At 44.4% G+C, this 72,089-nt stretch overlaps 1 protein-coding gene and 1 long non-coding RNA gene across 2 annotated transcripts; one reads left to right on the top strand and one right to left on the bottom strand.

The window, feature by feature from the left end:
* Positions 1 to 32,851: 32,851 nt before the first annotated feature.
* LOC309363308 lies at positions 32,852 to 36,774 on the top strand. Its single transcript, XR_014165300.1, has 3 exons — positions 32,852 to 33,731; positions 33,993 to 35,601; positions 35,633 to 36,774. It is a non-coding gene; the product is annotated as an uncharacterized lncRNA (long non-coding RNA).
* TRIM16 (tripartite motif containing 16) lies at positions 36,584 to 45,181 on the bottom strand. Its single transcript, XM_081899448.1, has 6 exons — positions 44,446 to 45,181; positions 41,787 to 41,882; positions 39,880 to 40,113; positions 38,170 to 38,341; positions 37,979 to 38,074; positions 36,584 to 37,827 (listed from the first exon to the last, which is right to left on the bottom strand). The coding sequence occupies exons 1-6, from the start codon at positions 45,007 to 45,009 to the stop codon at positions 37,160 to 37,162; spliced, it is 1,830 nt and encodes a 609-aa protein (XP_081755574.1). The 5' UTR covers positions 45,010 to 45,181; the 3' UTR covers positions 36,584 to 37,159.
* Positions 45,182 to 72,089: the final 26,908 nt, after the last annotated feature.

The following is a 72,089-nucleotide window of genomic DNA, read 5'->3' as shown; positions in this document are numbered from 1 at the left end:
CAAACATGCTATATGACTTGCTCTGCAGTGATGAATAATATAGATCCTACTGCTATGTATATTAAAATGTCCTTCCTTTTTCCTGAAAGAATGGATTGATAGAACTGCAATTACACTGCACATTTTAATTTTTTTGTTGCTGAAAGCAATGCTTCCCAACTCTCAGTCCCAGTTCAATTTTTCACTAGTAAATTACCATATTTTGTGACTAAGACCCTTCACAGTAGATTAGTTAACATTATGTTTTTATTAAAGCCTAAGTTAATATCCTAATTCCCTGAAGAGGGCTTCTGGGGATTTAGTGCTCTTTTTCTTTCTTCTCAGAGACCTTATCTGTAACTGGAAAAACACCCAGCCATAGCTGAAAGGTTTATAGGGCCTCCTATGGCTTAACCCTTTGATGGGCCAGTCATCATGCAAATATTGCAATGCCATTATTTACATGAGACTTCTGTATCAACAGCTGTGTATCCTGTGCCTGATACTAGGCAGTTCTGAATGCCTCTAAGGCTGCACTCCTGCACATACTTGCCTGGGAGAAAACTCTGATGAACTTCTAAGTAGGCATGTTTAGGAGTGCACTCTAGGGTAGATTTCAGGACCTTTGAATGGGAAACAAAACATGTATCAGTGCTTAAACTGTAAAATGATGTGCCAGGGTCAGGTTGAAGTTTACTGTAGTAACTGACCTGGAATGCCAGATGTGCAGCACTGGGTTGTGGCTATTCAGTGTTAAGATAATAGCACTCTGACCCTCTTTGCCTGGAGACCCTCTTTATGTGTGTGTGTCTTGAGGATTAGACATTGCATTGAAAATATCTTATGAGGCTAAGCTTTTTAAATTGGATCTTTACGTATATAAAGTACAATCTACAAACTGGTGTTCCTCTCTCTAACCTCCATTCCTGTCAGTTAATCTTGCAAGAAGATGGCTGGGTTCTATCTAAATATAAATGGGAAGATATAATTTCTCCATCAGAAGCTATCCCACCTGGCTGCCCCTTCACACTGCCCACTCCACTGCTGCAAGCACAGCTCACTCCCCACTCACTGCATGCCCCCCACGCCACCCCTCTCACTCAACCTGCCCCACCACCGCAAGCCCTGCTTGCTCACCCACACTGCCCAGGTTCAGAATCTGATGCTGTCATGTGGTTGTTTATCAGAAAACCTAATCTGGAAATTGTTGTTGTTGTTCTTTAGTCGTTTAGTCGTGTCCGATTCTTTGTGACCCCATGGACCAGAGCACGCCAGGCACTCCTGTCTTCCACTGCCTCCCGCAGTTTGGTCAAACTCATGCTGGTTGCTTCGAGAACACTATCCAACCATCTTGTCCTCTGCCGTCCCCTTCTCCTTGTGCCCTCAATCTTTCCCAACATCAGGGTCTTTTCCAGGGAGACTTCTCTTCTCATGAGGTGGGCAAAGTATTGGAGCCTCAGCTTCAGGATCTGTCCTTCCAGTGAGTACTCAGGGCTGATTTCCTTAAGAATGGATCGGTTTGATCTTCTTGAAGTCCATGGGACTCGTAAGAGTCTCCTCCAGCACCATAATTCAAATAATTCAACCTCTGGAAATAGAGGTGCACTAAATGATCAACTGTTGAATTCCTAGTTTGAGTTTAGCTAGCAAGTCCTAATGCCAGCTACTCTTTCTGTATTTCTGCTGTGCTTCCTGAGTTTTTGCAAAGAAACTCAGGGGGCAGGATAGTATTCAGCATTGCACGGGGGAATTTATTGCTACGAACACTGCATTTTCACATTACTTTTTGCAGTGACGTTGTACATATTTCTTCCTCTGGATCCATGAAAAATATTAATCACACAACTGGCCAGAGCCCACATCTGTCTTGACTTCCTCCAGTGTTGACCTGCTCCTGCACTACATTTTTAATTAACCTTGGAACAGCAAAGAAGGGTATTTTCTCCAAATTCAAGCCATATTTTATGGGAATGACGACAAGCTAATTAAGTTAATTCTTAAGACACCTCTTTGCAAGATGAGGCTAAGGTTGGCTTCCTCTTCAATGTGCAGTGATGGGCTGATTAAAAAATAATTACTACTTTGCCAAGGACAAGAACATGAAGTTAATTAAAAGAATGAGGTGCAACCTTAATGAAGCTCATTGGATTGTACTTTGCAGTCAGATCCCTGCCTCAAAACTTAAATTCAATTTGTCTCTTTCTTTACACATATTTGGAAATTGCACACGCAACATCCATAATCACTCCCCTTTTTTGCCAACATGGAAGGGCAGCAGAAGAAAATCTTGGCATGCATTGTGGACTGCTATTTTTCAGAAGAACTTAATTGAGGATACAAATGTCTGCTGGCAGTTAGGGATGTCAGTGAATTCCAACGGAAATGGTCAATTTTCACTTACTCATCCCATGCCCAAAAGAGAAATCAATCCTGTGAATACAATCAGTATTTGCTGCTGTTGTTGCTTCCAGTCCACAAACAATATGTAACAATATGATTATGTTTCCCCCCTCCTCATTTGCATTGTGTTTGCATTGAAATGAAAGAGATGGAATTACATTATGACAACCTAGTTAACACTATCAATTATGTGAATGACAAAAGCTATGAATTTTTGCCCACATGGCATATGCAGCTCTGACCTCCAGCATCTCTCCACCATTCCTCCATAACTTCACTCCCCCACCCTGAACATCAGCTGCCTGAGGTGGCTCCCTCACTCTGCCTGATGGTAGGACCAACTTTGAATGCTTGGCACAGTTTGGCTCATAGTATAATAATAATAGTAAATTGGCTGGTTAGCTTATTCATATATTCCCCCCAGCCCTATAGTGGAACATGAGGGGTCTGGGTATGTATAAGTGATGGGGAGATCCAAGCATGTGAAATACACAAAACCACGTTACCCTGGAACAGCCTCACTGATGTCAATGGAACAATTCTAACGTAAGCTCTTAGTGACCTGCAGCCATAATGAGAGAAGACTTTGCCAGCCTTAGCCTAGCTCAGTTGGTGCAGAGGTAAGAAGCAATCAAACTCTCCCACTGTCATCTTCTTCTCATCACTGGGTTCTTGGTGTCTGCAGCTCAAAGGCTGCAATGCAGCTGCTGACAGGTATCACACCCAAAGGGTCCTATCAAAGAGTCCCTCTCCAGCCTAAGCTCCCTGGCAATTATTGAGGATAAAAGGATATCATCCCAGTTCACCACTGGGGAGCAGGTGCAACTCTTTGCCAGGCCCCAGCAGGCCTCTTCCCCTGCCTTTGAATGTGTGTGGGCCCACCCTTGGGCCTCGGGGAGATCAGATCAGGCCTCTTGCTGGAGAGGTTTGCGCAACAATAGCTGGGTTGTCCAATTAATTGACACCATCACAAAGGAGAAGAATACATTTCAATTCATCACGGGATCTATTAGGCCATAGTCATGGAGACTAGCATGGTTCTGACGGGCCTGTCATCTACAAGACATGCCAAATATGTTGTCCTGCTGAGAGCACTTCCCACAATTCCTCCTGCAGCACCCAGCAACCCCTGGCCATTCAGGCCTCAGCTGCCATGGTGTGAGAAAAGGACGAGTCACTGGATGGGGTCTGGGCTTAATTGGGAAAGCATCCGGTACCCAGCTGGCATATGTAAACCACGTTTCCAATGCATGCACACTTTAGAATGTCACACTGTATATATACACGCACACAGTGTCTCTCCCAGTACGTTTCCGAGCACAATTCAAAGTGTTGGTGCTGACCTTTAAAGCCCTAAACGGCCTCGGTCCAGTATATCTGAAGGAGCGTCTCCTCCCCCATCGTTCTGCCCGGACACTGAGGTCCAGCGCCGAGGGCCTTTTGGCGGTTCCCTCACTGCGAGAGGCCAAGTTACAGGGAACCAGGCAGAGGGCCTTCTCGGTAGTGGTGCCCGCCCTGTGGAACGCCCTCCCATCTGATGTCAAAGCGATAAACAACTACCTGACATTCAGAAGACATCTGAAGGCAGCCCTGTTCAGGGAAGTTTTTAATATGTCACATTTTAGTGTATTTTTCATCTTTGTTGGAAGCCGCCCAGAGTGGCTGGGGAAACCCAGCCAGATGGTGGGGTACAAATAAATTATTATTATTATTATTATTATTATTATTATTATTATTATTATCTCTCACACACACCTTTATTGTGAGTTTCCAGGCTGAAAAATTGCCAGTGCCAACCCTGGTCTAAGTTGATGCCAAAGCAAAGCCAAGCAGTACAAATTGGCCTTGGTGTAAAGATGTCTGGCGTGCTTGAAAAGTTCAGGAGAACAGAGAAGAGATCTGATTAGCAGCCCAAAGGAGAGATGGAGTGCAAAGCCAGGAAGTGTTAGCGACGGTCCTCCTACCTATTAGAGATGCTGCCAGGCTTTGATAGTGGTGACCTCAACATGCAAATCCCCCCAACTCAAAATATATGGCCTCCATTTGAGTCAGATCCAGGCATGCCTCAAAATGGAGTTTACACCCCGCTCTTGCCTCTCTGCCCAACCCCAAGTCCCAGCCCACTCCACAAAGGTTGGGGAAGGCAGGGGAAGAGTCGGAGAATGGAGGGCTGCCTTTTGAGGTTTTTAAGGGTTCCTATCAAACTTTTGAAAATAAAAGAAATAGATGGAAGGTTTACAAGTGTTAGACAGGCTTACTTCCCCCCCCCAAAAAAAAGGCCATTTTTTTTTCCAGCTGTCCCATGTTGTTCCACTCTTAGTATTTCCTGTGCCACAACAGGACCTGGACCTTTTATTCATCATGTGAGGCCCTTCTTCTAATGCCTCTGCCATGAGAGGTCTGTAGAACAGGCATTTTCTGCAATGTCTCCCTGTTTGTGGAATGCTCTCCCCAGGAAGGCTCACCTGGCACCTTCATTTCATAACTTTAGGTGTCAGGCAAAAATGTTCTGCTTCTCCTTGGCCTTTTGCTAATTAAACAAATGGTGCCCTTTTAAACTGGTTTGGGGGGGGCATTATTGGTTGGTTGGTTGGTTGGTTGGTTATGTATTATTGTTTATGCTGTAAGAGTGGTATATAAATTTAAATAAATAAATATTATTATTATTATTATTATTATTATTATTATTATTATGACCTAATTTGAAATATTTGTTTTGTGTAATCCTCTCTTAAATGCTTCACAGCAATACTTGTGTAATGAAAAACAGAATAACCTATTTCCATGTGGAATGTACATACTTATCTACTGCCTAATGTTCATTGCACTTCCTGATCTGGGCTTCACGTGGGCTCCTTGCCATTAGAGATCTGATCCCTTGACTCTGCTGCCTCCTTAAGTGGAGTGTCTATCATTGTGTCCATCTCAAGGTGTGTATCAGGATCTGTGGATTCACCTTGGTCCCCCATACATACTGAGGGCAGCAGTGAGATTGCCCTCCAATAAGGAGATTTCATTAAGTTCTGGCTCCAAGCTGGTCTTGATAGAAAGATGGCAGGTTCTGACAAAATATGAAAGTACAAAATATGTACACAAAGTGTACACAAAGGCACATGCACAGGTTCTTTAGGACCATCACATAGGCATCTGTAAATAATCCACAGATACATTCTCATGCATGGATAACCTTTGAACACCTATGTACATACTAGGCAGGCAGGCATCTGGAAATAAATGCAGATGCATGTACATAAATCTCTGTGACAAAATAAAATACACATGTGATATTTTCAAAGATCTTATATTTGATAAGAACACCAAGACAGAAAAATAATGTATTTTTAAATTAATTTTATAAAGCTATTATTCATATGTCAAGATTGATGCTGAAGTGTGTACTCAAGAAGACCAGTGAATAATACAAATGCTTTCAGTCCTATCATGCTGGTGGTGTCATAATTATAGGCCCATAATCCATAAAACAGCTGCTGATTTTAATTTAACTAGCAGGTGATGTCAAACTGCAATAATATTATCCAAGAAACTGGAAATTTCATTAAACTTGCTATTTTTGGAATTCAACATACCAGGTTTTTAAATGTTAGTTCCCATACATGCTTTTCTACAAGTTCCCTTCCAGGGCACAGATCTAATTTGCATGGTAATATTGAGGAAAGCATTCACTCGCTTGGGATATACTTTTCTGTATGGTGCAGAATTAAAAAACAACAACAAATTGCTCTTGGGTCCTACAATTCTGTGCATGCCAACTCAGAAGTAGATTCCTCCGGCTCACACCCAGGCAATTTGGAATAAGACTGCAGCCATACACGGCCTTTGTGAATTCCATAAAATTGGCAAGAAAGTACCTCCTGTATCTTACGTTATGGACCTACATAGCAATATATACATATTGCTATATATTTATTTATATATTATATATTTATACATTTATTATGTCAATCAACATAAGTACACAAAGGTGTGTTTTCAGTCCAAAGGAGCAGCCTAGTGCCAATCACAATGAAAATATAAAGCGATTTATTTTGGTTTCAAGTGCTTAACATAACCAACCAATGTATCCCAAACCCGAGCCCCTTGTACATCTAATGCAGGGCTTTACAGTAAAACAGCTGATTAAACAAGGGGGGGGCAGCCAGTCGAAGCAGGATTGCCCTCCATTCTCATTGTTGTTGTTGTTTAGTCATTTAGTCGTGTCCGACTCTTCGTGACCCGTGGACCAGAGCACGCCAGGCACTCCTGTCTTCCACTGCCTCCCGCAGTTTGGTCAGACTCATGTTTGTAGCTTCGAGAACACTATCCAACCATCTCATCCTCTTTCGTCCCCTTCTCCTTGTGCCCTCCATCTTTCCCAACATCAGGGTCTTTTCCAGGGAGTCTTCTCTTCTCATGAGGTGGCCAAAGTATTGGAGTCTCAGCTTCAGGATCTGTCCTTCCAGTGAGCACTCAGGGCTGATTTCCTTGCCCTGACAGCATCTTAAAAAGCAGAGACATCACCTTGCCAACAAAGGTTCGTATAGTTAAAGCTATGGTTTTCCCAGTAGTGATGTATGAAAGTGAGATCTGGACCATAAAAAAGGCTGATCGCCGAAGAATTGATGCTTTTGAATTATGGTGCTGGAGGAGACTCTTGAGAGTCCCATGGACTGCAAGAAGATCAAACCATTCTCATTAGTAGAGTCCAATTCTGCACAGCACTGGGTTCAAGACTATGAGAGCTTCCTGAAGGGAACTCATGCACACACCCAGACCAAGCATGATTGCCTTACCTTCTCATCAGCAGATGCAGAGGGGACAATCCTGCTTAGTGCTGGGTTCCTGCTTTGTACAGCACTTCAAAGGCTCCTGACAACCAGCTCTGGAGGCTGGTCTGGAAGCAGGTTTTGGTGAAGTCCTGCCCTTCTGACCAAGCACCATCCTAACCCCAAATGTAAGCTGGATTCATGTGACTTGCTCAAAATAGTCCCATGGACCAAATGAGGGAAACTGACAGGTCAAGACTGACCCAGAGGCTGGAGGCTCCCACCTCTGCAAATCAACTTTTTAAAAAATGGACTTTTCACAACTAGGAAAGTGATGGGAAAATGCATTGAAAAGTATGGGATGGATAAATGACCCACAAGCAAATCAGAACAAATGCTCAATAAAGACTGGACAACCTCCAAGTAGGTCTTGTGCAAGCAGATCAGGATGGATGATCAGTAAACAGATCTTCTATAGGAGGCCTAAAGTGAAGAGGTCTTCTCTACCATCTCAGGAACTTAGCAATTCCATGTGTTGCATGAGTACAGCTTGAATTAACCCCTCCCCTGTCCAGGACAGCAAATCAATTACATTTACTCTTTTAATATAATATCAAGCTGCTTATCTCTGGCTTTGATAACATAGCCTAGTAACGTCTAAGGTCACATGTGCCATAGAGTTTGTGCCCTCACCTGCTAACCTCCTTTCTGGAGCTGAGCTGAAGACTTTTTGAGCATTTAGCTTCTTCTGCATTTAGCCTGGCAGCCTGGGTTCTAATGGGTTAATGGCAGCTTGTGCCTATGTGTGTAATATAAAACTCTGAATTGATACAAATCAGTGGTTTTTTTTTACAAAATTCCCCAACTTGAAAACTTGCTTTTACATGTGTCAGTGAAAAGAAGAAAGACTTGTGGCACCTTGAAGACAAATAAATGTAGCTACCCTTCTGGAAAATATATATAAATGGGAATTTTATACTTCAAATTTGCAGACTTATATGCTCCAAACCACCTAGGGACCATACATGTACAAAGCAATCTTCTGCATGTCTATTCTTGGCTAGATGTGGGAGCCCAGCCTAATTTAGCAGCCAGAGCTCTATGTACATAGCTCTACAAAGAAATACGGGCACTCCACTGATCAGCTTAAAATGAGTGATGGACAGGATTCCATCTCTGCCCTCTCTAACCTGGTCCTCCTTCCTCACTGAACAGTTATTCAGTGACTGTTGAGATCAGAATTTGTGGATTAAACCCATAGCTTACTCATTAGTTGGATTCTCTCTTGGCTACCCTAAGCCGCCTCTCTTCAGTTGAGGTTCTGCAAAATATATTTTTTAAAAATATCACAAATTAGCACATTACAAATCAACACATGGGAATGATTCGATTTTTTCAAAGGCACAATAATTATCTGAAGTCAATGGATCGGCATTTTTGAATTCTGTTCTAAGCTTGGCTACAGTCACATTTTATAGGTTTTCTCTGCAAACTCGCTCTATAAAATGAAACTGGAGGCCTTTCCATTGTACTTCAAGACTCACACTTCTAGGTTTTAACAAACCATCGACAATCTCAACTCTTTGTAACCTCGGTATAGCTTTATTGGTTAAAAAAAAAACCCAAGGTACCAATTATGGAGTGGACAAATTAAAACTTTAAAGGATTTATTTTTAATAAGTAACAAGGTAAAATACCCCTTAGCAACCAGACTGGCAGATGAAGCTGGAGCTACATTTATAAATAACTTTTTATGAAAATAATAATCCTTGAATAAGCTGCAGCCAAAAGGACTACGTCTCTGCATCCAATTTCTATCACATTGAGGCAACTGATGTTATGATGCTGGGCCCATATATTATACAATTATGTGAATATGACTTTCATTATCTTATTAAAGCTGGAGTTGTTATGACACAGACCATACTATCAACAGATGTTTGGTTGTGGCAGCTCTGTTGCTCCTGCAACCTTCCTTTCGGCTGGTGCTGTATTACCTCTGCTGATAAAGGCCACACGGGGTTAAACAGGAAGGGCTTCCAGGTCCCTTGGCTTGTTACTGACTGGGCTCAGCTTTCAAGGGAAACTGGGCTTCTGCAAGGCACTGCCAACTAATGGTTTGTTAGCTGTCAAAACGCACCTCTTCTCATCAGCAGAAGTATAGCAAACATAAACCAGACAGGCAAGCAGGTAATCCCAGCAAGGAAAGAAAGAAGGGGATGGTTTGATACAATCCTGATGCAAACAAGAAAACACAGCAGTTTCTAGAAAATGATCCATCTCTGTGCTTTTTGTTTTTGAACTAAAATAAAAGTTGAAAATGCATCAGTTCTCAGTCCCTAATATTTGCATGTGCCATAAACCTCCACATAATCTGATAAACCTCCACAAAAGTGAAGTCAACCTGACTGCCATACATGTAAGATGGTTAGAGTTATCTATTGCTAAATTATCTTTGGTCATGTGAAACCTATCCTGAAAAATCACCACTTGAAAGAATGTAAGAACAGCAAAAGAGCTCTGCTGGATCAGACCTAAGTATTTCAAGTCCATCGTTCTATTGCTAGAATGATAGTACTTCCAAGGGCTGGATTGCTTGCTGCACAAAAAATCAAGGTAGAAAATTATATTATTTCAGTTTGTCAGCTCTTTATGTGCTAACGACCCAAACCATGTCACATTTCTTTCTGTCGCTTCTACCGCTCAGCATATGAACCATTGATCAGTTATCATTCATAATTTGGGGGTGAGCTGAATTTATTGGAATGGGATAGCATTTTTGGTTGCAATTTTTTTAAAAAACAACAACACATAAACAATCTTGTGCAAAATTTAATCTGATAATTCCTGCTCATTCTCCAAGCTTTAATTTTGCTCTATTGTGGGTCTAAGATGATATGTTATTGGGGTTTGGGGGTGGCTTGTACATTTATTTTATACTGCAAAGGTGGAGAAACCTTTTCACCCACAGGGCCACATTTCTCCATGGGCAAACTTCCACGGGGACACAGGCCAACGGTGCATGGGGCCAGAGGCAAAACTGAATAGAGCAAGTGGTGCAGCTGTGTACAGTAGGTACCATGGCAACCAAAAAGAAGTCTAAGGTCACAACCACACCATACATCTCTCCATCCAAGCAACCAGAAGGCATCCTTAGAGTTCAAGGACACTGACCAAACAGGCAAAAACACTCAAGGAGAGCACGGAGCAAGACCAGTGAGCAGTGTGGCCCATAGCTGTCAACTATGTCAACTATTCCCTTTTCTTGCGAGGAATCCTATTCAGAATAAGGGAATTTCCCTTTAAAAAAGGGAAACGTTGGCAGGTATGGTGCAGCCTAGGGAGGAGCAGGTGACCTGAGGAAAGTCCCAGGGGTCAGAGAGAGGGGGGGGCCTAGAGGGCTGCATTCATCCACCAAGCCTGAGGTTCCCCACACTTAATCTGACAGAAAAGCAGAATAAATGAATACATTTATATATACCTGTCTCTCTAGAGGCTTGTGGCTCTTCACTCTTAGTTCTGTGCTAAGCCCCCCCCCCTCCTTGTTTCTGCAGAAGCCACAGGAAGCCTCAGCACCCCTAAAGGGTCCCCTCCTTTAGGGTGCTCCTTACGCCTCACAGGGTGCACTTTCCCTCTTCCAATCCTCCTTGCTCCCTCCCACGATTACTCCAATGTATGTCCGTGCTGAGATTTCTGTGACATTCCTTTCTCAGCTGCCTTCGAAGCCTCTCTGACATATTACGCTGGCTTAATTTCCTACATAAATCTGTCAACCACTCATGAAAGTTCAGAAAAAACAGCCCTTATTAATAAATGCACTGGGAGCACTTTGCAAAGTGCCTGCTGGTCAATGCGTTTGAGAGGCCAAAACGTGAAGTGCAAGTCTTAGGTCTGTGTTGTTCTCAGAGGTGTTGCCTTTAATTAAAAGTTCCCCTCAGAACAAACAGAGAGGTGAGTTTGTGTGAACAGAACAGCCTGGTTGTCAGGTGACACCTCCATTTTGAATTCCCCTGTGAAAAACAGGCCGCAGAGCAACAACATTTGCCTCCATCTTGGCTGGAGGCATTCTTTCCTTTGGATCCATGATGCATCCTGTCTGACACTGGGTCTTCAGTGACTTCTCAGGGCTCCAACCAAGAACTTCACAGCTTCAGACTTAGCCCAGCTTTCCACGAACTGTGGAAAGACTACGATGCATACAAAATTTGGACAGGGGAAATATAAAGAGTCCAGGAAATAAAGATGTGCAACAATGACCCCTGCTGCTGGCAGGCAGCCTCTGGATGACCAGACTTGGTATGAGCGCTAGGAGGGAGGCCTTCAGCATTGCCCCTTCACTGACAGAGCAGGGCTTTCTGTTAGCTTCCCTCCAGATTCCAGCAGCAGCCGTTGGCCCAGTCCATTCACTCCCACCATCTCTCCTTTCCTTTTGCTCAGGAACAAAATGCTGTCCCATAATGACATTTTAACTAGGCTCTGCACATTTTTATAGAACGCACTGGGAGCCTTTTGAAGAAAATACTGATTTTTGTAACGAGGCTATATTGGGGCTCATCTGGTTTCTTTTGAAGCCAATTGCTTCATGTTGGCATGTGACTATATCTGTTTTCAGAGCTGGTAATCTGGTCCGAACAGGGATAGGAAGACACACATACCCAGCACACACCTCTAGTCCACAGTAGAAATAATTCAAAGGAACCAGATTCTGTTGCTGAATGTCTTCCAGACATTTGGCAATGTGACTCAGGACCCAAATTAGGTCCGGTTTGGATGGTGTAACTGCACAGTACTATCACAACTCATGATATTGTGATACTTCCCAGTACTGCTTTTCCTCAGCTTACCTAGATTCAAATGTGGTTGCTGTATCTGGAGTCACTGGGAACCATGGGGACAAGACTCCTCATGGCTCCCAGTGGCTCTGGACACTGCTGTTTATGCTCATAGCAGCGTCCAGGACCTAAAAGAGGTCCTGTCATGGTGCCTGGTAGCTCCTTGTCTAGCCCAAGCAAGCAGGGAAGTGGAGGGACATCAAGTGGGGAATTTAACATTTCTGCCCTGATTCAGTATAGATCCAGTGACTTCACCCCATTGCATTTTCAGGCTCCATCCCATCACTAGGCATAAGAGAAAAATGAATGGAGTGTGTGCATTTTTTTGTCTTCGTTGTCAGAAGAAGCAATTGACAGGCTTCATGGGGAATTAATGCCTGACCTGTTTTACTGCTGAAGTCACTGCGATTGCTGTTTGAGAGAGCTGTTTCTCAGAATTAAGACCAATGTCACTTACTTCCAAGGAGGTGTGCATAGCCAGGACTACAACCTAAAATGATCCCTGGAGAAAATTCAGCCAAAGTTAAGTGCTTTTAAGACCTGCTGATTTCAAGGGGAGAGATATAAGCATTTGTCACTGAAATCAACGTGCCAGGAGCATCATGGCAAACCTGGTGAATTTTAATCAATAATGGTCTTCAGATATCTGAATTTCAGCCCCTGATCCTCACTTCTGAAAAATTTAAATGAACTAAGTTAATGCATGTTGTTGTTACTAAAAAACAAAACTCCAGCAATTTAAAATAATTGTCTTTAAGAGCCTCCAGATGGTCAACATTTTGTGGAAGGGATTAAAGTACATACTAGAATTTCAGGTTTGTGAAGATAAAGAGTTATCTGTCACCCTAGTGCAACATATCCACTTTATAAAAGAGATGGGCTTTTTGCAGTTTTTCTAATGATGGGGAACTGCATTGAAAAGTGTGGAGTGAACAAATCATTTAACACCTCACAAACAAACCAGAATGGGTGGCCATTGTTGTATAAGCCTCACTGCAAACAAATCAAAATGTTCAATAGGGACTGGGTATAATCTAACCTCCATGTAAAATTAGTGTAAGCAAATCCTGCTCCCTTAGTGCAATGGCAGATATTTAATGTTACATTTTCCAGCACCGACAGCTCTCATCACCAGCCATGGCAAGTCTTGTGCCCAGATCACAGGACTTTTAGGCAGATGGTTGCTTTCACTTTTCCTTCAGGTGCTCCTTCAACTGGAAATGGCAGAGATTGAGCCTCATACACAGCAAACCATCTACTTTGCCAATCAGCTAGGCCCCCTCCTTCTCCTTTCACAGGAAGGAAATGCCAAAAAACACTTGATCACTGTGTCCTGATAAGCTAGTGAAAATTAGCATGGTTCCTCTGAAAACCAAAGAGTTCAAAGTTGATTTCAGTTGTCTGAGAACCTGGATATCTATAGAACGACAAGAGGGTTCCTTCCATACAGCAGGATTTTTAAAAAATTATATATCAAGAAGAAGAAGAAGAGAAGAGTTTGGATTTGATATCCCGCCTTTCACTCCCTTTAAGGAGTCTCAAAGCGGCTAACATTCTCCTTTCCCTTCCTCCCCCACAACAAACACTCTGTGAGGTGAGTGGGGCTGAGAGACTTCACAGAAGTGTGACTGGCCCAAGGTCACCCAGCAGCTGCATGTGGAGGAGCGGAGACGCGAACCCGGTTCCCCAGATTAGGAGTCTACCGCTCTTAACCACTACACCACACTGGCTCCAAATGGGTTCATTCTGTTTAATGAGTGAACCCCACAAATGTCCCTGAAATATGGGTGATAATTGCAGCTTCGGCAGCACAGGAAAGAGCCACTTAGGGAAACAAAATGCATGTACTTAGCTTTTGTTTTTCATTTGTTGACACACTGGAGAATTTGTTTCCTGGCAAGCAAAACGAAACAAAGCTACAGCAAAAACCACTAAGTCCTGAGTTTCTAAGTCTGTCTCTCCCAGGGCATCATCACTGTTAAAAAGAGACCATGCCACCTTCCTCAGTCCATTTGGACAGCAGCTGCCCACCTTCTTCTAGAGGAAAGATCGTTACTCTGCTTCAAGTACAGGATGTGTAAATGTGAATCTCTACTGACACCCAGTGGAAAAAATACAAATATCTTAATTGTCGTGACTTTGAAAATCAAGGCTATTGTAAGGGAGGTATCATCAACCTTTCAGATGCAGGACCCAGTTTTAACCCAAACATGTATTTAGGGATCCATTTCATAATTTTTTACCATATATTTACATGGTGGTTGTGCTTCTGTTGCAACCCACCCTGGATCAGGCCATGGCCCCACTAGTGTTTCTCAACCAACCTGTTGAAGACCAATGTTTTAAAGCTTCTTCTTCTTTTTTAAGATAGTGGTAGCTCATCTACTCACTGGTTGCCCACATCTGGTTCCAGTAAGTGCTGGAAAACGTTAAGTCTCACAATTTCAGGTAGTGTGACAGTTGTGTTTTAATAGCATTGATTATTTTATGTCATTGTCATATTAATGCTAAGGCAAATATTTCATTTTATTGTCATGTTATATCTAGATATATATGGTTATTGTTGCTGAACTGTTATCAAGTAAGGTGACTTGATGGCTGACAAAAAAACAACAATAACCCAACACTGTGAAACTAGGGGTAGATGAAGGGCAAAAAAGATATTCCTCCATTAATAAAACTTATAGTACCATCTGCTGGAGTGAATGCTATCCCAGAAATATATAGTGAGTGCAATATGAACAATTATAGCAAGCAGTCAAAGCTTTCCTCTGTACTGTGGGAACATCCTTACAAACTCATATGTTGACAATCTCACCCAATGAGTTCTCCTTCACTTTGAGAACTGTGGATTTGGTTCAACTTTCCTTTCCATCACAAGTGAAAAGCAGAGAACCTGCACAAGCAACGCTGACACCAAACCCTACATACATTAAGCAAAATAGAAACATCGCCACCTGACCCCACCCCCACCCATCTTCCACCCCTCCACCCCTCTCCCCCTTTTCTTCCTAATGTCTCAACAAATGAAACTGATTTGTAAAAATATTACATGGAAAAAATGCAGGAGAGAGACATTACACATACTTCTGTAAATCAAGAAAATATTTAATAAAAATACAAAAAACCCCAAAAACTTTCCTTTCCAACAGCCATGGCTCTCATGACATGACATGTCATGAACATAGTCATTAGGAACACGAGATGTAATACAGGAAGCCCCAGATTCAAATATCACCTGGCCATGAACTTGTGCGATTGTCTCAGTCAAGCACTATCTTGCAGCCTTGGCCCCATCCACTTCCAGCTAACAATAAACATGTATCTTGCAGGGTTCTGGTGGATATTGTAAGGCCGTGATGGCAAACCTGATCCATCTACACAAGCAGATATTTTTTACTCCATCCCCCACCCCCAAGAACTCACCCATTTTGGTGGTAGCAGCAAAAACAAATTTTAAAGTGAACCCAGTACCTTGATGGGGATGCAAATTGCCCCCTCCCTGGTCATCAGATTAATCCTTTGTGAAGCAAGGAGGGTACAAGGATTCCCACTTCTCAACAGATCAGATATGTGCCTGTGTGTTAGCATCCTCTGTGCATGTATGTGTGCTTGTGCCACCCACCACTAGCACAAAGCTGCAATCTCTACAGTCACACTTACCTGCAAGTGAGTCCCATGGGTTTACTTCTGAGTAGATAATGTGTAGTATCGCGCCATAAGCCTCCCATTTGCCGTCGTTCTTAATGGCTTTCTGACAGATTGAAACAGGTCTAGGTTTTTCTGACTACGATCTCCTCAACAACAAAATCTGGACTCCCAGAAGTGGTTTTCCTGTGGTACAATAGTCTGTGGCGTCAAAATCCAGATGTTTTTGGTGTGAAAGAATATGGAAGACCTGGGAATTAAAGCCAGGTCTCTTGGCTCCTTTCCAGATGTTCTACCAGCTGCTCGCCCCAGGTCCCCACTGGTCAATTACTTTACTTGATGCGTCTAATCAACAATATTATATATGTGATGCTATAAACGTTTGTGTTTAATATTAGCTCATAACTCAGCATCCCGAAACAGATGTTTTTGGTGAGAACGAAATTGATGAGTTATCAGAGGATTGGACCCAGGCCCCTTGGCTAAGTTCCAGATGGCCCTGCCAGCTGAACTGCAAGGCTGGAGGGGTTGCCTCTAGCTCCCTCTGGTCAATTTCGCGTCATGAGAGGGAAATAAAAAGTATTTCTGATCTCCTGTACTGTGCCAGGTAACAAACATGTGAAAAGAGTTTGTAAAATGACTTCTTTTAAAAAAATAAAAACACTAAAAGCGCAGGCACCTCCAGCATTCTCCATTGAAAGGGACAATTTAATTTCAACACCACACTCTTTTCGCAGGAGCAGCCGCACAATACAATTTTACCACCATTTTCATACAAGGACAAACACATTAACAGGACTCTAACCCATTTTTCTAAGGAAGACTTAAATGGTAAGAGTGTAATTCTAATTCTCAATGCCTTTGCAGGAACAATGTTCTCTCCCTCTCTCTCATACAAACACACCATCTTAAAAATACACTGTTTTGACTGGAAGCGTTTGGTGGAAATCTGGTCACACAATAAACTATTTGATTATGGACACATTCCACTTAAGCTTTAACAGCAGTGGGGGTTTTTCCCGCACCAGTGTTACAACTTTAGCTTCAGTGAAACTTGTTTCAGTGATAAAGTGGCTAAGGGGAAAACTGGATTCAGCATATGTGCAAAGCCACACACACACACACACACACACACAAACCCATTGTAGCCCCTTATCAACCTGGCACACTGATGGAGAAACACACATTTTACCTCGACATTTACAAATACATTCATTTCACAGAAGCTTCTGAACATCAGATGGAGATAATTAAAACAAGGTGTTCTCAAGTGGGAAGAAATGCAATTCATTTACCATTTTCAAAGTGACTCATTAAAAACCTCCCTGCAGATGCAAATGTGTGCTTATTTCACAGAGAGAAAGGAGCAAGTGCTTATCAAATTCAAGGACTTATCTTTTGTCTTACTTTTATTCAAAAGAGCTGTGTTTGAATCCTGTGCCAGCTGATTAGCCCATGAGGTGAAGGTCAATTATTATTTTGCTTCATGAGCTCTGCTCATTGGTTATCTCAGAAGGTGGTACCAGATGATGACATCGGTGATGTGGCTTTAGCAGAAGCTCCTGGATGGTGCCATGGCTACAAGAATCACCTCTACTCCTCTCCCTCTCTCATGCACACACATACACACACACACACACACACACAATCCCTCATCCAAAAGATAACCTCTTTAGATAAATTAAGGAAAATACAAGCATATGTGCCAGTTTGCTGCCAAACTAATAAAGCCATGGTTACTTGAAGGAGCATCTTTCCCCATAAATACCTGTGTGTGTGTGTGTTGAGATCTTTAGGAGAGGGGCTCCTGATTGTGCCACAACAAGCTGAAATTCGCTATAAACCAATGTTAGGGCTTGGTGGTGGTGCCCTAACTATAGAACTGCCTCCCCCCAAAAAATGTCTGGTGCCAACTGAGTTTCTAGCACAAGCTGAAGATCCAGCTCTTTGCTCAAACTTTGGCTGAACATTAGTGCCAGAGCTTGATGGTTTTAGTCTTGTACTTCCCCACCCACCTGGGTATGAAGTTGTACCAGGAAGGTTTTTTTTGGGTGCCGCTGTGTTTTATCATATGTTATAGGTTTAATTTTAAGATGCGCTGATCTCAAATTGTCTTGGAAATGAAAAGCGGGTAATAATAATTATTTTAAATAACTTAATTAAAATATGCTTGCTTCAGCTCATGTACTCTTAGTGTGGTAGTCAGGGTTTAGCAGTCTTTGGGATCTAGTTAGTTAGTTAGTTATGCATCAGGCCTTTAAATGTTAACATACCTATATGGAAGCTATTTTTCAGACAGCAGATCCTGTACTACTTTGGGGTCCTTTTAACAACCCCTTGCATGAGGTCAGGTCATTGCACTGTTACTCCAGCTGTGATAAAGTGACTTTCCGACACCTGCTCAAAACATTTTTTGCTTAGGCAAACCTATCTAGACACATAGAAGGTGCTGTGTGTTTTAATCTAGTTTTAGCTTTAGTTTTAAATTATTTTCTGAATGCTTTCATACCCTCCAACATTTCTCTGATGAAAATAGGGACGCCCCATTCCATAATGATAATTTTACTATTTATACCCCACACATCTTACTGGGTTACCCCAGCCATTCTGGGCAGCTTCCAACACACATAAAAACATAATAAAACATTTTTTAAAAAATACTTCCCTATACAGGATTGCTTGTGGACAGCTTGGGGGTCAGATAACTCCCTATCTCCAACATTTCTGCAATGAAAATAGGGACATCCTAAGGAAAAGTGGGACATTCTGGGATCAAATCAGAAACCAGGACAGCTTCTCTAAATTGGGGACATCCCTGGAAATTAGGGACACTTGGAGGGCCTGTGCTTTAAATGCTTGTTTTTAACTGTTCTTTGCTGATAATGTTATCGTTACCTTCTTTTTGTTAACTGCTTTGGGGTTTTATTACAATCAAGTAGTATGTAAATACTGAAATGTGGAATAAAGCATTTTCCACATGGCTAGGTAATGTTTAAAGGGGAAATGATGCAAGCATTGGCCAAGGTGCAAGTAATGAGGAGAGTGGGCCGAAACAACAACAACCCTGAACAGATAACACATGATGGGGAAGACAGAATTTCTAACTTTTTACCACTGTAGGATCTCACCATGAGGGGCTGATTTCATCCATTGTGAAGCCTTTTGTGACATCCAGCCCATGGAGGGCCTCTTCAAGAGTTTGTAGAGCAAGAAGTACAAAAAACCAAACCCTTAAGGAAGTTATTCATAACACAAAGTAACATGGGGATGAGGAACAACTCTCAGAATAGCCGAGAGGCTGTGCTGAGCAAAACACCCCTCTTGATACAATGCTTAACAATGCTATCAGTGAGATCCAAGCACCATTCATCTTGATGAAGCAATTTCCCCAGTCCCTGAGAAATGTTCTCAGCACTTGAGAGCTTCAACCAGGTGTGGCTGTTTCTGACACTCTGGGACTAAAGTCTACCAAAGTGTTTAAACAAAGTGCTTCCTCGCTCAAATAGCCCATCAGATCTGCCACAGTAGATGCTGTAGAACTGTCCCACTCTGAACTGCAAGGCATCTCCTCTTGGGCAGAAAGCTGTTTCTTTTGAGGATGCTTCCAATTGTCCAGTAGTGAGCAGGGGAGCACAAGACCTCAGCAGTGGGCATCTATGAAAGTGAAAAAACCAAGAGTGAGAGATTCAGCTGAGTTGGGATGGTCTCCTTAACATTTTTCTTTCCCTGTCTCTGCATGATTTAATTCGTAACTGCTGAATTGGCAAAAGCTCCAAGTTCAGGGAGTAAGACCTCTTTAGCAAGGCTTGCCAGGTCTGAAAGAGTGGTTAGCAGGGACCGTTAACAGGTGCTTTTATTGCTAATTGAATCTGCTGCTCATTAGGGCTCCTTGCTTTATGCAGATCCTGAGAAATGGTTCGTGGTTATTTATTGGGGAGGCAGATAGCCTGACAATAAGCTGGAAGGAATCCAACGTTTGGAGTATTTATCAAGGTTTCGAGCAGAACAGGGGAATGGCTTTAAAAAGAGCTTGCTATCATAGACCTGATTTCAAAGGATGTCTTTTTCATGGGGAGCATGAAATACATACCAGGAGATGTATTGCTCATCACCTGACCCAACAATGGCATTAATCTGAGCTGGGGAGCTCAGAACAGCTGCAAGGCTTTGGTATAGGGAGAATTTGACTCATCCAGGATCTACATATCTCTCTATATATCTATTCACCACCAGTAAGCAACTTGGGAAGGTGGACACAATTTCTTGGCTTCCAAGCAATGCTATCCTGTATTTCAGATTTTTTTTAAAAAAAGAGAAGAATTCCAAGATATGTTACATGTCAGTCTAGTTTGACAGAGGACTGCCTTTCATCAGAAATAGCCAGCAACTCTCCACAACAATGGCAACTCTTGCTTTTTATTTAAAAAAACACAGTCTTGTGTGGCCAACATACATGCATTGAAATTCAAGTTCAGCGCCCCAAAATTTATAGCATATCACATGGGAAGCCAGCCTGTGGTCCTTCTGATGTTGATGTACTCTTAACTCACATTAGCCACAGCTTTCATAGTGATGGTTAGGAATCAAGGGGGCTGTAGTTGAGCTCAGGGAAGAATTCAATGTTGTGCTTTTTTGATCGCTCCATCAGCCCAAGCATTTTGGCTTGCCAGATAGAACTGTCTCCCCACTACTACTCCCCCTGCCCACATGCTGTTCTGGGAGTTCTCCCAACCCCCTGAATGGGACTCATTAATTGACACCTGCCCCAAATCTGAAGCACATCACATTGGCTACCTATGTCAGATAAGATGAGTCATGCCCATTCATCCCTAAAGTGTCTCTAGTTTTCACCTGTCTTCTTGCATATGACGTAAGTGTTTGCAAATACAAGTGTTTGTTACTGTCACACTTTACTTGTTAGGGGTACATTGCAAACATTCTAAATATACATCTAAGCACACTTGTGATGTCCTTATTTTGCCCTTCTACATCTCATGTGTCTTTTCTTTAGAGCTTGCCTGACCCTGACTCTTCTGATCAAATAGCCATTGGTTTGTAACTACATGTCCTAGTCTGGAAATCTTCAACACCACTTGACCAGTTGTTAGTTCCAGCCGTGTGCACATTTTGTGAAAGTAACAGGATGTTACTTTGCAGTGAACGTGATGAAGCAGAAAATCTCTCCCAACCACGTAATGCACAAAACCAGTATAGAGTATTACTAAACAAAAATGCAGTCTCCTGCATTGATGCTGTCAATATCGGTCATATACAGTAGTACCTCGGGTTACATACATTTCAGGTTACATACGCTTCAGGTTACAGACTCCGCTAACCCAGAAATAGTACCTCGGATTAAGAACTTTGCTTCAGGATGAGAACAGAAATTATGCTCCGGCGGCCCGGCGGCAGCGGGAGGCCCCATTAGCTAAAGTGGTGCTTCAGGTTAAGAACAGTTTCAGGTTAAGAACGGACCTCCGGAACGAATTAAATACTTAACCCGAGGTACCACTGTAAATGAACTCTGAAGAAACATCCAATGCATCTTTAAACATGTTACAATGTTATTTTTTAAAAAAATTACAAAAAAGCAAAATGAAAATTCATTACCCATTATCCCTGAATGAACATGTTAAATACCCTCCTTAAAAAAAAAAAAAAACCATGCATAAATAGCTTTCACTTGAAGAGTTTTACTTATGGTTGTTGCAATGTCACCAGAGTTGCAGCTGAAGAATGAGGATGTTTTACTGTGGGATAGCCTCCCACAAGGCACTGCTCCTTTATAGCTACATTAAAGCATTCCCCCTGCTTTTGCTTCAGTTGTCAACCTGTTACATACTGAATTAAGGGTTTTTGTTGGAGCCGATTCAGCCCAGGGCCGAGCTATATTAGTGGTGCCCTCTCTTATCGTTTTTTTTCCTGCTTTTTTACCAGCTTCAAAACACACGCACACACACAGAGAGAGAGAGAGAGAGAGAGAGAGAGAGAGAGAGAGAGAGAGATTTGCTCTGTGCCTCCCCAAAGAAGCGCAGGACTACAGGGGCTCTAAGGAGATCATTATCACTATTAGTGCAACCAAAGGTCAGGTTTGCAACAAAGAGCTCATTACATCTTTGAGACTCATGCTGGACGCTGGATACTTGGTATTTCGTAATCTATCAGGGGTTACCATGGAAAGGCGGAAGAAAAGTCATACAGAGGTCAGAAGACAACACTCAAGGCATTTGGCTGCAGACAGGTGAAATTTGCCCCTGTGTGCACCTCCACATTCCCCATACACACACACACACTTTGCGGATTCCTGGAGATCAGACAATCCAATTACCTCTGAAAGAGATTGTGTTGTGCGAGAAGCTTTAGGAAAGGAAACTATAAAAGAGGACTGGATAGAACAAGCCAATAAATAGACGAGACGTCCATTGTGTGTATCCATTTTTGAAGTGTCCTGTGTGTTCGCTCTGTGCACTGAGGTTACGTTTTTATACACATTTCAAGTGCCTCCTTTGTATTCAGTTATTGTCCATTATTTTACAACATCACAGTTCCACAAATGGATGGATACCTCATATTACAGGTAAGTCCAGAGTAGTTGAAAGGTTGATCTAGTCCCCTTTGTATCTCACACCTACACAGCTAATTCTACATCTTTGATGATGCCTAGGGAACTTTTCTGCAGCCCCTGTATTTGCCTTTACATTGAATGGGTTATCTAATAAGGCGATGTTATCCAGTGATCTGCAATAGCTCGGTCAGTAGAACATGAGACTCTTAATCTCAAGGTCATGCAATCGAGCCCCACGTTGGGCAAAAAAAAATCCTTCATTGCAGGGAGTTGGACTAGATGGACCTCATGGTCCCTTCCAACTCTACAATTCTATGATCTTCATTTAAACTCTTGGTGTCATGTTTATGTGAATGCTGTTGTGGCTCTCCCTGTTTCCTAGCCCCTCTTGCATAACAATATTTGGGGGTTTTTATGAAACCCTGACTCAGAGTGACCCTGCAATGTGAACACTGGAGAAATGAGTTTCCTAACTGCAGTAGGACTTTAGATTAAACAAGCAAATAATTTAAAACAGGTGACTGTACTTGGTGTTGACAAAGTGTGCAGCTCTTGGCATAATATGCTAGAGCTGACCAAGAGGTAGGTGGTAAAAGCAGGGTCCTTAATCATTGTCACCTATCACACATGACTTCAAATGTTGTTTCCATATGTCGCTGCAGGCAAGAATGGGGTGCCAAACTGCAAGTGGAGGCAGCAGTTCCATACTGATTCTGCTAGTCCTCTGGGCTAGAAGTGAGAAGTACCAGAACCAACACACTACGGTGTCCGAAACTACTTTTTCTAAACATTTTTGGCAGTGGCAAACAACACCTCTGTTTTTTGGCGATGCTTCTGACCTTTTTGCAAAAATGTCCATTTACTGATTTACATTGTCCCAACTTTCCCACTATCCATTCCTTCACTTGCCTTTTGTGATGCCATCATGTTGCCGGACCTGACTAGCTGCATAGCATGGTGATGTGATCACATGATGCCTGATTGGGTGGAATCACCCATGTGACGAATCTGGTAAGGAAGAGGAAGAAGCAGCAGCTGGGGTGAAACAGTGCCAAGGCATCAGCTGTCAAGAGAAACAGCGTTGCTGCAGCTGAGCAGGATTTGTAAAAGATAAATATTTACCCAGCCTATGTGGTGGGGAGGGACATGTGCGGAATTTCTGCCCCATCCAAATTACCAGATTTAAGTTGCAACTGTAGAATATTCAGTGTGCCACTATGTCACACAGTCTAATGTACATTGATAATTATGTCACTCATAAAGCCATTCCCCTGGGAGAGCATCATGATCTGTTTGGTCTTTTGCAACATCAGGAATAAGCAGCAATTTCTTTGCTATCATGCATTTCTGGTTTGCAAGATGTCCTAAATGTTGAACCTTTGGAATATAAGGATCCCAAACACCAGTAAACACAGAGGTGGCATGCACTGTTGAAACATGACAGAGGTGCCTTTGCGTGATGTGAAGCAAATATTTATAAATCCCAGCTCTGGTGTGTTTATAACTTTTGAGCATAAAGCCACATTTGTTTCTGGTCCTTGTTGTATCTACTGCCGGAGTAGGATGAAAACAATCATCTCTTTGGGTGGCTACAGGAACTGGTCTGTGAGCTTCTTGCTCTGTCAGAGCCAGACTGGTGTCCTTTGCTGTAACCCACACACCTTGCCATGTGTTACTTTGACATATTCCATTGCACAGACCGCATGTCTGCAGGGATTGGACTGGGGAGAGAGGGAAGGAAGGAGGAAGGAGGGGCAAACATTACTAATGAAGTGTAAAAGCTGTCCAAGAGCCTTTCACTGGCTCCTGGAGCTCTCTGCTAATTAGGTGAGACATGCTGGCATCAAGTCCTCCTATCAGCCAAGCCAAGGGAATGTAAATATTTGTAACACACACACACACCCATCAGTGGCTGCTTATTTGTTTCCCAGACAAAGTGAAGAGTAGCTGTGCAAAGACTTTAGATGAAAGGAAAGGGATGGGGAGGGTAATCAAATGAAGGGGAATTAGGGGTACCCGGCTGCCCCAGCCACACACAGACCGTGCATCATAAGCAGTATGTGTGGAGTCAAATAGCACACATTTTTAATGGCATGTCCTACAAGCTCCTCTTGTTTCTTTGACTGCTGGTCTGGAGGGAAGATTTTTGAATATCCCACTCGTACAAAAACAAGGGTGCTGCTGTGACCTCCCCAATCCATCCATAACAAGTCAGCTGGGTGACAGGAGGTGTGGGGTGTTATGAGCCAGGAAGAAATAGAAGACATTGCTGTGGCAGCATACCTGTTCTTGTCTGCACACACCTCCTCCATCGGCCAGAACTGTCCTCTGCCACTATCCTAATGGATGGGGTGGTGCCTCCAGGAGTGTCTGGTAACTGACTCTAGCTGAGAGGTCATCTTTTTTCTATTGGGGAGAGTTGGTTATGTGTGGGGCCAAGGCAGAAGAAAGGGCACCTTTTGCCAGCAATTTCAGAAGCACTGAAAGACTTTCCCCTCCCCTTTCCTGGCAATTTTTGGCGACTGCTTGAAAGTGTTTAGAAATTCAGGGAGCCTGGCTGGTAACCCTGAATAATACACACAGTGTTTGTACTAAGCGATGCCGTCACATGACAAATGGGACTGGCTGTATAGTGTCACAATGTCATCCTGTTCACTACATTACCCTAAACTGGCTGGGAACAACTGTGTGACTATTGCCAGCTTAGTAGTGTTGCCGTAAGTCCTCTTCATGCCCACTCCCCACCACAACTGTGATGTCACATTGGACATGTGGCCTTATTAATCAAAGCCTAAAAGGACTGCGGTGTCAGAGGAGGGATGTGCCAGGCACTGGGCTGCCAGATGGTAAGGGCACTAGTGACATTCACCCAAGAGCAGGCAAAGTGTCCAAGTTGTCCTTGGAACTTAAAGCTGGCTTCAGGAATAGCTTAAAATCTCAAAATCTGTGGCTTCCCCTACTCCCTTTTTATCTGTGGCTTGCAGCCCATGATGCCAACGTTCAGAGGCAGGGAGCAGCAGGGAGAAGGGACTCTGTTGCCTTCATATATATATATATATATATATATATATATATATATATATATATATATATATATAGCTTGTGAGCTTCCTAGGGTACCTGGTTAGAGAGGGCAGGAAGCAGGATACTAGATTAGATGGGCCTTTGCTCTTATCCAGCAGAGTTCTTCTGACGCCAAATGCTGTGTTCTGGCTCCTGTCTGAAGAAGACGTGTAGCAAAGGAGAGAATGGATTTAATTTAATTTCTTTTTTTGTACTTACAGCCCTTCCTTCACTAGATGGGTCCCAGAGCAGGTTACAACACTGTCACGTTTTTTTAAAGTGCATTAAAATTAAAAAAGGGATTGTCACTAAGGACAATTGTTGCCCTTTGAGCCACATTCTCTGTAATCAGACTCTATGGCTTATCACCATTTAAAAAAAACCCAACACCTTTGTTAATTGAAAAGCCAGTGTATTTTTTAGTGTCCTGTGTTTTTAAAGTTTTAAAGGGTGGGAGTCTGAAGCCTGGATTAAACATTATCTGACTGCCAGTGGTGTGTTTGTGTGTGTGTGTGTGTGTGTGTGTGTGTGTGCGTGTGTGATTTATATTCCATCTTTCCTCCAAGGACCATGCATAGTTCTCTTCTCCCTCCTACTTTTGGTTATGCCGAGAGTGAGTGACTGGCTCAAGGTCACTCAGTAAGCTTCATGACCAAGTGGGATTTGAACCCTGCTCTCCCAGGTCATAGTGCAACACTCTAACCACTACACCACACTGGCTCTCAGTGTAAGGGTGGTTGTGCTGGTATAAGGATAAGAATAATGGTTGCGCAATATGAGATCCACTGCAACAGCTGTGCTAGCATAAGCTTGTTGTGCAATTGGTTGTACAACAGGAAATATTGAGGCTACTGTGATCTGTTGCACAACCAGCCACAAAATCCACGCTGGCTCTTTCTCAAGCCGTTCCACTAGCACAAGCCATTCCACTAGTGTAACTAGTACATTTCTAAGGGACTTTAACTTAGCACTACATTGAATTCTTCCCAGATATCACTGTAGCATCCAGAAAGCTACAGGGTCCTCCATCCCTGTGCTACTCCAGACAACATCCTCCCCCTTTCCGAGCTACGGAAGCGAATTCTTCTGACAGGTCCAGCATAATAACTCTGCTTTTTAAAAGCATGGAAACTCTGTGCAGGGACCAAAGTGTATCCCACTCCCCAGCCAAGGAGGATCACAGAATTCAGAGGCGGCAGCAGACATATTGCTCAAATGAGCCTCAGCCTGCAAAAGAAGAGAAAAGTCTGAGGAAAATGTAATTCGTTCCTTTTATTTAAAAGGAGATTAAATGTGCAGTTGAAATACCTTCAAGGAAATGCCATCAAAGGAGGTGAAAGGATTATTCAAATTCTCTGTAAGTGGCGAAATGCCAGATGTCGCGGCCTGCAGCTTTAAACAGAAAATGTCAGACATAAATGCTGAGACGATGTGCCTTGGAAATAGTGGTGATTAGGTAATGACTGCAACTAGTTCAAAGATGGGGGTGTCTCTACCGTTACACGTTTTCCGCAAAGGGGTCAGAATTATGGGGATGGAAGCAGGGAATGTTCCTAAGTGAGAAAAGCAGGGCTCACAAGTTAGCATTCCATGAAAAGTCTTCCATCCATGTTTTCTCCCTGACCCAGAATGCTCATTCATCTTCTGCAAGTCCTAAATCAGACTTAGTTACAGCCGAATTCATTCACGGAAAATCTTCACAAGTGGTTCGTTGCTGGGAAGGGCCATAGCTCAGTAGAAGAGCATCTGCTTTGCATGCAGAAGGTCCCAGGTTCAATCCCTGACTTGTGAGAAACACCTGCCTGAAACCCTGAAGAGCGATTGCCAGTCAGTGTAAACCGGGTCTGTGTGTCCGTAGGGGATGGGATCTGACTGGTGGCCACCTTGTCATCTCTCCCCGCCCTCCAAGCCAAGATAAATGGGTGGAGCTGCCTGTCAATCACCTGACATCAGGTGACCCTTTTTTTGCTTACAGGGGTCTTCAGAAGTCCCTTTCAAAGTTACATAGAGCTTTGCAGCCAATCAGAGGTGCCTGAAAATCCCCTTCTAGCCAAGCTGGATGTTGACCTGTTCCACACGTCAAGTGTACGGTAGGTGGGTATGGTGTTGCCATCTTGTCTCTCATAGCTCTACCCCCCCTTTTTTTGAATTTTTTCATTGTTAGTTTATTGCAATGTGAACCAGTTATTATGAATTCTTGACACAGGGAACTTCTGAACATATAACTTGGTTTTATGTCGCAGCTCAATATAGTACAATAAAATCTGTTTATACAAAATGCTCTATTGGCTTTATAAACAAACATATTCTAAAGTATGAAAATATCCTGATCTGCTCCTTTTTTGTACAATTTTATAGCAGAATGCAATTACAAAAAAAATAAATCTTAATTTATCTGTATGTTCCTCTCCCCAAGGGGTGGGGAGCTGGTTGCTGCAAGATGTGAAGACTCCCTGGATTCTTCAGCAGCCTGCCTCATCTCTGTCTCCTGGTCCCCCCTCCTCTCCTGCCTCTTAGTCTGGACTGCCTTCTGCCACAGCCTCTTCCTTCTCACTAAACCCTGTTGCCCCTTCAGCTTCTGACACCTCGTTCTCCCAGTCTGTTCCTTCTTCTCCCTCTGATCACTCACTGTCGTGCCACCTCCACTCCCCTGGCTCTGAGCCTTCTTCTCCAGGGGGGTTCCCTTGGGAGGTTCCCCAGCTGGTGCCTCCCCCCCCTCACTCCTCTGCATCCAGCCAACCCATGGCATTCAAGAACTAGCAGTAGAAGCACACCGAAGCCAAATTATTATTAAATGGCAATGTCAACACAGCTAAATACAGAAGATATGGGGAAGGTGGTAAGAAGTCAAGCTGTTAGGGGAAAAGGAAAGTCTCTCTTCCTTCCCCATCTCTTGTGGTTCCCGACTTGCTACATGGTGGGTCAACTTGCCTGTCTTTCCTCAGCCCTTGTTTTTTTTCCATTAGCTCCTGTCCCGCCTGCTCCAGACAGTAGCACCAGGAGCCAGTGATGACATTTCCAAGCCAATGGATTTCGGGGCTGACATCGATGGGTGGGCAGAACTGTCAGTCCTGAGATGTTGATAGTGTGCCGCAGACGCAGTGCAGGAGCCTAGTCGCCAGCCTCCTCCGCAGCTTGTACAAAGCTGTATATCTAATACCGATTCCCTCTTATCTCTGGTTTTCAGCACAGCATATTGTAAGCGCTCAGCCTGCCTGCATTCCATCCATCACCAGAAACCCCAGTGGCAGGTCCAGTCTACTTTTATTATTTATCAGCTGTAATGCAGGATCTAAAGCATGGCCTTCTCCCAAACAGATCGGCGTTTGTTGTCTGTGTGGAGCTACTGCACATTGAGCGTACACAGACTTCCTTGGTACTGATGGGCGTGCTTGCGGAAAAGACAGGGCAGGATGCAATTTCATAAGCAGCGTTCAAGCCTAATTATAGCATCTATAGCCTAGTACCCTTCCTGGCATGCTTCTGGCACATGTCAGCATGCAAAGTGGAAGCCATTTCGAGCATGAAAAGTCTACCTCCTTGAGAGATTAATTGGATGCTACAGACTTGAATTCAAAGGAGAAAGGTTCCTCTTAAGACTCAAGGAGGAGCTACACGGTCGCGGAAGCAAAGCCAGGCTCTTAACTCACTGCTTGCTGAAGAAGATGAATACAGAGCCGGGAAGCTTTTTCCAGGGACAAAGCAGATTAACCCTTTCGCACACCCACATCCTGCTTTTCTCTTGCATGGGATGGGAGCGTGGCAGGGGGCATAGAATCATAGAGCTGGAAGGGACCCTGAGGATCACCCAGTCCAACCCCCTGCAATGCAGGAATATGCAGCTGCCCCATAAAATTGTACCTCGGGTTAAGAACTTAATTCCTTCTGGAGGTCCGTTCTTAACCTGAAACTGTTCTTAACTTGAGGTACCACTTTAGCTAATGGGGCCTCGCGCTGCTGTCGCGCGATTTCTGTTCTCATCTTGAAGCAAAGTTCTTAACCCAAGGTACTATTTCTGGGTTAGCGGAGTCTGTAACCTGAAACATCTGTAACCTGAAGCATCTGTAACCCGAGGTACCACTGTATAGGGATCAAACCTGCAACCTTGGCAGTATCAGCACCACACTCTAACCAGTGGAGCTGTCCAGGGTCCCTGAGTGGCTCATGGGATTGTGAAACCTGCATTGCTCAGGAGCCTAGGGGAAGCAACAGGTTTTGAGAGAGGAGGGTCTTGGAGAGGGAAGGATGTCCCAGGACAATGGGAGGGGCGGAAGGTGTGGTGCTTGGGATCAGGAGGTCCTGAGGTGGTCTTGGAAGGGGACTATGGTCCAGGAAATGGCCATGTGTAGATGGGTTTCAGAGTGTATGGGTGGCGATGTATTCTTATGACTGTTTGGGGATTTAGCCAAGTTTCTGTTACCAGTTTTCCGTTTTCAGAAATGCTTTCCCAGGGATAGAAATCTGCTGGGGGGTGGGAGGTGACCTGGGAGGAGGGGGGGTTGGGGGATTAAGCGGTCGATCTGGGAAGAGATAAGTACCACCTTTCTGCCCACTACTTCTCCCCTGAAAATTTCACACACCCTGCACATTTGGATTCCTCCATAAACATGGGCTCGAGGACCTGACTTAGCTGAGACTGCTGACACAAAATGTAGTTCTGCTTTAACACCTGCAGCTTTAATGTTTAAAAATTCTCTTACCTGCATAGCTGCGGGGTGGGGGGCAGATCCTGAAAACCAGAACCCTGGGACATTAACTGTAGTTCATGGGATGGAACGAATCAGGAGCAAAGATCTCAGGGGAATGTAGAAACCATCAGTTCCTTTGCCACCTTCTTTCCCAGACACTTATGTGGAGGAATGGGAAAAGAAGGTTCTGTCATTCTTCCTCAGCTTCCTCAGCTTCTTCCCCCCTTTTTGCACCAGCCAGTCAGAGCACTAAAACATGATGGAAGGGACTGATAGCCAAGGGAGCTACAAGGAAACTAAAAGACTAGGCTTCTCTCAGGTGTCTCGGCTACTCTACAAGATCCTGTGCTTCATCCTTCACAGTTCCTCCATCATGTTTTCAACTCCATAGGGACATGAGAAACTGCCTTATATGGAGTGAGACCATTGGCACGTCTAGCTCAAAATTGACAACACTGGCTGGCAAGTGCTTCTTGAGGGTTTCAGGCAGAGGTCATTCCCTACCCTACCTGGAGATGATAGGAGTTGAACCTGGGACAGGTGCTCTACCATTGAGCTCCTTTCCCAAGAACCAAAGGACGTAGCATAAAAGGCATTATGCAGCTAAGAACCAACTACAGTTTAAGGAGGTTTGCTAGTCAGAGACAATCTAAAGATCACATCTCTAGACCATCACATATCGAAACAACCAGCTCCACAGCAGCCACTGATTTCTCTAGGGACCTTTCCCAGCCTGGTGGTTTCCAGCGGTATGGAAATTGAGTGGGTGGGGTCAGGCTACATAAAAGGGCACCAGGTCCAGCAGGCCTTTGCTTCTACAGGGAAAATTAGCCCCCAGGGAAGATCCCTCGCATCTTATCTATGCAGAGCACAAAAACCCCATACAAGGTTATTTGCTGCCTCTGCAATAAAAAAAAACCCATTTCAATCAAATTGGGATGGTAAATGTCAGTTTAAATTAAATAACCCAGTTTACCAATGATGAAAATTATTCAGGACAAAACTCCTATCTGGGACAAGTTGCTCTTTGGAGCGGAGCAAAGCTTTGGTTTATAGCATAAAAAGCAGCTGTCTTCATAAAAGCTAATAAAATACTCTGGGGATAATTAAAACTTTAATTAAAAATGTGAAGTCCAAATAGCTTTTTATGGTAGTGGGGAAACTTGTTTTGACATCCAAAATTGCCGCACAAGCCGGATCTCCCTTGTATTCTCTCCAGGCTATTTAGATGCTGGCGTTCAGCTCAAAATGTTCTCCCACTCCATCCAAAAGTGTCAATTTTTAGTGGGTTTTAAAGTGTAATGGGGACATTTGCTTTACAGCTTAATTCAAAATTATTAATCTGATCTAGAAGCAGGCTTGTTTGCATGCCAATTCTTGCAGGATGGCTTCCCTAAATATATAGAGGGAATAAATCACATCCACAGAATAAAATGCGTTCAGCACTCTGCATATATATTCGGCATTATTGGAGAGCAAAGGTGGGCGTGTGTCCCCTTTAAACTGCAATTGGCAAAGCAGTATTGGTGGAACTGGCAGACTGCCATTCCAGGAATTACAGCTGCTGGGTGGCCAAACAAGCTTTCTGAACATTTCCCCTAACAGCTTGTCCATATGTGACAAAGCTTGCCTCCCTCATAATCTACTTTGCCCTTTGTCACCCTCAAGTATTTTTGTTCTAATGCCGCCACCAAGAGAAGGACACACCATCGTTCCATCTGTGATGCACAGTTCTGCAACACAAGCCCAAATTTCAGACGTCCGGGTGCCAGGCAGAGAAAATTGAACGTTTATCTCTTCTCTGCATTGAGGGGTGTCTTCAAAACTCACATTAAAAAAAGACCAGCCCTCAATAATCAAATGGCAAAGGGGCAGAAACTCAGGAAGGAGGATTTCTGGAGAGCCAGGCTAGCATCCAAAAGGGAGCCTCAGGATGCTGGGAAGAGGAAGGAAAGAAGAAAAATTGCTGAAGTTTTCCTGGCAATGCCAAGGTCTCGACAAAAATCTCCTATCCACAGGTTCAGAGATGTGATTTTGATTTCTGCCAGGGACATAAAGAGTTAAATTTCCCCTCCCCACCAACCAACCAACCCCTCTGAGACTGCTAAGGTGTGAACATTCACTACATTCAGGGAATGAACATCATGTCTAGTTTGATCCCTGTTCACCAGCATATACAAGTCTTGTGGCACCTTCAAGAGGTAAGAGATTAATTGTGGTGAAGTGAGTCCATCTAGTCAATGAATGCATACGTCTGCTAGTGTCTAAGGGGCTCTTAGAGGCTGCCCCCCATCTTCAAAAAGGGGAGGGAAAGAGGACCCAGGTAATTATTGACCAGTCAACTTGATGTTGATACCAGAAAAGATCCTGGAACAGATAATTAAAAGAATTGGTCTATGAGCACTTAGAAAAGGATGCTGTGATTACTAAGAACCAGCATGTTTTTCTCAAAAACAAGTCATGCCAGAAAAATCTCATTTCTTCTTTTGATAGTGTTACAAGCTTGGTAGATCAGGGGAATGCTGTGGACGTAATGTATCTTGAATTCAGATAGTCTTATGGAGAAGTCGATAAAATGTGGGCTGAATTAGATAACTGTTAGGTGGATTTATAGCTAGTTGACTGACCAGACCCAAAGAGTGCTTACAAATGGTTCCTCATCATCTTGGAAAAGTGACAAGTGGGGTGCTGCAGGGTTCTGTCCTGGGTCCATTGTTGTTCAACATCGTTATAAACAACTTGGATGAAGGTATTGAGAGGATGCTCATCAAATTTGCAGATGACACCAAACTGGAAGGGGTAGCTAAGGCCACTGAAGACAGCTAAAAAACAAGCTAAAAATCACATTTAAATGAAAATCCATATTATATGATACACAAATCAATACAGCATTTAAAATTTATAAAACAACATTGACAAAATAGCAGCCAAAAATTTAAGTTCATACACACATTCTTCACAACCCCATAACTCATAATATTTCAGCTCCTTAAAATACATATATACATAATGCCTATGGCAGCAACTCCCTCCTAGAGGTTCCTCGGGCTGGAGGTGGAGGAGCACTGGTGAAACCAACCACTCCCTGATGGCAAACAGAGTCTCTATCCCCTTGCAGTTCTTCCTCACATTCAACTCCCCAAATTTCCACACCGGTTTGCAAATTCATTTTGTTGTTGCTGTTAAAGCCCTCATGAAAATTCATCAGCTTTCGGTGCAGATTTATTCTAATATGCATCATTTCATATGCAATTTTGCCTAACAGTCCCAATTTTCGCCTCGTTCATTTTTGTGTTTTGTATTTTCACCAGTTTTTTATTCCGTATATTTTCATACTACTCAAGATGGTCTCTAAGCTGTTAAGAAGATGCAGTAACGCTACAATATATAACAAACAAACAGCAAAACTGGAAAACTGCAAGACAATGCAATAAAATCCTGCCCCACCCCCCTCACCAGCAAAAACGTAGCAGCACATTTTAAAAGCATCTTAAGAGTCAGGGATCCCTTTTCCCTTCAGCATCCCTCTTGTCAAAGCATACCCTGACTCACAGTAATAACACTCACCCCAACCAACACATGCACATGGTATATGCATTTACGTAGACACCACTTGACTGGAGAACTGCAATGCAAAATGCAGAAAAGTGCACCTGAGTGTTTCTCAGTTCATGCACTGTTTCAGAAAGTGCAAATCTGGCAGATTCACCTTTCAGCTCTACAATCCTATGATTCTATAAATGTCACCCCTATCTCTATGAACCAGGAAAAGAGACTCCTGGCCGCAGCTACCGTATTTTTTGCTCTATAAGACTCACTTTTTCCCTTCTAAAAAGTAAGGGGAAATGTGTGTGCGTCTTATGGAGCGAATGCAGGCTGTGCAGCTATCCCAGAAGCCAGAACAGCAAGAGGGATTGCTGCTTTCACTGCGCAGCGATCCCTCTTGCTGTTCTGGCTTCTGAGATTCAGAATATTTTTTTTCTTGTTTTCCTCCTTCAAAAACTAAGTGCGTCTTGTGGTCTGGTGCGTCTTATAGAGCAAAAAATATGGTAAGCATCTGGGGGCATGGCACCTTGGCAGAAGTTCCCAGTTGCAAACATACTTTTGAAGACAAGCAGGCTGAGCCCTTATCCCAGGCATAGGCAAACTCGGCCCTCCAGATGTTTTGGGACTACAACTCTCATCATCCCTAGCTAATAGGACCAGTGGTCAGGAACGATGGGAACTGTAGTCTCAAAACATCTGGAGGGCTGAGTGTGCCTATGCCTGCCCTATCCCATGATTAGGCCCTTTTCTGATCAGGAGCACCTCTGCCTCGTTTACATTGTAATTCACTTCATTAGCCCCCATTACTGCCTGCAAAGGTGCTTCAGAAACCACCCCATCCCAGTCAGCAAAGGATTCTAAGCTTCCTACAGCATGTGAAGAGATTTGCATTCATCTAAAACGGCCTTCCCAAGCACTTGAGTGCAAATTGCTCTGGAAATCTTACATGAAATCAGACTCATGCAGCACGTGACTCACAGCCAGCACATCAGATCAGTTATGCAACAATACTGCCCCCTCGTGGGGAAAATGCATTCCTGGGCCTTCCCGAAACCGTTGTCTTGAGAGACTCCCCAAAGTTGGTCTTCTCTCCACTTTTCCTGAAAACAATTCTTGTCTTATGAACATGTTTATTTACCCAGCCTTCACATCAAATTTGGGGATGTATAAAACGAGTAAGTTAATTTTAACCCCACGTTTTGGCTACCCTTTATCTGACCCTGAGCGAGCAACCGTTCAATGCTTCTTTTATGTCTTTCTTCCGTCACTCGCTGCTGCTAATCCGCGCTCTCGCGTTCTGCCAAAACAAACCCACATCTTACAATGTTTGTCAGAGGAAAATGGGTGCATGTTACATGAGGAGAGCCACACACAGAGACAGGCCAATTAGCTTGCCCAAATGCATTGATACGATCTGACTTCGGTTACACTGATACCAGTGGAATCAAGTCACTGTAAAAACCAAGAATTTTGACTTAATTGGGCTTTATTTGTTTTTTAAGGACAACAATCAAAGGGAGCCAACAACATGCCCGACAATATTCAAAATGTTGGAGTAATTACGCTCCAACAGCTCTCCAGAACAGTAGAAACACATTTCTCTATCCAGATAACGCAGGCATTTCAAACAGAATCTCTGTTACAACCACTGCACTAGAGCCCAGTTCTTACATTATACACATTGCTCTTCAAGCAAACAATTACTGGGGAGCTGGCACAAAATGAGCTTTTCATGCTCCTTATGTCACTGTGTTAGACATGGATGTTTAAAGGGGTAAAGCCAGGGCTTTTTTTTCCCAGCCAGAACTCACCAGAACGCAGTTCTGGCTTCTCTCAGGTGGGTGCCATTGCCATTCTAAGAGAATGAGGGAGGTGTTCATGGTAGAATGATGGTGAGTTCTGGTACCTCTTTTTTTCTAGAAAAATAGCACTGGATGAAGCCTATGTGAATAGACTACCCACAAAAGCTTCCTTGGGAGCTAGAAACCTGAGTGCATAGCCTTCTTTGCCTGTGTGCACATTGTACATTTAAAGCACACTCAAAGCACCTTTCCCCCTCCAATATTTCTTTGCACTGTAGTTGCTTAGGAGTTGCTGGGTACTGTAAATCTGTGAGGGTCAAACTACGGTGCCCAGAATTCTTTTGAGGGAAAACGTATGCTTCGAAACTGTTTCAAAGGTATACTGTGCACACAGCTCTCAGGAAAGTCCACACACTCAAAAGTCTACACTGATAGGCCTTTCCCTTGCCTACTGGGGGATGCTGGAAGCTTCATGAGTTTAGGAGTTCAAAGTGGTTTATGGGCCACAGGTTGTCCTAAAATCTTGACGTCATCAGCCTTCGCTTAAGCAGCAGAAGCTAGTTGAACAACTCCTTCTCTGGCTACGATGGTCGGTACAGGAGGAGAAATTGTACAGAGAGGAGCTATGAGACGTTTCTTTTGTGTCTGTGCAGTTTGAACTTCACCTGTACTGGAGAGAAGGCAGTTTTATCATCACAGCCATTTCTCCTCCATTCCTGAATTCACAAGTTAACAAAGTTAAAATAAAATAAGGTTTCCTTTTTGTAACGCACTTCCCACAGGAAAAAGGGAATTCTAGAGAAAAACAAAATCACTTAAAGAAAGTGAAACCTTGACCATTAGTTTCTCAGTTTAGAGGTGGTGTTTAACCGGCTAGCAAGCAAACAAAACTGTCAAGATGCAATCGACAGTTTACTCAGTGATAGCCTTGTCCAAAATGGTCCACACCCAAGTTTGCATGACCCCTTTCCTGAAACAACAGACTTTGTACTTGCCACATATTGTGAACCTGTGGGTCGGGGCCCTGCTCATTTGATTTTTGCGAGCACCTAGTATTAAAAAAATCAATCAATGATGATCTGATTTGCTATAGGCCAGGAATGGGCAACAGGTGGCCCACAAACGAGGTCTAGGCCCTGGGACAATTTCACCTGGACCTTGGTTATCCAGCCACATTTCATTCGATGTAATGTTATTCGTTTAGAAAATCCAAACCACAGATTTTTCCAGACAGTGTAAGCAGAAAACAAATTCTGATACCATATCAAAACAGTCAAAGAATCAAAACATAATAAAATGTGATAAATAATAAACCAAAGTTTATTCAACCTGCCAAAATAATGCAGTAAATGAGAAATGCCCACAATTTCCTTTGCTAAGAAAGAACAGTTGTTTTCAGAAACTGAACAGCTCTAATGCCGTGGTACTGCTCATCCAGGCCACATGACAAGAGAACTGGAGACTTGCAGTGTTGCTGTTGATGTTGTTTTTTAAAATATGCTTCTTTACAAATGTCTCAGTTGAGCATCAGGGAGCAGGCAAACACTGAGGCAGCCAATGCCAGTCTTTAAAGGTGCATCAGTTCCCTACAAAGTTAACAGCGTGACCTTGGAGATTCCCTTTCCCCCAGCTGCTTCTCAATTTGGAGAAGATATTTAGTGGGCCAGTAGGCAACCAAAAAGGTAAACATGCAATGAACAATTCAGCTCACTTGATTTTGTGACGTGTTTGTTGGCCAGATAAAAGTATTGCCCTAATATGGATATTTGATTTCCCCCCCCCCCCTTAGAGGCCATCATGTCTGCCTTTACCTTTTAATTAATTCAGTGGCACACTTGTAGTAAGAAGGAGTGCCCATGATCACATCACTTCATCAATGGCTGTGTCCCGACTCTGATGTCTTTGTGCTTGCCTCTGTTTCACTCTCAGATGCCAAGGCTGTGCTGGAAGAAGCTGCTTCTCCCAAGTGAGCAGAAAGAGGTGCCAGGGTGGCCTCAGACTCATCCCACAACTTGACAATCTGCACACTGTTCTCCTTCTTGGAAAGCCAGAAGGCTGGGTAGAGAGGCTCAGTAAACTTGCACTCAAACTTATGCAAAAGAGTCATGACATCTGAAGCAATGCCGTAAAAGGAGAGGGTGCCCCTGGGGTAATCCAGGTAAACTCCTATCCTGCTGAATCCCTGGACTTTCAATGGTGTCTCCACATCACTATGCCAAGCAGAGAACTCCTTCCCATTCCACTTAACACACCAGGAGAAGTCATTCCCTGAGATGCAGCTGTTGCTTTCGGAACCTTTCCGGTCAATGCTCTTGTTCGTCATGCCAATGTAAACGCCAGCCCCAAATATTTCGACCTCAAAGTAGTAGCGGCTGATGTATAAGCTTTTGCCCGACAGCACCTGGCGCCAGTGCTGAAATCTCTCTGGGTGATCTGGGTACGGGTGCTCCCACGGTGTGGTATTGGTGACTTTGTGGTTGTCTTCCAAGAGCCTCAAATAGCGATGAGCAGTAACCGGGTCAAATGTCAATGGACAAATATCTTTGGAGGAACAAGAAATATATCATATTAGTTTAAAACCACCGTTTTCTTCTCGCTGTTCCCCTCAAAACTCTGCTCAACAAACTGACAGGCTTGCTCTTAAGAGTCTATTGATCTGAAAGATATAGTCATGTATATAATTATGCCTTACATTTCAAGAAGTCACTCCTGCTTTTAGGTTCTGGGGCCGTTATGCGGTGCTTGAATGGGATCATGGCGGACACCATTGTTTTGATGCCAGCGTCCTCTGCAAAAAGAAAAGTAACACAACAGCTTAGTTGCAGGAACAACAGAGGAAATGGTCACTGGACTGGATGAGAGGGTTGGTAGATAGGCACTCACCATCTTTAGCAAACTCCTGCAACTTGTCTTTATAGGAAGTTTGTAAAAGTTGCAAAATATGTTCCGTGGACTCTGTGACCACCCTTCGGATCCCTGACAATTTGTCTTTTAGGCCAATGTAGACACTGGGCAACGTGTCGTCTCCTTCACTCTTCTTGAATTCACAGTATTCCTGTTAATAAATACCCACATACATACATAAATACCGGTAGGGCCTCTCCAACCAACATATAATCGCCCAACCTCAATGCTACCTCCTCACACAGCAATTAGGCAAAACCAAACAAACCCTACATCAATTGGTGGCAATGGAAGTTGCTTTAAAAGCCTAGTTGCAGTGCAAGGACTGTTTTGTCCCCACAAAATCAGATACAGGTGAGAAGCCAAGGGTTTCCACTCTGGGTGTTTGATTCCCTGCCCCCACCTCTCTCCCACACACAAACCTCACGCAACAATAAATATTTTTAAAACAACTATAGGAGTTGTTATTTAAGCCTAACTGGATTGCTTTTCAGGGGAGTCACAGCTGGGCTGGGCTGGGCTGGGCTGGGCTGATCCTTCCCTTCCAATGTGCTAAACAGGAAGATGCTTCTAAAGAGGGATATGCACTTCTTAGCCTGGCCTCACTCCCTGCAACTAACTGCTCTTCTATGGTAGCTACAGAAAAGGAGGCACACATAATGCACATGGTTGGTTCAAGTTACTGCAGCCTAATAACCTTCCTGTTTCTTGACCATCATTGTTATTAATATTTATCTCCACTTTTCTTTTCCAAATCAACTCAAAGGGGCCAAATCCCAGGTCCAGAGACATAGCCCCTGTTTATCAGGCCAAGACCCATCTCATCTCATAACCCTGCTTGGGAGGGGGAGCAGGAAGCAACAACTGCTCCAGATCAGGGCCCTGCGGGTACTCCAGGAAGGAGCTGGGCATCAGAACCATCCACAAAACTTCTCAGTCATTGTCTGATGGCTGCTGGGGCAGCAGTTTCATCCTTGCCTCTTTGGCTGGACAGCTCCCCAGCTGATTCAGGTCTCCTGGTCTCAGGCTTGCTCCTGCTGCTTCTGGAAAGTCAGACAGCTCCCCAATCTCATGGTACAGGAGGAGTTTGAGCCAAGAGGCTGAAGGTTGCAAAAATGAAGTACATACATAGGAGCAGCTGCTCTCTCCAGCAGCTTCTGCTCACCCAAATGCACACATTAGCTGCCCATGCAGCAGCAGCTGGTCTCACAAACACATACACAACACATAGTGTACGATGGAACTTGCTCACACAGGAGACAGTGAGGGTCACCAACTTGGATTGCTTTAAAAGAGCACAGGGCAATTTTGTGGAGGATAGAGCTATCCATGGCCACTTGCCACCGAATGTCAATGTTCTACCTCCACTGTCAAGCCTAGTATGTCTCTGTATATCACATGCTGGGAATCACAAGTGGGGGAGGGGTCTTTTGCACTTGGGTCCTGCTTGTGGGCTTCCCAGAGGCATCTGGTTGGCCACTGCGAGAACAGGATCCTAGACTAGAGGGGCCACAAGCCTGGTTGAGCATCTCAGATCACGCAAACACACAGGAGCATGCACAGCTTACAGAAAGAAATGCAATGAGACAGCAAGGGTTGCATTTCATTAGCATTTCCTTAACCCAAACATTTGACCACTTTAAGTCAGCAACACCAACTGACCGTTTGCCTCTTTGCCACTTAAGGTACCTTCAGAAAGATGATGTCATTCGTGTGTGTGGCCATCTTCTCCAGCCTGCTCTTGCATTCCTCCATCACCACCCGCTTGTTCTCAAGGTGGATCTTTATCCCATTAGCATGATTCACGGCACCACGCTCCTTCTCCTCTAGGAAAGCTAGCACAACAGACTGAGTCTTCTTCACTGCTTGGAGCAGCTCCTCAAACTTCTCTTCCACCAAGGTTTTCACTTCAGATACGGAACTCTGCAGGGGAAGGAAATCACCATCTTTGTTATTGGAAAAGTAACATAGTGCAGTGGTTAGAGGTCCAGTGTGGTGTGGTGGTTAAAGTGTCAGACCAAGTCCTGGAAGTTCAGCAATCAAATCTCCATTCAGCTAAGAATGTCACTGAGTGGCCTTGGGTCTTGGGCCAGTCACTGTCTCTCATCCTAACCTACCTTAGAGCGTTATTGCAAACATAAAATAGGAAAGGGAAAGAGAACAATGTATGCCCCTTGAGCTCTTTGGAGCAAAGGTGGGATATAAATATAATAAACTGATTGATAAATGTGCCCATATTAATATGAGATGTGAGGGCAAAAGAAAGAAAAAAAGCTGTTGAACAAGAGAAAACAGAAGGCACTGTGAAAATAAATGAGCAACAGAGACAGAGAATATCCCCTTCCTCTAGTAGACAGTCAACTCCTGACAAGACCAGTCTGTCACTAGCTGTCATTCAACTACTTGGCACTGGGAGTGTGCCATACCTGCTCAACATGGAGACAGAATCATCTACATCAGGGGTGGCAAACATACAGTTTTTCAGATGGTGTTGGACTCTAACTCCCATCATCCCCTGCCAATATGATCAATGGTTATGAATGATGGTAGCTGGAGTCCAAAAACATCTGAAGGGCCGTAAGTTCCCAACCCCCGAGATAAACCTTCAAGCCGGAGGAGCAACCCACAGAATATTTTACATTCCTCAGGCAACTACCAGGCTAGCAGAAGGGTTACGCAGTTAAGAAGCTTTCCAATAAGTGAAAATGAATTGCATTAGTCACTCCTCTATTATTTTAAGGAGGACCAACCCTGTGGGAACCTCCCAGCCACATAGAAATGTTACTCATCTGCTGGATGATATCATCAAGCTTTTGTTTCCACAGCAGATTGAGCCTGCCACTCCTCTTCCACATTGGCCATCAAAGTTGGCACATGTGAGTAACAATCCAGACAAGGTAAGAAGTGTTTTGGGTCCATAGGAACACTGATCCTACGGCCACAGATTTTGTGGCTATACTTTGAGAAGAATCAAAGAACAAGATGAGCATAAAAGGGGGGAGTGAGAGAAATCAAAATGATTAAAATGCTAAACCACAAACTTTAGTCCCTGTTTTTCCATGATGACAATAGCCATCAACAACACTCAGCATCCTAGGGCCACTAGGATGGTCCTTCACATCGTGAAGCTACATCTGCAAGCCATCATTTGGATTTCCCAGAGAGTTACGATATCATATGCTCCAGGGCATGCTTCCTGAAGCTAGTGCCCTCCAAATGTTTTGGGCTCCAATTCCCATCATCCCTGACCATTGGCCATGCTGGGATGGGAGTTGGTGTCCAACAACATCCATAGGGCACCAGGTTGCTCCAGGACATTATGAGAAATTGCTGCTGTTGCTAACACTACCAGCTATGCCTGAGGGGTCCGCCAGAGGACATTTTGCCCAGGATGTTTCAAAACCTGGAGCCAGCCCTGGTCCAGATTGTTTTGGGGGTTACAGTCAGTTAGCAAAGTCTACGAAGATACAGCCTGCTTATAACAAAAAGAGGGCTATGGGAATGCCTTTCTTTATACAGTACAATACTGCCAATTTGAGACCAACCTGAACAGGAACTTAGCTGCAAAGAAAGAGGTGGCCTAATGAAAATCTTACCACTATAGACTCTGAATTTCTCTGCAGCTTATCAATTGCATTTTCTGCTGACTTCAGTTTCCAGTCATAGCCTGCTTGGAGCTGAATAAGTTCATACTGTGGGTAGATAAAATCAGAGGTTATTGAAAGAGGCAACTCAACATTTTTTAAAAGCTATGAATCAAATGGAAATATCCATTTTCCCTTAAAAGCAATCAATCTGGGATTCATATCCCCTAAGGGCCAAAGTGCACATTACATTAAATGCGCAATCATGAGCTAACAAACTGAGACAGGTAGAGGTGCTGTTGGTCAGTAGGAAAGCTTAGTACCTGATGGGGATGCACTGCCCTTCAATGACAAGGTTTGCAGTTTGGGATACTCTTGGAACCCAACTTTGCCATGGGATTGTCAGGTGGCAGCTGTGTTTTTGCACAGCTTTGACCAGTGTGCCAGCTGTGCCCTTTCCTGGAGAAATCAGATGGATACTGTCACACATGTTTTGATCGCATCTATTCTAGATGAGATGCCTGCAATGTGCTCCACATGAGGCTGCCTTTGAAAGGTATTCAGAAACTTCAGCTGAGGCAAGATGTGGCAGGAACAATGTTAGCCTGTTTTGCTTTCCGAAGCAACATGTTCCTGAAATATACCACATTATTTGGTTCCTCTGAGCCTTTAGGGTGGGGGCGGATCTACGTATGACTAGGAGCATGTCCACACTGCATGTCCACATGCATTTAGCACCCCCAAAATGCACCTACATGCAGTATTAAACACATGGCGGAGTCCCCATGTCATTCCTCTACCACACCTCCAGTTGATCTAAATTTTCATTCTTCATGGGGACAGATTATGAGCTTAACAAATCCCTTTGGTATTAAATACGAAACATCAAATAATAGTTCTATCCCGGAGAACAGGAATAGACAGAAAAAGCCAAAAGCTCACACCTCCTACACAGGTAGTCATAACGGCTATGAATACCTGCCTCTTTCACCCAAACTATGATTCACAGCAATTTCTGGAATTACTGCTACATTATAAAAGCCTCAGGCTGGGAAAGTTTCAATGTAGAATCTGGGACATGGAAACAATCATCCAAATGGGAGGAAATCAGAACTCCTTCGTACTTGTTTGCCCAAAACTGCACCCTAATTCATCATTAAGAACACCGGGCACTCCTTTGAGATTATTGCTGTAGGTCTGTTTACTTTTAAGCTAAATATTTTACAAGGAGCATGTAAAGTCCATGCTTGTTTTTGCCTAAACATCTGAATGAAAGATGCAGCGGCTTGTTTTTAACACTGGGTGAAATGTGTGTTCATATTCAGTGGTTTAAATAACACCCACCTTGCATAACTACTGGGGGGGGGGTGATACGAGTGTGATAGAAAGGGAAAGTGGAAAGGAGGAAGTAATTATTACATTATTTCTTACATTCTGTCCTTCCTCCCACATAGCCAACAATCATAAAATGACGACGTTAAAACCAGCATTTTAAAACCTCAGTTCAGAATACCTTGCAATATCCAATACGCTACAATGGATATTATAACACAAATCATATCAACGGAGGTACTGTAATTATGCTCCACTGCTCCAGTGCCCCATGAGAGTAAATTTCTAAGCTGCTGCCTAATTCAAGATAGTGTGGGAGACCATTTGATCTCAACTGGACAGGAGTTCTATAACTAGGGTGCCACCACTGAGAAAGCCCTACTTCATGCAGTGGTTCCTTGAACCATATACCACTGGGTGCAAGTAGAGTTCAATGCGCACAATTGCCACAACAATGCTAACTATCTCTGAGTGAATGAATCTTAACTTTAATAGCTATTGGTCCCATGATGGTGTCGTATATTGGAAACTCTCACTGCAGCTGAGGATCTTTCCAGTTCAATTTCTACCTCGAGCTTCTATCCGTAGGAATTATGCCTACTGAACTACTGGTTCTCTTGTCCTGTGGCAGCTGCATTTTTGTCTCAGTCCTCACTGAGAGTCAAGGCATAAAGCCAAGGGCTGAGCCACAGAGCCAGTCATCTAAATTGCCAGAAATACAGGCATGTGTCAGCATTTGACACTCAGTCACAGCTTCCCAGCATCTGTATCCAAGTGCCAAAAGCTGATCTGTGCCAAATTCTGCATGTGCTGCCAGTGGTGACACAACCAGTTCAGTCCTTAGTAATATAGCAAACTCCCCAGTTGCCCTGGGCTTGGGATAATTGCAAGCAGGCCCCGAGTGTAGATAACACTTGGCAATACCACCCTTTTCTAACAGAAAGCAGGCACACCCCATTTTTGTCCATCCAACTTTTGTCAGATTTCCCCTGAACTGTGATCCCTTCTGTGGGATGGCCTCCTGGGTTTCATAATATGTCAAGCTACATAACCATGAAACCCCAGGCATCCAACATTTGCAGCAAAACCCTAGCATGTTTACTCAGCAGCAAGCTCAGCTGCATTCAGTGAAGCCTGTTCTCCAGTAAGTTTGCAATTCTAAACAATCTTAACATGATATCAAGCAGGAATCCCTCCGGCAGCACTCTGGGCCAGCCACGAACATGTAAAAAGGCTGTGTGCATATGAATGAGAACTCTAGGCCCCATATTTCCTAGCAAGCCAGTATCCCCTGACATTCCCCCTGAACATTGACAGTGCTCAGAAAGCTATAATTTACCTCCTTTTCTTTCCTGGCTACCCCACAGGTGACAGCCTTATGTCCCTGGTGTCCATCTGCAAGGCACTCCTCACAGACACACACAAGGTCAGTATGGCAGAACCAACCAAGGTGCCTCTTGTGGACTTCGCAGCTCTGCATGTCAATGTCCTTCATTGGATCCATAAGCTTATGGGTCTGGAGTTTGGCGTTCTCCAAGTGAGGCTTCAAGTGATCCTGGCAATAGTTCACCATGCAGGTCAAGCAGGACTTCACCGCCAGCACCTTCTCAGCCAAGCAGAAGTCACAGAGGACCTCTTCTCCCTCTACCGCGTCCCCTTCCCCAATCTTGCCTGGTGGCTCCTCTTTGGGTCCATTTTCAGTCACATTCTCTCCTAGGCCTACTCCATTGCTGGGAACGTGTCCTCTTTCTGGATCCGATGACAGAGGGTCTGCTTCATTTTTCAATCCTACGGTCTCACACTCTTCCTCGCAGATCTGTGATCCATTTGCCGCATGGATGGAGTCTTCAAGTATCAGTTCTTGAGGCAGTTTTTTGGGACAGCTGGATTCAGAGTCAGCCATTTTATAATATCTCCTGAACAGAGCTGCTTCTCCAACTCCGACAGCTGCTGCCTTCTAAGGTGTTTGCACTGTAGCTATACGCAGCCCAGATATGAAAGAACAGTCACACCTGAACACTCCTCAGCGCCTCAGGATATTAACTCTTTCCTGTCACCTTCCATAAGCTTGAGTTAAATTACGCAGCTTGGCATCCAATAAAATAAGCTGCTGGCGTGCTCAGCCTCTTCTCTGTTAAGATTGCTGTGAATAAGCACCAATCCACAAGTGGCTAGTTATCTTTCTTATTTTCAAAAGGAAGGGGGAGGCCCTATCCAGAAGGGGATGGTGCGTAGTTCAGGAAATACCTGGCATTATTACTCATTCCTTCTCTCAGCTTAACTCTGAGTAATGTATACAGACCAAGAGGCTTTTCTGAAGCCGGAATGTGGCTTGGGAGGCACAAGAAAGAATTGTGCAAGACAGCGATGGGAAACTCTGTGGCTTTCCGGATTTTGCTGAACTCCAGCTCCCATCAGCCCCAGCAATGGGGCAATGGTCAGGGATGAAGGGAGGTAGAGTCCAGCCATACCTGGTCCCCAACCCTGGTGCAAGAACATGCTGCACAATCCTATACATTTCTGCTGAGAATCCCGTTGCATGAAATTGGAAACCAAAAGAAAAAGGCACAGCACAAGAATGATTCAAATTAATAATGTGGGGGGTTGGGGGGGGAGACTGTCAAAGCAAATAAAAGCATCCAAACAAGAAAATGTGGAGGACAACTCTTATGGACAGTTCTACAGGTTCAGGCAGCACAATCTCTTGGAAGCAAGCCCCACTGAACTTGATGAACTGTGTGAGACTTTGTTTAGGCTAACATGCTCAGGGATAGACTGCTAGTTGATCATTCAGGTTTGGAGATTGATTGTACATGGTTCGAGAAGCCAATGAAAAGGAGGGCTTGGGGTGAGGAATCAGAAAGATACAAGGACCTGGGAAGGAACTTCATCAAGATTCTGAATATTCAGGTTGCATATTGTACGTTCTCTGGGCAATGTGCACATTCTCTCATCATTATGCATAGTCTCCAAGAAACATGCCTTTTTTTCTATCTCCAGTTCAGAAGCTAGCAATGTGAAGGCATTGGGCTGCTTGTCAATCACAGCTTAATCTTACATGACCCACAACATGCCCTTCCCAGATCAGCTGATGGAGAAAATACTTTTTTTGCATTCCATCCTCTTTTTCATCCCTCTCAGCTGTTTTCCACTCAACTGTGCAACACAAGCAAAATTGTAGGGAGAGGAAAGTTTTAAATCCTGCCTCCCACCCCCCTGATGTAAATTGCCCCTCCTGCCATGCTGCTATTGAGCTTAGGGGAAAACTCGAAAGCAGCATGGGGGGGGGTCAATCATCATTAGAATTGCAGTGGAGTTAACCACCTGTGCTGGTCCCGTGGGTTACCAGAGAGGCGAGGTCCAAGTACAGTCCGTGGTCAAAGATGCAACGTGGAGGCAGTCCATAGTAGCTGAAGCTGGGTGCAGGGCAGGGAGTCGGGTGAAGTCAGGAACAGGCATGCAAGCAGGGAGTCAGGGCAAGTCAGGAACTCAGGCAGGAACTAGCAACCAACAATGTTGCTCCCACAACTTGTGACTGGGGCTGGCCGGCTTTTATCTGCCCCGAGGCATAGGGTGGCCCCGATCCTCTGGTGACTCGCCTCTCCTGGCCTGGAGGCTTGCACTCCTCCTGTGGGAATTTAGTTCCCTCCGCCTCTCCGCCTCTCTGCCCTGAGCCTCTGCAGCTCAGGAGAGGCTGGAGGGTTACCGGACCCAGAGGCAACCTCACCTTCCTCTGACAGGGCTGAGAGTGAATCACCTGCAGGCAATGGGTCCTCCATCACCTCAGGAGCCAGAGCAGACTCAGTTGATGCCTGCACCTGAGGATCCAGCACAGGTGAGAACCCTTCAGGCTCATGCCCCAACCCCGGCTCAGCTGGTTCTGGAGGTGGGGAATCCTGTGCAGGCTGGGATCCCTCAGGTTCAGCATCCGAGTCTGAATCCCAGGCCACCACCTGAGGAAGGGTTGCTCAGCAGAGAAAAGAGGGCTGGGAGAGCTTTCGATAAGCAGAAACTGAGTTTTCTTGTTACACCATTTGGGTTTGCCCTAAGGAACCAAGAGACCCTGCAGCCTCCATGCTTCAAAGCCCTGTTTCTCCTACTGGCCCCTTCACCCTCTCTCTGCTGCCCTGCCTTCTGCAGCAAACAGGAGTTCAGTTTGTGTTCCCCACAACAGACGGGAAAGAGAGGGTGGGCAAAGGGATCTGAGGGAGGGCTATGGGGCAGGGAGCCAACCAGCTGGATAGTCTTCCTGCTGCCTCAAGACATTTAAAGGATTCCCATATGAAGACATGACAAATATTGATTTAGGTGCATTGTTGCTTAGGAAAAATCCAAACATTGGGGCCCCAGTTTGCCATGTATTCTTAACGAAACCTGTTTTTTGAACCAGGCTTTTGCCTATACAGTTTCTTAAGATTACAGAAGACCTCATCTTTCAAGGTGAGTGTATTAATAAAGCTTGGTTATGTTATTTGCTATGCTGAGTCAAATGTATGATGCCAGGTATAGAGCAGATAAATAGGTGACTGCCCAAGGAAAGTAGGGTTGACAAGCACCGCCTATCAGCTGGTGCTTGGTGCTTGCAAAGCCTTTTGCATTCTCAATTCACGTGGGACATTGCTGAAGGTTAACTGGCCTGGCTGATACCCCACATGGACTGTGCATGTGCTCTAAAGATAATGTCCCCACATTCGCTACAGGATGCAGGAGTTCCTTGACATATTAGTTGACATGGAAAGAAAGTCTGAAAACCAGGCCCATGGGGTTGCCAGTTCGCAACTCAGACCTTTCAACCATCTTGAGAAGCTGTGTTTTCTGGATAGAGAACAAGTCACACACAACAGAGGTGGGATTTCCCAGAGTAATTTTGTTAGCTAATGCGACTACTGAACCCTGGGCAGAAATTTCAGGAGGATCATACAAACGCTGCCAAAATGGGGCAGAACTAACCATGTCGCAATGCTCAAGAGAACAATATGTAACTGCTGACAAGCTATTTTTCACATACAAACATACAGTAAGTACCAGTTCTATGAGACTGACTGCTGTGCAAATGATCGTTATAAGCATATCAAAAGGTCTTGATCAGGCTTCCTCAACCCTCCAGATGTTTTGAGACTACAATTCCCATCATCTCGGACCACTGGTCCTGCTAGCTAGGGATCATGGGAGTTGTAGGCCAAAAACATCTTGAGGGCCAAGGTTGAGGAAGCGTGGTCTTGATGGCTTATCACCTGTGATGCTGTCACCATGAGTAATGAAAGTTCTCCCCATGCTCCATTTCGACAGTAGTTTGTGCCTTTGAAATGTCTGCCTGAACACTCCATCACTGCACCACTCAAACTGAAGCACATATGCAGTCTTTTAAAAACAAGGGTGTCCTTCCTTTCTAGCACTTGAGCATGCACATTTCCTGATAATAATAAAAAAATAGGTGGAGGCAGAAGCACCCAGTTGGACTGGACGTTTCCATCACCACCACCAAGAAAACTGGTATAAACCAAAGATGGAGTATTGCAGATTCTACTTGCGCTGCTTTAACACTGAAAGCAAAATCTGGATTTTATTGTCATCTGGAATGACTCCCAGATTTAAATGCCTCTTCCTGCTCCATTGCAAAATGGGGAAGCCTACATCTTCCTTATTGCTAGTAAAAGAAGTCCTGTCACATGAGGCAAAACACACCAAGGCAATACTTTCCAGCAGTTCACATAAAACCCCAAATCCATCAAAGCTTGCAAAAATTTGAATCCTGTTTATAAGCAGAGGGAAAACATTAATGTCTAGCTTTCTTGTTTTGTACCCATTAAACTGTAATGCAAGGTGACACTGTTTCTGCTAGAAGTTCTGGTCTTGATGTAAGAGTATATTATATCCAACAGGATAAAACCTAACGAGATAATGATGGCTGTCAAAGGCAGTATGCCTCAATACTGGTTGCTGCAGGTCACACATGAGGGAGCTGTTGGGCTCATGTTGTACTTACAGGCTTCCTGACAGGCCTCTGGTTGGCCATGGTGAGAACAGGATTCTGGACTAGATGGGTCTTTGGCAGGATTAACGGGGCTCTTATGCTCTTGGGGGGAAGATGAAGCAAGAGTCATTCAATTGAGACATTAAGTCTGCTTTTGGCAAAGATGGGAATTAACAGCACATTTTCTTGATGTAACAGACCCTCCGCTCTTAGATGTCTTTAAAGTATAACTGGACACCATCCAGTTGAAATCAATATATTCTTGCTGTGTTTTAAAAAGGGGGATGCATTGAATTTCTGTCACCTGTTTTTCAGAAGGTCTGTACCACCTTCTTTTTGACTGGACTCTCTCTGGCTATCAAGACCATTTGGTGCAAACTGAAATAAAAAGATTTGACAAGGGACTCTGGTGCAGCCATGTCCTAGCATCACAGAGGTCTTGTTTAGATTTAAAATCTGTCATCACAACAAGTGTGGAAATGCTGTATAATATGCATGTAATACATAGAAGCATAGGAAGCCGTCTTACATCAAGTCACACTTTTGGTTTATCTAGCTCAGTACTGCCTCCAACAAGGGACGCGGATGGGGCTGTGGGTTAAATCACAGAGCCTAGGGCTTGCCGAGCAGAAGGTCGGCGGTTCGAATCCCCACGACAGGGTGAGCTCCTGTCGCTCTGTCCCAGCCCCTGCCAACCTAGCAGTTTGAAAGCACATCAAAGTGCAAGTAGATAAATAGGTACCGCTCCAGCAGGAAGGTAAATGGCGTTTCCGTGCGCTGCTCTGGTTCGCCAGAAGTGGCTTAGTCATGCTGGCCACATGACCCGGAAGCTGTACACCGGCTCCCTCGGCCAATAAAGCGAGATGAGTGCTGCAATCCCAGAGTTGGCCACGACTGGACCTAATGGGTCAGGGGTCCCTTTACCTTTACCTTACTGCCTCCAACAGCAACAGGAAACTAGATCTGGTGACAGCGCCACCCTCTGCAGCCCAAACTCTTCCTTTGTACCCCAGGCTTTGCACCCCCAGTATACTGAGGGACTTTTAAAGAGTAAGAAGCTTTATCTCCAATAAAGGCTTTATTTAAAGATATGATCACAGAGGTTTAAATTGCAGAAAACTCTTTAACTGCTGTCTTTCAAGATGGTCTCATAATGCCAAGACTGGAGATACTCCACAGCCTGCTGCTTTTCATTGTCAAACAGCAGGCAGATGCTTATCTCTCTGACCTTAGCCCTTAACACCACAGCACTAAGACTGGAGATAAGCCTATCCCGAATTTTAGTGCTGTGGCATTGAGTTCTAAGATCAGAGATACCTCATCTCTGATCTTAGCACTTACTGCTTAGATCAGAGATAACATATCTTCACGCCTAATGTCATAACATTAGGTTCCTGGGCATGGTTTGCGTCAATGTAGTCAACACCTACACATGCCCCTTCCCTGTATAAGAAGCATGCTAATCTTATGTTGTGGGATTGGCAAGGGAGAACTGGAAACCCATATTCTTTCTTAATTTCTGGTGGATTCTTGCTTCCCTCCTGCAGTGTAGGTGATTGACTGATTGATAAGATTTCTTACCTGCCCTTCTCCATAAGGCCCCAGTGCAGCTTATAGAAAATGCAAAGATATAAACAGAAAAAATAATACAGTTATGAAATACCGTATTTTTCGGTCTACAAGACGCACCAGACCACAAGACGCACCTAGTTTTTGGAGGAGGAAAACAAGAAAAAAAATATTCTGAATCTCAGAAGTCAGAACAGCAAGAGGGATTGCTACGCAGTGAAAGCAGCAATCCCTCTTGCTGTTCTGGCTGGCTTCTGGGATAGCTGTGCAGCCTGCATTCGCTCCATAAGACGCACACACATTTCCCCTTACGCTTTAGGAGGGGAAAAGTGAGTCTTATAGAGCAAAAAATACGGTATATAAAATACATAAAAATTGTTCCAAATGGAATGGAACCATGCAAATTCAGCAATAGAGTTGAGTGTGACAAAACAAACACAAATGATCTCGGGCTGCTGCTTAGCAATGGGCTTCTAGCTGCTAAGGAGTTAAGGCAAGGGCTGGAACCCAGTACAGAGCTAGATGCTTAGCCAATTAAAATCAATAGGCTGAGGTAACTTGGCTCTGAACAGGATTGTGACAGAATACAAAAACCCATATCATCATAAGAACTTTATATTGAGAAATCACAAAAATCCTTCTCTGTTTACCACTGGGAATGCTTTTATTGATCATGCCTTTCAAATGGAAATGAAATGAAGTACAGATTTGTTTCAGTATGTTTTCCAAAACCACTATGAACTGGATTTTTAAAAATTATACTATCTTACTTCAAAATAAATTCCATATTTCCCCTTTCATCCCATTATAATAACAACTTTCGTTTCATTTTTTCAGAGTCCACATCAAATGAACAAAAAACTTGCCAACTGCAGTGGTTACTGTTATTTTTTACACTCAATTTTTTATTTTAAGTGTGTGTGTGTGTGTGTTGCACAATATTTATTCAGATTTACAACAATCATGAAATAATTTTATAATTACATTGTACCAAACAGTATATATATGGTTCAGTGTCTTCTTGAGCTTTCTTACATCAATACATAAAAAGCTGTCCCGTTATTCAATAAAAATATGAAAAGGGTGTTAGTTAACTTTACCATGTGGGGCCACCACTAAGATCCTGAAAATATAGTAAGTAGCAGTCAATGTAGTAGGAAGAACTGCTGAGCCATCCTCCTGACACCAAGGTTACTACAGCTTATGACTGGGGCAGGGCAAGGCAGCAGCCTGGGTCGTAGGAAGCAGGGCAGGCAGATTGCCACCCCGAGTGTCATCCCGGGGGTGTGACAAAATCCCCTCCGGGCGGATCGCCGCCACACCAATCACCCCCTGGGTGGCTCGCCCCACCCCCGGGTGCACAACATGTGCAGTGCTCTGGGTGCCTCAGTGGCTAACTCCATCGCTCGTAGTAGCAAGGACACACCTGCAGGGACACACCAATGGAGCCAATCTGGTGTTTCCTCTGATGGGTCCACACAGCCCTGATGACACCCATTGCCCTTCCTCATCCTATCCCCACCCAGGTAGTAATGCCAGCATTAGGAGGTCATCTCCATGGCTCTGCCCCACCACTACGGCTGCAGGAATCTATTATTCTCTTCAGCGTTATTTTGACTTATTAGTCGCTCACTACTAAAGAATCTCTAAGCGACTTGCAAAAAATTAAGAGCCAAAGGCATAGCATAAAAAAGGAATACATTACAGTAAAACCATCACAGTGGTAAACAGACACAGCAAAACTTCAGTGGCAGAAAATAGTTAATAAAGAGCAGAATATTTATCATAGTCCATCAAATGTCTGGGGTTTTTATGTGATGCAGAAAGGATTTTAATGATGGTTCCATTGGGTAAAATGCTGGGGTTCTTATTTTTCCTCCATTTGCATTATATGAGCAGCTGTTAAAAGATGTACAACATCACCACCCCTCTGTCCCCTAATAAAGCTAAATCTTTCACATAACCAACCAAATAACGTAAGTACTATTTGGCAATAGATTGTGTCTGCTGGCAATTCACTTTATTTTTCCTTACTATGACTGACCAAAAGCTTATTGCCATTGAGTAAGATCAAAATATATGATCCAGGCCTGCATTTATTGCCTTATGTCTCCAGCAGATACTGCTTGTGATTCTGGAAGACTGCCACCCTCCACCACCCTGATACGGTCTGAAGAAATGAGATCTAGTTCTCCACAAAGTTATCCTTTTTATTAAGCCTCATGCTAACTTATCCAATGGCCATTGGGGGTCAGTAGTCAGCAATCTCCCTGACATATTGCTTACCAGCCAACATAAAAACACAAATTGCCCTCCTAGGGTGCTTCTGGATGAGCTGTTTATTGAACATCCATCTTGATTTGTTTGTAGGAAGGTTATGTAATAGTGTCGTGCTGCTCAGCCATGGCAGAGCTCAGTGGTGGGCTAGGCCAGCCAACCAGCCAAGTCTTAGGGAGCAGAATCCAAATACAAGGTTCAGGCGGGTGGCGCTGTGGGTTAAACCACAGAGCCTAGGGCTGGCCGATCAGAAGGTTGGAGGTTCAAATCCCCGCGATGGGGTGAGCTCCCGTTGCTCGGTCCCTGCTCCTGCGAACCTAGCAGTTCGAAAGCACGTCAACGTGCAAGTAGATAAATAGGTACCGCTCTGGCAGGAAGGTAAATGGTGTTTCCGTGTGCTGCTCTGGTTCTCCAGAAGCGGCTTAGTCATGCTGGCCACATGACCTGGAAGCTGTACGCTGGCTCCCTTGGCCAATAAAGCGAAATGAGCGGTGCAACCCCAGAGTCGTCCATGACTGGACCTAATGGTCAGGGGTCCCTTTAAGGTCAGGAGTATCTCAGTTCATGTGGTCAGACAGTCCGGGGGGTCAAGAAAGCTGAGAGTCATGAAAAGCAAGAAGCAGCAAGGTCAGGCCAGGAACTACAAATGTTGTTTCAGCAATTGACTGAGGCTGGAAACCCTGCTTAAGAAAGCTGGAGCGAAGGAAGGCACTGGTGGAATGTGAAAGTTGACGAAAAGCAAACTTTTTGAGTTTCTTGTCCATGGTCTCTCCCAGCTACAGAAGCACCGATTCAGCTCCTTGCCAAGGGCGCAAAGGAGCCTAGGTACACCTCTGCTTAGAACCCTGTACAATCAGGTTCCACATCACAGAGGGACCCTGTTGGGAATTTCCATTCCACCTTTAGTTGCAGACATGGAACTGTTGTGTGTCACATGTCTGTTTACATTCCAGCACAGTTTGCTGGGAACGTCTGTTGTGTATAGCCTTTGCTTTTGACTCTCTCTCTGAGGAGACAAAAGAGAGGTGACATGTTTTCTTTGTCCTTGATTTATGCTTAATAAATCTGTAGCTTACATAGAGAGAGCAGCATCTCTTCACACCTTCCCCCAATGCGTGAGCAGCCAGAGGCTGGGGTTTGCAGAGGGCTGGATGGGTAGGTGGGTGGGTGGATAATAATAAATAATAATAATAATAATAATAATAATAATAATAATAATAATAATAATTTATTTATACCCTGCCCATCTGGCTGGGCTTCCCCAGCCACTTTGGGCGGCTTCCAAAAAAATATTAAAATACTGTAATGCATCAAACATTAAAAGCTACCCTAAACAGGGCTGCCTTCAGATGTCTTCTAAAAGTCTGGTAGTTGTTGTTCTCTTTGACATCTGGTGGGAGGGTGATCCACAGGGAGGGCGCCACTACCGAGAAGGCCCTCTGCCTGGTTCCCTGTAACTTGGCCTCTCGCAGTGAGGGAACCGCCAGAAGGCCCTCGGTGCTGGACCTCAGTGTCTGGGTAGAACGATGGGGGTGGAGACGCTCCTTCAGGTATACTGGACGAAGGCCGTTTAGGGCTTTAAAGGTTAGCACCAACACTTTGAATTGTGCTCGGAAACGTACTGGGAGCCAATGTAGGTCTTTCAAGACCGGTGTTATATGGTCTTGGCGGCCGCTCCCAGTCACCAGTCTAGCTGCCACATTCTGGATTAGTTGTAGTTTCCGGGTCACCTTCAAAGGTAGCCCCACATAGAGCGCATTGCAGTAGTCCAAGCGGGAGATAACTAGAGCATGCACCACTCTGGTGAGACAGTCCGCAGGCAGATAGGGTCTCAGCTGGTAAACAGCTGCCCTGGACACAGATTTGACCTGTGCCTCCATGGACAGCTGTGAGTCCAAAATGACTCCCAGGCTGCGCACCTGGTCCTTCAGGGGCACAGTTACCCCATTCAGGACCAGGGAATCCTCCACACCTGCCCACCTCCTGTCCCCCCAAAACAGTACTTCTGTCTTGTCAGGATTCAACCTCAGTCCATTAGCCGCCATCCATCCTCCAACCACCTCCAGACACTCACACAGGACCTTCACCGCCTTCACTGGTTCTGATTTAAAAGAGAGGTAGAGCTGGGTATCATCCGCATACTGATGAACACCCAGCCCAAACCTCCTGATGATCTCTCCCAGCGGCTGCATGTAAATGTTGAAAAGCATGGGGGAGAGGACAGAACCCTGAGGCACCCCACAAGTGAGAGCCCAGGGGTCTGAACACTCATCCCCCCCACCACTTTCTGAACATGGCCCAGGAGGAAGGAGCGAACCACTCTATGACAGTGCCCCCAGCTCCCAGCCCCTCAAGACGGTCCAGAAGGATGTTATGGTCGATGGTATCAAACACCGCTGAGAGATCCAGCAGAACTAGGAAACAGCTCTCACCTTTGTCCCTAGCCCGCCGGAGATCATCGACCAGTGCGACCAAGGCAGTTTCAGTCCCATGATGAGGCCTGAATCCCGACTGGAAGGGATCCAAATGGTCCGCTTCTTCCAGGCGTGCCTGGAGTTGTTCAGCAACCACTCGCTCAATCACCTTGCCCAAGAATGGAAGATTTGAGACTGGGTGATAGTTGGCCATCGTGGCCGCATCTAAAGATGGTTTTTTAAGAAGCGGTTTAATAACCGCCTCTTTCAGCGGGTCTGGGAAGGCTCCCTCACGGAGGGAGGCATTCACCACCCCACGAAGCCCATCGCCCAGTCCTTTCCGGCTAGCTTTTATAAGCCAGCATGGGCAAGGATCCAGGAGACAGGTGGTTGGTTTCACTCGTCCAAGCAGCCTGTCCACATCCTCAGAGGTAACAGATTGGAATTGATCCCACACAACTTGACTAGACAGGACTCTAGCACTCTCCCGCCCCGGCCCTGCTCCCACAGTGGAGTCTACTTCTTCCCGAATCTGAGCGATTTTATCTGCAAAAAACTTTGCAAAATAATTGCAGGAGATCATGTGGCCCCTACTGGGCCCTGATGTCGCAGCTGGTTCCGCTAAATTGTGAACCACCTGAAAAAGTCTCCTGCTGCTGTTTTCTGCAGATGCAATAGAGGTGGCGAAGAAGGTCTTCTTCACCGTCGCTATCGCCACTTGGTAGGCTCGACATTGAGCTCTAACCTGTGTCCGGTCAGATTTGGAATGAGTTATCCGCCACCGGCGCTCTAGCCATCTCAACGATTGTTTCATTGCCCTCAGCTCCAAAGAAAACCACGGGGCTGTCCACGCTCCATGCAATCGGAGAGGGCGCTTCGGAGCCAAACAGTCAATAGCCCTGGTTAGCTCCACATTCCAGCAGGCCACCAGGGAATCAGCTGAAAGGCCATCAACATGGGATAAAGCATCCCCTACCACTCTCTGGAAACCATTTGGATCCATTAAGTGGTGGGGGCGGACCATCCGAATCAGTCCCACCTCCCTGCAGAGGGGATGGGTCACAGAGAAGTCCAGTTGCACCAGGAAGTGATCTGACCATGGCACTTCTTTCGTTTCGCTTTTACTTAGTGTCAGATCACTAACATCCATAGAGGTAAACACCAGGTCCAAGGCATGTCCGCGGCTATGGGTTGGGCCAGACTTATTCAGGGACAGCCCCATGGAGGCCATGCTTTCCACGAAGTCCCGAGCTGCCCCTTTTAAGGTCATGTCGGCATGGATGTTAAAATCCCCTAGGACAACCAAACTAGGTGTCTCCAGGAGAACATCCGCCACGACCTGAAGCAGCTCGGGCAGGGAATCCTTGGTGTAGCAGGGAGGTCAGTACACCAAAAGGAATCCTGTACTGTCCCTATTGCCCAACTTCCAGAACATGCACTCGGAAAACTGGGTCTTCCCAATAGGACGCCTGGTGCAAACTAATGACTTCCTAAAAATCACTGCAACCCCCCCTCCCCGCCCACATGACCTGGGTTGCTGTGCGTAAGAGAAACCTGGTGGACAAGCAGCAGCAAGGACAGGCCCATCTGCTTCACCCAACCAAGTCTCTGTTACACATGCCAGGTCAAGTCCTCCATCCATGATCAAGTCATGGATGGCAGTGGTCTTATGAATCATTGACCTGGCATTGCACAGCAGCACCTTCAGGTCACGTGGGTATCCCTTGCTGATTCTAGTATCCATCCGGAGCTATTCTCTCTTCCTCCATGTAATTCATGTAAGAATTACAGGGAGGAGAACAGAGAGGATACAGAAATGATATCCGGGTAGGACAGTGATGGGCAAACCTGTGGTCCTCTTTGTGTTGTTGGGCTACAGCTCCCATCACTATTGCCAATTGACTCTACTGGCTGGGGCTCATGGGAACTGAAGTCCAATAACATATCAAGAAGCACAGATTCCCCATCCCGGTCTAGTGTTATGAGAGGGAGAGGAAAAAATACCTCTAATCAGTTTCTGTGCTCCATGCATATTTTTTAAACCACTACCACACCATATCCCCCCTTTGGTTTTCTTTCTTTTTATTTTTAAAGTTCCAAATATTGGATAGTCTTTCCCCATAAGAAATATGTTCCAACCCCATTGTCATTTTTTCCCATTTCTGTACTTTTTCCAACTCCACTTATATCCTTTTTTCAGAATATGGCTAGAACCACATGCAATTTCCAAAATGAAGTCAACTATCATTTTTATAAAGACATTACTGGCAGTATTATTTCCATTTCCTCTCCTCATAATTCCTGGCATCAAATGTGCCTCTTTTACTGCTGCCAGACACTGATTTTATATTTTCACTGAGCAGCAGTGGCTCTAGGAGACAGGAACCTTTTTTTTTTGTGGGGTGGTGGCGGGGGGGGGGAGGAGTTGTTACTATTTTAAAACAATTGGGAATCAGAAATCTTTGGCAATGTACTACAAGTCACCCAGAGATTTGTCACTGGGTCACAATCTGCCTTCTATCTGCCCCTGCCATAAACCCAATCATCCTAGGCATTGGCCTCACAAGTTTGGCAAATTTGCAACTTACATAGCGTGCTCTGTGTTCTTTGCAAAAGAACCACTAGGTGTCACTGGAAGGTCAAGTAAAGAAAATTGAGATCTTTAAATATTCTTAGAAGGTTGCAAGTATTATTCAGATCCCTGGAAGAAGGGCGGTGCAAGGACATCACTCAAAAGAAACATTTTTAAATACAGTGGTACCTTGGGTTACATATGCTTCAGGTTACATACGCTTCAGGTTACAGACTCCGCTAACCCAGAAATAGTACCTCGGGTTAAGAACTTTCCTTCAGGATGAGAACAGAAATCGTGCTCCGGCGGTACGCGGCAACAGGAGGCCCCATTAGCTAAAGTGGTGCTTCAGGTTAAGAACAGTTTCAGGTTAAGAACGGACCTCTGGAACGAATTAAGTATGTAACCAGAGGTACCACTGTACTCAAATTGTAGCAAAGGCAGTCCAGGTCCCAACCGTTTGTGCCAGCCCTCTCTTAGCTACTGTTTTTAGAAGGCAATGGGCAGCATGGCTTGGCAAAAACTGGGGGCTGAGGGCCACTTTATGGATTTCTTTAAAGCCCTACCTATATTTTCCTCCATAAACTTACCACTGTTGATCCAAACAGTACTTGATATCCCCCAGGCATGATTCTGCAAGTTTAATGACGGAAGAATAACAAATAAAGCATCCCTTTGGGATTTAAGACAATATTAAGGGCATAAAATGAGCCCTGGTGGATCAAAACAGAAGCCCATCAAGTCCAGCATCCTGTTTTCACAGATGCCCATAACAGGACATGAGGGCCACAGCGCTCTTTTTTAATCTTACTTTTTAATGCATTTGAGGCAAAATGGCAATCTGTTGATGCACAAAGTCTATCCTCCCTGCCCCACCTTGTTAGCGCTAGTCCTAGTACTGTTGCTCACTACACATGTAGCCTGCTGTACAGTGGCGTAGCGTGGGTTGTCAGCACCCGGGGCAAGGCAAGTAATTTGCGCCCCCTAACCCGTGGATTTTAGTAGGGGCAGAGAGCTGCGAGTGTGAATGCCCCCCCCAGATGTTGCGCCCGGTGCAGCCGGCCCCCCCTGCACCCCCCACGCTACGCCACTGCTGCTGTATAACCCCAGACAGCCATGAGCAAGGCTGCCATTCATTTCCCAAAGCAAGTTGTGTAAAAATGCAACAGCTGTTGTTGTATACTAACAATGAATCCTTATGTATGTTCAAAAGTAAGCTCTGTTGAGTGTCACAGATTCCCAATCCCTGCTCTTTAGGATTGTAGGGAGAGAGGCATTCATGCTGTCTAAGTAGAAAAGAATACTGTGCAGCAGTCTATGGCTTTCTCAGGAGATTTGGTCTTCAGATTAGTCCTAATTCCTCTCAACTGGGCATCCATGCATTCCCCAAGGCTCCACACAAATAAACTATCTGAGAGCTTTCTTTTCTTTAGGTTAACTTTCTTAAAAAGAATGGTTTCTGCGGTACGTCATGGCTGAGACCTTTACCAAGAATATATACATATATAATCTTCCTCTCTTGGCTCGTTGGTTTCTGTTTTCCTTTCTTTTCTCCCCTAGATAAAATTGTCTCCTCTACAAATTGACCTTTCAGGACACAGCTCAAAAAAGTCCAACAGGATAAACAGGAAAAGCCACCACCCCCTCCCATCTCTGTCTCCGTTGACATAGTTTCGGTCTAGTTCTTGGTGTCAAAGAAGTTATTCACCTCGGCCATCAATTTGCAGGCCCCATGCAAGAGGCGGGAGGGGGGAAGGCAGGGAGGCCGAGGGTCTGCAGGAAGGCAAGCTTCAGACTTTGAGGCCTTCGTGTAAAACAAGACTTCTCTGTGTTTTCCCTGAGAGTGTGTACACATCCTGTCAGGCGATACTCACTCCTGCCAGGCCTGTGCACACGAAAAGGGCACCAAGAGGAGGCAAGAGCTATCCAATGGCAAATTCCACCATTTAATTGAGAGGTAAAGGGCTCGAAGTATTTATGTCCCTCCAGACGTTCAGTAGGAGCCATGCTGCCACTCCACATATCCCACAGTCCGCCTGTGAGAAGAGGATTCAATTAACTGCACCGCTGACTGTCAAGGTAACAGCAAACAAACGTGTAAGGAATGATGCCCAAACATCCCTACAGCCTGGCAGTCCCGATTCTAACTAGCTAGGCCTTGACCACTTGCAGAGTTGTCTTTTGTGTCTGACTGAGAAAAATTCCAGAAAATGCTTTCCATGTCAAATGCCCGTTAGCTGACAGCCTCCCTGAAGTGATGAAGTAGATAAGCCAAAGGCACTTTGGGTTGCTTATAATAAAAATATGTAACACATGCATAACGTAGCAAAACTGACATATGGCCAATTTTAGTTTATGTACAACCACTCCCCTATTGGATTGTTCCAACATTTGCGGGGGGGGGGGTAAGCATGACTGATGATCAATGACTGTACTCCTAACCGTTTAAGACAGAATATGAGGATTTTTGTTGTTTCTCGTTGTTGCCTTCTCCCCACTTTCCTGAGCAGTGAGAAATTCCAAGGGCTGCATGGTTCCAGTTTTGGTTTCCTTGGGAGCTAACCAAGCAGAAGCAGCTCCCTGCATGGGGTAGAGTCGCTACTCTAGCTTCCCAGCAGGTTGGCCCCCATTGCTTACTGAGAGAGAGAGGGGTGAGGCAGCTGGGAGGTTGGTGTGGTGTGAAAACACCAGCAGAGCCAATCTGGCACTTCTGCCGGTACGTTTGCACTGTGCTGACCTCCCTGCTGCCTTGCCCTCTCCCTACCAGTGAGCAGTAATGACCTACTGGCTGGAAGGAAGGAGGGATGGGAATGAAAGAAAACAAATAAATTTGTTGTTTTGTTGCTGTAATATTTGCCTTGTTTACGCTTGTGTACGCTTATAGAAGTGGAGCAGAAGTGGAGGCAAGCAAGGGGCCAGAATTGCTACCCCACATCAGGCCCACAGAGAAAGGCACCAGGTATGCCATAAATTCCCTACATCTATCCTTGTAGAAGTTATATTCAAGTTATATTCATGTTTCACAGTCATAGTACGTGCTTCGTTCTTTACAGTAGATTAAGGAATTAAGATCATAGACACATTCAGAAATAGCTTGTAGCACAACCTTCATGGAATATTGTCACTTCAGAATGCAGGGGTGGGACCATATGAGTGAATGCTTAAACACCAATGTCCTATTTATGATTTGGTTTGTTTTATTAAGAAAATTTTAAACTGCCTTTCAGGGCACTTTACTCTCCCAAGGCAGTGTAAAAAAAGAACAACCCACAAAAACATAAAATATACAAAGGACAGCATGAGCATTGAATCACATGGTATTATAGGATGATTGACAGGTGGGTGGCACTACCAACATGTCAGAAATGATTCATGGAAGGTAGGTGAGTTCTGGATCTGCCTGCTGGTCGGGTCCATTGCCTCACTCATGTCTAAAACCATCAGATTAAAGTCCCATTACACCCCCTTAAAATAAACAAAATTTGGTGGGTAGGTAGATCCACTCCACACATCCCATAATAATCATAACTTTTTATTTTTTTAAAGTGGATCTTTCTTCTTCTTTTGCAAAGCAATAACATTCATGCCTTCAACATATAGCAGTCACTCTGTCAGCATGCAGAAGCAGAGAATTGTCAAGAAATACAGGGATGTTTTAGAATAGCCACATGTGGAGCGAAAAAAGGGTGCCCCAGCATTCTTTCTACAATATCTCACCCTCTTTAACCTGATTTGAAACCTGGGTTTTCCACAGTCCCACACTTCAGTATCTTCTTACAGACCTTACTTCTCATTGCCATTACAACCAGGCAGCTGGCCCGCAAGAGCAGCCTAGTCAGAAAACCCCATAGAACCCTAGCCCTAATTAAGGAGAGAAGCACCAAACTTCCTAAAACCTGTAACCTAAGGGAGGGCCCCCATGATTGACACAGCAGTCGCCATTCCGGAAATTCAGAATTAGCAGAGACCCAGTGTGGTGCAGTGAGTTAGAGTATAGGACTAGAATCAGACTCAGGTTCCAATCTATACCATAAAGCTCACTGTGTGCCCTTGGGGAGACATCACTACCTTACAAGGTTGGTGTAAGAATTTTTTTAAAAAAAAACTGGGAGACCGAAAACTACATATGCCAGCCTGAGCTCTTCTAAAATAAGTATGCAACAAATAAGAAGAGCCTCAAAAATATATGCCAAAGGATGGTACGAAACGTAGAGTCCTTCATCTGCATTTTGATCAGACACAGGTCATATTTGGAAATACATTGTCTCCCTGCCCCCTCCCTTTCACCAGAAACCAGATCTGTCACCACACATCAGCATGTTGATTCCACATCTCTCCTCATCACCTCATTAATGTCAGCAGCCAGTGTGCATATTAAATCCTCTTTTAGCCCCACCCAGCCCTGAAGGCATAAGGCAGGAGGGCAAATTACTCCAAGGGAGGGGGGAAATGGTCTTTCCTGTTAAGCAGGTTAGGGTTGCTCAGTGTGTGCGTCTGTTTCTAAGATCTGGTATGTGGGTGGCAGAGCCCTCAAAAGACACCTGTATAGAGAGGGGGGGCATTATTTGGTTGCAAAGTCAATGAAAACTAAAGCTTCTGCAGTGAGGGCTTAGCACCAAGAGATCTCAACCCCTCCTATTTGCAATGAAAACTCGGGTGACAAAGAACAGCAATTTCCTTACATTGAAAGAGCCTCTGATGCTTACCTGGGAATTGTTGGGATTTACAGGCTGTTCTGCCCCTCCTGCCTGACTTGCCAGCTCATGGCCCCTTTAGCACTTGCACAGCCAGAAGAAAATCAGCAGGTATGGTTTCCTCGACATGGATAATGCAAAGATGGTTTGATGCAATGTGTGCGACGCCTCTGTGCCTACCTACCACAGACAGGTAGTCAAAGGGCAAAAGAGCCCACCAGCAAGGGAGAGAGATCTACCAGAGGCAAATTCCCAGCAACAGCTGCTTGGGCTTTCCACCAGGGCTTGACCTTGCCTTGCAACAGGACAAAGCAGCTGGTGGCAAGAGGAGCAGAGTGGATAGGCAAGAATGGATGCTTGAATGGTGCAGCAAGGCTTTCTAAAGTAGGAGTGGCAAATCTGGCCATTGGCGCTCTCCCCAAGCCACACCCCCTCTCTCCAAGCCACACCCTCTCTCCCTAAGCCACACCCCTCAGTGGACCCATTTCTCATCCTCCTTGAGTACTTCTGCCAATTAGGATGTGTCCTGGAACTCAAATGTCGCTTGTTTGCCTTGATGGGGGATAGAAAATAGTGTATGAAGAAACTAGCCCACCAGTGCCAGATTTACATATAAGCTAAACAAGCTATAGCTTAGGGCCCCACTCTCTTGGGGGGGCCCAAAAATTTAAAGGAAAGGGTTTTGCATTATTAAGTTTGTTATGAATAAAAAATTATTTTAAGTTAGAGCTTAATAATTATTTCACTATTAATATACTTCTTAATTGTATTTCAGTTCAACGATTACTTTGATAAATACATATTGTGTTAGGTGCAAATGGCTTTAGATACCTATTAGGTCCATAAATAGGGACACGGGTGGCACTGTGGGTTAAACCACAGAGTCTAGGACTTGCTGATCAGAAGGTCAGTGGTTCGAATCCCTATGACAGGGTGAGCTCCTGTTGCTCGGTCCCTGCTCCTACCCACCTAGCAGTTCGAAAGTACGTCAAAGTGCAAGTAGATAAATAGGTACCACTCCGGCAGGAAGGTAAATGGCATTTCTGTGTGCTGCTCTGGTTTGCCAGAAGCGGCTTAGTCATGCTGGCCACATGACCTGGAAGCTGTACACCAGCTCCCTCAGCCAATAAAGCGAGATGACCGCCACAACCCCAGAGTCAGTCATGACTGGACCTAAAGGTCAGGGGTCCCTTTAGCTTTACCTAGGTCCATAAATTACCATATAGCATATATTCAACACAAAAAACAGTGACAATTTGTTGTTGACAAAGGGCAGCTGGGCATATAAAGGGCCCCATTACCTTCAGTAGCTTAGGGCTTCATCAAACCTAAATCCGGCCCTCTAGCCCACTATGCCAAGATAATATTTACATTCATTATTCTGGTCACTTTTGCCTCTGGCAACCCAGTGGGTTATGTGGCCCTCCAGCTGAGGGAAAAAGTTACATTCCTTGGCCCTAACAGGAGGGAGACATTATTTGGGCTACAGACTGAAAACTGCCCTCACACATCACATAGAAAGTTCAGGCTTGCAAACTCTGTGCCTGTTTGCAAAGTGGGGACAGAGGCAATATGAGGACAGAAACAGCCTTGAGACATGATGGAGGCTGTGGTCAGGTCTAGATTTAGGAATCACACAGTGCTTGTGAGGTCGGTGAGCTGAGAGGGTGCCAGCTATGGACCACCTACTCACTTGACGGATGAAAAAAAATAGCACAGACAGCTCATCTTCACTAGTAAACTGGTTGTACAGACACCAGCGTTGCATTAACATGTTTATTTTTCAGAGCTGGTGGAGCACAGTGACTAAGGGACTGACAATGCAGTCTTAGACATGTTTACTCCTCACCACAGCATCCATGTTTACTAAATTCAATGAGGTTTGTTTCTTGGTATGCAAGCATAGCAAGGGTGGGGAATCTGTGGCCCTTATATGTTGTTGGACTACAATTCTCATCTTCCTTCACCATTGATCATGCGGTCTGAGGTTGATGGGAGAGACATATCCAACAGCATCTGGAGGACCACATGTTCCCCACCCCAGAAGTACAGAACAGCAGCTTGAGACACAAATTAGGACCTTTCCGACTTTGAATCCCTCCTCTGCCATAAGCTCCCTAGCTGGCCCTAGGCAAGCTGATCTCTCTCAGCCTCAGTTCCCCCACCTGCAAAATGGAGGAATACGGTAATAATAGTGACTTACAGTACAAGGTTGCTGTCATAATTACGACTTGATCATACACACTAAGTGCATTGGACACTTGAAAACATTGTACAAATATTAAACATTGTTGTTGTTGTTGTTCACAGCGGAATTTTCCAAGAGTCAACGCCCATTGGGCAAATGGTTTGCTTCTGAGTGACTATGATCATATCCATGCATGCACATGTATCTTCTTATACAAGATAAATTATAAATTATTAAGGATAAATTATCTGCACAAATGTTTCATTAAAGTCATGAAATGAGCTGCAAATCCAGGCTTTCAAAAAAAATTATCAGATATTTAATTCTTGAGCAAATGAAAGGGCTGAAGATGCTCCTTACCTGGGGTGCCACAATATTGTACTCTTGGCTCTGCTGGATATAAGTCATGCACCTGAGCCATGGGGGATCACTAACAGAGACTTCCCCTGAAGATCTCAGTGACTTGGCAGGGATGAAAAGAATCAGTCTTAAAGTGTTCAGGACACAATTTGGTAATGGACTTGTAAATTAATACACAAAACTTGAACTTGTCCCAGTAACATATGGGCAGCCAGTGCAAGCTTTTAAGCACCAGAGTCATGTGCTGGTGGCAGTCTGTCGCTGCCAACATAGAACAAGAATAATATAGAACAGCAAGGCTTCCTGAGGACAAATCAGCATTGCTCCTGCAGAGGAGAGGCTGGCCTCACTAGCGCTGTATTACTCTTTGCACTGGCCAACAGATATATAGAGAGAAGCAATATGGTGGGCATTAGAAATTTGGACTCTCAAAAAGCAGGGCAGGCTTTTTCTGTTTCTTGTGGCACCATGAAGGATGCTCAGGAATTTGTGTTGGACTGATGCAGCAATACTTTTTATAGCACTAACCAAAGGGAAGGGATAGTGCCGTTTGGGCTTTGCTTCAGGCAACAAAATGTTGTCACTGTCAAAAACTTTAGACACGCTTCACAAAAGATACAGAAAAGGTCAAGTGTGGGGGGTGGGCCTTTTCATTTATACAAAAATTTCTAAGTAGACTCTTGCTCTACTCCCAAGGCTCTAGAAACTAGAGCTTTCATGTGTTGCTAGGCTCACAACAGAATTGTACCACCTGGCACTCCACAATGTATTACATTTCTCCCCTGTTTTAACAGAGCTGACTGCTTCCCATGGGAACAGCTGCATTTTTGTTTATTTTAAATGCAATAAAAGAATATAAAGGAAAGAAAAGGGGGTGACGGGAAGAGGCAATAGAGTAAATATAGACGCTCTACTTCTTCAATCATTTGTGCAAACTGTAAATCACCAGAGATCAGGGCTCCAGTTCTTCACCTCTCTGTGTTTTCAGCCTAATATAGCCACTCAAGTTTGACCATGTTTTGCTCCCTGAATTTGGATATGTCTGCAGTGGATTTTCTCTTCCTTTTCTTCATGTTATATCCATCTCTCTGGTTTATCAAGGACATGGGTCCAAACATGCCACTCATACTCAACTTGATCCAAATTCCTTAGAGCGCTAAAACAGAATTTTAGGTTCTGTGTACACTTTCATTCCTGTCCCTCACTGTGCCACAGCTGGAGGGAAGCAGAGAAGCAGTTAAATTGTAAGGCTATGTAACAGCATGTATGCATCAATGTAATCAAGTGACAATAGCTCAATGCCCAGATCTCATAAAGACAAGCAATTCTTTCATCTTACCATTTGAGCCCTGAAGATCACTTGCACATCAGCATGTGGTCGATGGACAACTGACACAAACTGTGGTTCATGGGGCCAGCATCAACACCTGGCATCCTTGGGCTACTGCCAGGCAGCAAGAACCCTGGCAGGGCCCACCACTGACAATTATCTTGAGCCCCTTTGGGGGTGGTAGGAATTCCTGGTCCAGAAGTCTGGGCAGTCCTGGGCAACCAGGTCTGGCCACAATATGAATTTCTCACAGTGACCTTCCTCCAATGCAACATCACTCTGGAGCATTCTGGGAAACTAAAACAGTGTCTAGACTTAGCTGACCAACCTGCCATGGCACAAAAATGCTGGAGGTGTCTTACCTGAAGGCACATTGCCCAAGGACCCTCTTAAAAGCTGGAGCTGGCCTTTGTGATATACGGTACATTGTGTGTATAACTTTGGCCTGAGCTACATAAATAAGCAGTCAGTCTGGGGAGTCTGTACTAGCACTGGGATACCCTCAAGAAGCCTTTTAGGTTTGCGGATTATACTTCACCTTGTTAGAGTAAGCCCATTTAACTTTCTGGACATGAAACAATGCAAGCATCGTTAGTGAAGAGGAAAAATCACAGACCTCCAAGTTTTATGGAGAGTTAGAATACCTCCCCTGTACCCTCAACCACCTGCCAAAAAATGTAACTGTAGAAAGGCATCTATGGTCTTTCATCTGACACTGGTTTTACCAGCTAGTGAAGGATATGTAGAATTTATTGTATCACCAAGGCAGTTTATAAATATCCATAAGTGTTATATAGAAGGGAAACAGCACAAGCAGTACCTTGGCCTAAGGTGCACTTAAAGGTCACTGAAAAGGTCCATAGTTTGATTTGTAGCTCACTAATTTGGCTGCACAGCCTGTTAAACATTAACCAAGGCTTCAGTTTCTGCCGATGTTGAGGAACTGGGGACACTGAAATCATGTGCTATGTATGTGTGAAAATTGATTCACGCATACACACACCCCTTAGTGAGCCAAACTAGCTACCGTGGGGAAATGTATCTTGGCAAGCACAGATAACTGCGGAAAAGTTCAAAATACTGCTGGAATAACATCATCATGGGCACTGAAATGTTGACTGACTGACAATTCCCAAATGTCAGACTTCACTGTGAACGGTCATGAAGCATTGATAATTCATGGTTGGTAAGGTGGAAAAGTTTGAGATTTCATGCAGGAGTGGGGTGAGTGGCTTTGGAGGCAGTGCTTGTATTTTGTGGATACAAAAATCAGTTTCAAATTCATTCCAAATTTAAAATTTCTGTTCTAGTTCAGAACAATCATTTCTATTGACATGGTCAACCTCAAGCCTTTCCCATTTATTTAGAGCATTTAACCTATACAACAAGGGCAAAGCTTCCACATTTTCTGAACTGCATGAAATGGAGTCCCTTACACTAGAAACATGAGACGCTAATTCATTTTTCCTGGAATAAGAACTGGACAACATATGTAGCAGGTGTCACCTGTGCCCAATAGTATAAATGGCTATCAGTAATTAACACCTATGGTTTTCCCAGTACTGTAGTGATGTATGGAACTGAGAGCTGGACCATAAAGAAGGCTGATCGCCGAAGAATTGATGCTTTGAATTATGGTGCTGGAGGAGACTCTTGAGAGTCCCATGGACTGCAAGAAGATCAAACGCATCCATTCTTAAGGAAATTAGCCCTGAGTGCTCACTGGAAGGACAGATCGTGAAGCTGAGACTCCAATACTTTGGCCACCTCATGAGAAGAGAAGACTCCCTGGAAAAGACCCTGATGTTGGGAAGGATGGAGGGCACAAGGAGAAGGGGACGACAGAGGACAAGATGGTTGGACAGTGTTCTCGAAGCTACAAACATGAGTCTGATCAAACTGCGGGAGGCAGTGGAAGACAGGAGTGCCTGGCGTGCTCTGGTCCATGGGGTCACGAAGAGTCGGACATGACTAAATTACTAAACAACCAAAATTAGCACCTGTGTATAAGTGGAGCTAGGGACGCAGGTGGCGCTGTGGGTTAAAGCCTCAGCGCCTAGGGCTTGCCGATCGAAAGGTCGGTGGTTCGAATCCCCGCGGCGGGGTGCGCTCCCGTTACTCGATCCCTGCTCCTGCCAACCTAGCAGTTCGAAAGCACCCCCAGGTGCAAGTAGATAAATAGGGACCGCTTTCTAGCGGGAAGGTAAACGGCGTTTCCGTGTGCTGCGCTGGCTCACCAGATGCAGCTTTGTCACGCTGGCCACGTGACCCGGAAGTGTCTCCGGACAGCGCTGGCCCCTGGCCTCTTAAGTGAGATGGGCGCACAACCCCAGAGTCTGTCAAGACTGGCCCGTACGGGCAGGGGTACCTTTACCTTTACCTTATAAGTGGAGCCATTATTCGCAGCAACATTCACTAGCATTAAATTTAACCAATTTCCATTCATGCTATCTCTGCCTCAGGATCTTCTTTGCTTCACGATCTTCTCTACTTCACACCATATATGTTAAACACAATGCTTCCAACCAAGAATTGTGGGAATTGTAGGTTACCTCCACAGAGCTACAATTCTCTGCACCTTTAGCAAACTACAGCTTCCATGATCATTTGGGGAAAGCCATGTGTTTTAAACATGTAATTGGATGTGACTGTAATAGCCTTTCTCAAACAAAATAACTCAAATGTACCAGACAACTAAGCACAGCATTCCAAAATATAAGATTATGATTCCTGTACTACTTTCATAGGACGAAGACACCTTTATGTGGATAAATTGTATACACATTTCACTAAAATTACTCAGTGCTTACACATGACAATGTCCTTTATCATTGTCACTTATTTTAAATAAAACCTGGTGTGTGACAAATGTACATCATCACACCTTGTGATCAGAAGCAAATCTTACTTCATCTTGCATACACAGGGCCAGTCCACCCATAAGGCAAGTTGAGGCAACCACTTCAGGTGGCAGAACCCACAGGGGCAACAGTTGTTTCTAATGTAGACCTTCTTTACTGGCAGGAAGGGGAACACCATTTTGTGGTTTGCCGCAGGTGCCAAAATGTCTTGGGCCCTGTGTGTACATGTGGTGGACACAATGTTTGGAAGCTGTGACCAGTCATGGTTTCCCTATGCATGTGTATTCATCACATACGATGGTGTACATGGGATGTACAGATGTTTTCCTACTTAGAAGAGATAACTATGTGAGAAATCCTTCATAGGGGGAGCAATAACTCAGAAGCAAAAACGCCATATTTTTTGGTTCTTGTTCCAGTGCAGGATATTACACTATGTCAGAATACTTCAGCAGACATTGCTGTGCACAGACGACAAAGATACATGAGCAGCTTCATCCACGTATAATGGCTAATTCTGCCCCACAGATGCATATGGAAACAAAAAGTGAAGCCAAACAAAGCACAACATGCAAATAAAATTGCCATAAGGTTCAGTTTAGAAAAATTCAAATGATTTTAAAAAAAAAAAAATCTCTCTGAGAAGTTGCCCCAAACTGGCTAGAGCAGTCTGCTCCCAAAAAACTCAATGGCAGGTGGGTGTTTCACCCACTTCAGATCTCCATGTTCCCATCATATTTTTCACACCAATTTCTACGCTCATGTTGATTCTCCTGGCAAGATTTTCCCCCCGCAAGGATGGAAAGGGCAGGATTTTGTGTTCTTTTGGCTGCAGGGCACAAGAAGCTTGGGAAAATGAAATCAAGAGATGCAGTTGGCAACAACAAACATTCTTTTGCGAACGCTTCACTAATGCCCAACAAATATGGAAATAGCTAAAAAAGCTTCCAAATTATGTCACTGGAGTAAATGGAGCATAGTAGATACATGTGCATATGATGAATTAAATTAACTTGATTTCTCCTCCTGCGATCAGCTTAATTTTCTGTTTGCATGAATCTGTATGTGGATGGTACATATTCCTAGGAAATATCTGGGAAGTAAGAAACATGGGGCTGTATCCAACTGTTTTACTTACAGTAGACCCACTGATTTAACCAATCCAAGTTAAGAACATAAGAAAAGCCTGCTGGATCAGGCTAATAGCCCATTTAGTCTTGAAACCCACAAGCTATGGACTTTGATTGGTTGCCCTGGTTGACCAGGGGGCCTGGTAGGAATTTTTACCCATTTGGCAAATTGGCACCAGCCTCTTGGTTTTCTCCTACCTCTTAGCAAATCATCACAACTTTTCGGGTATTGGTGGTTAGGCATTGGAATATGTGTTGTGTGTAGGTGGGCGGGGTGTGGCCATCACCTATCCCTCCCCTTGTTGGGTATTCCGTTAAAGGAATCCAGTGGTCATGGATCCTGTCCGATGCCCTGCTGGTGGATAGGGCCATGGCACGACCCCCCCCCCCCGGTGACATCAGGGGAAGCTTCCAGTTATATTTGCATCAACAAGCTCTTCCCACTAGTTGTTAACCTTCAATTCCCCCCCCCCCGGCTGCACAGGGTGGGGTCATATATAGGTTGTTTGATCCAATGCCTAAGCCAATACCACTCACATGCTGTAACCAATAAAGTTGTGGCCTTCTTTAGCCCATTAACCTAAAATACATGTGTCATTGTGTCTTATTTACCCCTACATGGGTTGCGGGTCCTCGACTCACAAGAGCACTCTCCCGTCCTGTGGTTTCCAGCAACTGGTATTCAATAGTATTGCTGCCTCCAACCATGGAGGCAGAGGACAGCCATCATGGCTAGTAGACATTGGCAGCCCTCACCTCCATGAATTTGTCTAATCTTCTTTTAAAGCCATCTAGATTGACGGCCATCACTGCCTCCTGTGGTATAGGGTACCGTAGTTTAAATACGTGCCACGTGAAGAAGTTAGCCATGTCCATAATTCTCACTCATTGGCCATATTTGTCTAGGCTCAACAAGACCTGGAGAGAGCCACCGAGTTCCCAATCCCTAATGTAGGAAAGAAATTGTGCATTAGATATTCTTATTGAAAGTGCCAGCAGTAAGTTCTAATGCAGAGAAGAAGCTGAAATGGGAAATAACCTGATTTCTATGAGGGCTAGTTAGTTCCTCAGAATAATAAAGATTCTCTGTTTCTTTGGGGGGATTCATGACGACGAGTGACTATCCTTTAAGGATATATTGAATGGCACATTCCTTACACCATGGAAGACCTGCTGGCAAGGCAGTATATCAAAACCTGTGGTCTGCAGCTGAAATTCGTAATTATGGTGAGATTATGAAGCAGAAAATGCATAGCAGACAGTGGGTGAAAAGCACAAAGTCAGTTTCCTTCAAGCTACATAAATTTTGACGCTCAAAGGAGGAATAGTTCCTGTCATGCATGAACAAAAGCACAGAGGCAACCCTTAAGATGAGAAATGATGAGGGCGAGCTCTTCCCTTTGAGAACAGTGTGACTTTCAGAATAAAAATAAATAAAAGCCTTCAGTCTCCAAGGGATGAGATCAATACAATCAACTTTGAGAGCATCTTTGTGTCATTGTGAACTAAATTACCAGATGGCATAAACATGTAAAAATCACAGACAAATAATAAGGAAATGTTGAGGAGCAAAAACCGCAATGGGGCAAAACCTTAAAAAGTCAAATCATAAAT

This window comes from Podarcis melisellensis, assembly GCF_964234715.1.
Source record: "Podarcis melisellensis genome assembly, chromosome: 2".
Taxonomy (NCBI): Eukaryota; Metazoa; Chordata; class Lepidosauria; order Squamata; family Lacertidae; genus Podarcis; species Podarcis melisellensis.
Note: the sequence above shows the minus strand (reverse complement) of the source record. Positions and strands in the feature narration are given on the sequence as shown.

Coding starts and splice junctions, on each gene's coding strand:
- TRIM16 (XM_081899448.1), bottom strand. CDS start 45,009: ATGGCTGACTCTGAATCCAGCTGTCCCAAAAAACTGCCTCAAGAACTG. Junction 41,883..44,445: donor TAGCCAGGAAAGAAAAGGAG/GTAAATTATAGC, acceptor ATCTACCCACAG/TATGAACTTATTCAGCTCCA. Junction 38,342..39,879: donor ATGACATCATCTTTCTGAAG/GTACCTTAAGTG, acceptor ATTTATTAACAG/GAATACTGTGAATTCAAGAA.